At 31.8% G+C, this 72,089-nt stretch overlaps 2 protein-coding genes and 1 long non-coding RNA gene across 3 annotated transcripts; 1 reads left to right on the forward strand and 2 right to left on the reverse strand.

Annotated features, from left to right (window-relative positions):
* Positions 1-10,071: 10,071 nt before the first annotated feature.
* Positions 10,072-18,495, reverse strand: LOC134684003 (uncharacterized). The gene is made up of 4 exons (XM_063543300.1): positions 18,405-18,495; positions 16,648-17,157; positions 13,359-13,521; positions 10,072-12,641 (listed from the first exon to the last, which is right to left on the reverse strand). The coding sequence occupies exons 1-4, from the start codon at positions 18,484-18,486 to the stop codon at positions 12,518-12,520; spliced, it is 879 nt and encodes a 292-aa protein (XP_063399370.1). The 5' UTR covers positions 18,487-18,495; the 3' UTR covers positions 10,072-12,517.
* A 7,420-nt stretch (positions 18,496-25,915) lies between these two features.
* Positions 25,916-28,174, reverse strand: LOC134684004 (uncharacterized). The gene is made up of 2 exons (XR_010101139.1): positions 28,054-28,174; positions 25,916-26,448 (listed from the first exon to the last, which is right to left on the reverse strand). It is a non-coding gene; the product is annotated as an uncharacterized LOC134684004 (long non-coding RNA).
* Positions 28,175-37,633: 9,459 nt separating this feature from the next.
* LOC134684758 (short-chain collagen C4-like) lies at positions 37,634-41,474 on the forward strand. Its single transcript, XM_063544064.1, has 5 exons — positions 37,634-37,727; positions 38,462-38,647; positions 39,090-39,152; positions 40,234-40,470; positions 41,236-41,474. The coding sequence occupies exons 2-5, from the start codon at positions 38,470-38,472 to the stop codon at positions 41,472-41,474; spliced, it is 717 nt and encodes a 238-aa protein (XP_063400134.1). The 5' UTR covers positions 37,634-37,727; positions 38,462-38,469.
* The last annotated feature ends 30,615 nt before the right edge of the window (positions 41,475-72,089 follow it).

The following is a 72,089-nucleotide window of genomic DNA, read 5'->3' on the forward strand; positions in this document are numbered from 1 at the left end:
GTTTAGAAAGCAAGGAATAGAAGAGGATACAACATTTTGTGGTTCAATTTCAATTGTATTTTCTAACTGTTGAGAGCTACCTGTAGACATCAAGACAGAAAAAGTAGAATATCATTTTATAAGCTGTAGGTTGACCTTTTGTATACCAATGACAGAAATAAGTTATATTTGGAGCACGGCCATAGGTTGTAAGGGTAAGACCTTTTGTTAAATTATCTTAAATTTCGTCAATTCATAATATAAATTTTGACACACGGGACAATATTTTCTAATGAATCCTTTGTTTATAATGCTTTAAAAAAACGTTCTCCCATCTCGCTAGTATATGGATATGTTCCTTACTGCAGAATGCCATAGTCTGGGGTTCAAATAGTATTAACAGTACACCTACTTTTGGATCATTTGTATAAAAAACATACAAAAATATAATAACGGTATATAGAAATATAGTATGTAAAGTTCTAAATGATTGTAAGAAACACCTAACGAGAAAAAAAATTTAATCAGACAATGTCTTATTTCCTATATTTATAAATTTTACCACAAAATACCGTTGTTTATGATATTTACCAAATTATATATTGCGCTGTCAAAATGTCAAACGTGAGCCTCACGTATTTTTTTTTTTTTGAAAATGCAAAGACTACAAAAACAAAAAATTAGAGCAAGAAAAATAAATTTAACAATTTAATAATTTTGTAGTTTACCAAAAAGTTCAGACCAAGTTGAAATGAACTGAAACTGAGGGGATCAATAACCAGGAGATCGTAGGAGTTTGGATACAAAAATGAAAACAAAAAAAAAGAACATGTGAACGTCATGAAAGTGCGTAGAAACTAACAAACAAGCATATTTGCGACTTACTATGTTTAAATATTTATGATTAGTTAAAAATATGACTTTAGTATTAGAAACAAAACTCATTATATTTTGCCTTTATCTTCATAACATCTAATTTTCATTATATATTCATCATGTATCATATAGATATGACTCATATTCATCGAATGAAATATATACCAGAAAATGTCATTATAATTTGCCAATATTTTAATTGAAATTCATTTTGGAATATATTTATTATTCATCATATGTTTCAAATTCATATGGCTTTATTTCGTTTATTTGTTGATAAATGTTAAAGATAAAGTAAATAGTTCCAATATAACTATGCAAACAATGTATATATGATACATATAACAATGTAGTTAAACATTTTAAATCAAACAGACATTTGTTTTTTTTTTTTTTAAAGTTCATGTTTTCTGTCGGAAGCTTAATGTACTGTACAATTGTTTGATGTGCAAATATTCTTCATGTTCTTGATATAGAAAACACAATAAGTATTCTGATAAATATCTCCAATAAAAGTAATTATTATTTTTAAGTTGTGTGCCATTCCCAGCCCGGATATCTATCAGTGTTTCATAAATTCATTCTTTTTTTTAAATAGATTGAAAACTTTTCCTACAGGCTCTTTTATATATTTGAATAATTTATTGACAGCTTGTTATAACTAATCATAAGAAGATGTGGGATGATTGCCAATGAGATAACATGTTTCGTTACTAACAAAGGTAGTTCTGAGATGTTCGTATTTGGATGTTTTGATTATTTAAGGTTTAATATAATTTTGGAATACTTTATTTCTTGAATTCGACACTTGTGCTTATAAGTTATACAAAGTTTATATGAACTCTATATTTCGCTGAACACTTGAATTAGAAACAGTGTTCAAAATCAACACAACTTTGTAAAAGAAGCTTACCCAACTTAAAATTCAATTGACTTTTATCTTGTCGGTTCAGGAAAATGTAAAAACTATTTTAACTCAATCACAATCCTCTGCTCGATATAAAAATTATTATATTTTCTGAACTATCATTATAAAGTATCAGTATGCTGTTCGTAGCAATCAAATGTTGACGATGTTTAAAAACAAACATATGGAACGATTAATGTAAAAAAAAAGTATCTTCTATTTACACCCTGTATAACCCCGATACAGATGAAACCGGACGTTGACGCGTTCGAGTCGAACACACCGTATAACACTGAGTTCATTCAGTAAGGAATTAATACTTTTAAAGACAATCCAATATCTATTCTTCGGATATTTTGCTCCAAGATATTCTTTGCCATAATACTCATTAGTTACTAAAAGGTTTTTTAAAAATGTGACATTTTTATATACAAACATAAAAAAAGACGCACGACGATATCAATGATAAAACGTGCTTGGTATTTTTAAACATCAAACACTGTATGTTTATCGTACCTCATTGTTTTGAAAACATACATTTTTGTAAACTTCATTGTATAAATTAACAAACTTATAAAGATCGTTTGTTTATATTGTATCTAGAAACAAAAAAATACACGTTTTAAATTGTCTTGATTTTCATGTTGTGTACGCTTCGTTGTCATTACACCTGTTTATACTGTACGCTTCGTTGACACAATATTGCGTTTGTCAATGAATTTTGCTTGCATTAAATTATGATGTGATATGACTATAACCAATATGCATGTTTGAAAATAATAATTTACCACCATAACATGCAGACAGCAACCCATAATGTCCGTTATATTGTCAAAAAACTCTTGGAGGAAATTTTGACATGTAAAAATATCCTCATGTATACGAAAGTGTGAATTGGTAGAAAAATACAATAACTCGACAGATGCAACTATGACTAAGAATACAGATACACACGTCCGAATATCTAATTTGATTGCATTTTTGAAAGTGTTTATCCAACCAGTCAATGTAAGGTTAGGTGGTGGGTTGGGTGCCCGCTAACATGTTTAATCCCGCCATATTCTGTATGTGTCTGTCCAAAGTCAGGAGCGTGTAATTCAGTAGTTATATATATATTTTTTTTTGTTCACTATTTTGTGCATAAATTGGGCCGTTAGATTTCTTGTATGAATTGTACTACATTTGTCATTTCGGTGTGTTTTATAGCGGTGTGGGCTTTGTTCATCGTTAAAGGCCGTATAGTGACCTATAGTTGTTCATTTTTGTTTCGTTTGGTCTCTTGTGAAGAGATGTTTCAATACCACATCTTCTATTTGATATAGAAAGCAATCAAAAACAATCAATGGATTATAGGTTAAGCCTTTTGACCTGAATCTCAGAGGCGTGTCCTAAGGGGGGGGGGGTCATAGATTACCACAGAGTCACATTAAGGCTAAGGAACTGGTGTATGTAAGGAACAAGTAACTGATAGCCATCAATAGTAATACAGTTACTTTAATGTGAAGATATTGGGATGAGGTGATTAACTGGTTTGCTTTCTTCAATTATGTTTTGTGTTTGTTTGATTTTTAAGGTATAAAGATTATGCTTAAATTCCTCGGACATAACAGTCTTTCTACTGTGGTGCAAAAATCTAAATGATTGTTCAGGTCATTTTGGTTATTCATAAGCACCTTTAAAGTCTATACCCACCTATATACATTTCATTCAAATTTTGATTTATTTCACAGAAGACCACAGGGACCATATTTATAATCCCCAGTTACCTTTGGCGTTATTGGTAAATTATGGGTCGATCAACAACCTAACCTTAGACATTTGCTGTGTTTCTTCTTTCATGTTGGTACTTAACAATATATGGACCCTTTTATCTGTTTATGACACGCGTACGTAATGGCTGATTGTTGGTGGCTTAACGTTGACTTGCAAGTATTTCATGCATGTTCAGGATAAGCACAAAGTAGCAACACATACTACATGCTAGTCCTAGAAAGAGACCCTCCGGAATTACGTCAGAGACGTTTGGACTGCCACTGGATAAATGATGTATATTTTGTAAGAACACAAATGGTGCCTTTTAACAGGCTATTTATGGACCTCTCTTGAATTTTTTGCAGGGGTTCGTACAGTGTAGTTAACGTGGTATTCTCTTTACACGAGACATTGGATTTTATATTCCCTTTCGGACTGGACGTGACTGTGTACTTTTACATCCCACACAACTAAACGGGTGGCCAACTTCGATCAATTTTTACTGCCGATCGGAAAAAGAACAAAGTGATCATATGTAATAGTATATTTCCCAGTCACCTTTCACCAAATTGTTTCATAAATAAAAAAAACCAGGTACAGCAAAACTTTCTAATATTGTGGCCATTTTTTGGGGGGCCACAATATAGAAAGTTTTGCTGTACCTGTTAAATCAAAACATCACTAAGCAATATTACGATTTATGCACACTTATGAGAACTCGTAATATCGTACATCCTCTCAATACTGTTTATATTTGGCATTGCACAAGTTCATGCGTTTTGTTATGTCTTTACCTAAAAGCGTAGGATATACTGATTAACACTTTAGATACATGATTTACATCTTAGCAGTAATTCGCTTTTGTTTTTGTATGATGACGTTGTTATGTATGTTTACACTGTTTAAGCTGCTGGGTCAACATAAGTGTAATATTTACCAATTATGTCTGTTCAGGTTGCTGGCTCAATTTTGTCAATATAACGGAACTATAAACAAGTGAAACAAATAAAACAAGTTAGAGGTTTAGTTAGCTGATAACCAGAAACAAACCACCACTCATGTCAGAAAATGCTTCCGATTCCCCCAAACATGTTGACAACAGTTGAAAACAGCGCCAAAGCGTGTCATTTGTATAAACGCCCAAACGTGTCCATTTCTCAATTAACCCCCAAACGTGTCCAATCCCCAAAACGTGTCCATATAAAGCGTTATTTAGTTATTGCTATTTTATTAAAGTATACTAATTATACCATTTCATTAAAAATATAAATAAGGCACGTTAGTACTTTTTCAAATTGGCAGAATTAAACTGGGTTAAAGTGGGGCGTCATTTCGGCTATATCGTATGTAAATTGTAAACACACATGTTTAATTAAACTGTACATTAAACGGGTGAAAGTGTCCCTTTTTCTGTGCATTTAAACTTTAATGTTCTCTCCTCTAATTATGCATGAAATACTGGCAACTGAACAATTTGCAATGAACAGTCTAAAGTTAATTTCTTCAGTAGATCTGAAAAAAACATGAAAAGTGTATGTTTTCTCTAAATATGCATGCAATACTTGCAACTGAACAATACGCTACCAACAGTCTAAAGTTTATCTTAACAATAGAACAGCAAAAACATTAAAACATGTATGTTCAAATGTAGAAAAAAAATATGTAGCCTATGTTCTCTCTAAATGGAACTGCAAAAACATTAAAACTTGTATGTTCTCTCTAAATATGCATTAAATACTTGCAACTGAACAATACGCGATCATCAGTTTAAAGATAATTCTTACAGTACAACTGTAAAAACATTAAAACTTGCAAAACTATTGTTCGCTCTAAATATGCATAAGTTAATTGCAAAACTATTGTTCGCTCTATATATAATATGCATAACGTACAACTGGACAATACGTAATCATCAGTCTAAAGTTTATTTATACACTACAAAATAAATTTGCAATTAAAACCGGCGTTGATCACATAACAATCATAGTCATAATAAAAAAAATCTATGAAACCTACGCATGAATATTTGGCACTGAACGTTATGTCTATGTTATCGTGTGTCTGTAATGATGCTAGAAACCTTAAATTTATCAAAAAAACGGATAACCAGTTTATGATTTGATGAGCTTTTGAAATACACACAAACTTTTGACAAAAGTGAAGAAATGCTGTTAAGAGCTCGCCATGCAATATTCGGATCAATATAAAAGGCATCATCGGAGTGTATGAGTACAAATAAATAATAAAGTTAACGATTAATTCAACTCCAGAATTATGTGTATGTTCACTCTAAATGAATATGAAATGCTTGCAACTGGACAATAAGCAATTTCAGTCAAAGTTAATTAATAATAACAGATTAATTTTACAATTATTATGATAATTAAAAACCTACATTGAACTAACTAAATCTGATAAATGACAACTTCATCACCTAAGTCTCCCATCATAGAACTGCCGTAAACGTTATCAGCGATTGTATTTAGGAGATACATGTATAAGCGCTAAAAGACGTTTTGGCATTACATATTGGACACGTTTTGGCGAATAACAATTATTGGACACGTTTGGTGGTTATGAAATCGGACACGTTTGGGGAATATCGTACATTTCGGACACATTTAGGGAAAACAAACACTTTTGGGGGAATCGGACACATGGGGGGGGGGGGGGGGGGGGGGGAAGGACATGTCTGGGAGTGAAACATATATACAAATGTTTCATAGTGGATTTTTTTTTAAATCCTGCCTTAAGAATTAACATTAGAGTTGAGTACTTTTGATAATATTTTTTTCTAAAAATTTGGCTTCTCTAAAAATAAATCATAAGCCTGGTTCCTTTGATGATTATTACAGAAACATGTATTCCTCACTTTTATCATTAAGGCTTAACTACAATTTGGTAACCCGTTTGTTTTCACAGTAAATTTGTATTTCTATAGAAACTAATTGCGCTGTTGTGCTTCAATTCACATGAAGACTACACAGTTCATCTCATTCATCAACTAATGATATCTTCATGTATTGGGGAGAAACTCCTAAAGGTTAAAAGTTTGAGACTCTCAAGAAGCTCATCATAGACATTTACTTTGTTTTAATCAGGACGTGTCCTTATTTTACTATACAAGAAATCGTTCCGTTAACCAGCCTAAAACACCATTTATGTAAAATTGAGAATGGGGAATGTGCCAAAGAGACAACAACCCTACCATAGAGCAGACAACAGCCGAAGGTCACCAACAGGTCTTCAATGCAACGAGAAATTCCCGCACCCGGAGGCGTCCTTCAGCTGGCCCCATAACAATTATATACTAGTTTGGTAATAATGAACGCCATACTAAACTCCAAAGTGTATAAAAGAAACTAAAAATTAAAATAAAACAAGACTAACAAAGGCCAGAGGCTCCTGACTTTGGACAGGCGCAAACATGCGACGGGGTTAAACATATTTGTGAGATCTCAACCCTTCCCCTATACATCTAGCCAATGCAGAAAAATAAACGCATACCAATAGGCACATTAAAATTCAGTCCAAGGGAAGTCCGAGTCTGATGTCAGAAGATGTAACCAAAGAAAATAAACAAAATGACAATAATACATAAATAACATTAGACTACTAGCAGTTAACTGACATGCCAGCTCCAGACTTCAATAAAAATAATATCGTATCATCATAACATATATGAGAAGAACATAATTCGTGGCATGCCAACAACTGGTCTTTAAATAACAATGAATAAATGTGTTTAGTTCCGATGCAAAAACCCTATAAATAAATCAATATTAACGCCAAAATATGCAATCTACAATGACCTGACAACAGTATCGTAACTATATCCCTATTTAAAGGTTTTGTTAGCTTCTGAGGTGAATACTGACATTTTTGTGCTTTATAAAGAACATTTCCATCAAATATTGCATGTTAATATACCTGAACGTATAAGAATCTGGATGTTGAGCTATATTTACGAATGATGTCCTTATACCGATGATAAAATTAAGAAAATGTTTTGCCTAGTTTATGATATCGAAAACCCTGGTGTTATACTTTTTCAGTAATACATAAATTTCTCTCTTTAAAATTTAAAACATTGTTACATACACTAGCGAATCGTACAAGTTGAGATATATAAACACCTTAAGATGGTGAAAAATTGATAATAAACGATAGGAAATGAAAAATTATCTCTTTTATCATAAGTTTAAGTATTAAAATTTCCATTATGGATAAAGATATCAAGATCGTGGAAAGGGCAGTGGTCATTGTTAGTAATTTAGCTTTATTTGAAGTAAGTTCAACAAGATAAATTTCTTTAGTATACATACTCAAGCCGTCATTATTGAGAGCCAAAATATCATCCAAATATCTTAAAGTATTATTGAATGTGTGTATCAGATGTTGTTTCGATGGGTTTTTGCTGATTTTAGTCATAAATTGCAACTCATAGCAATACAAAAACAGGTCCGCAATAAGTGGTGCACAATTAGTTCCCATTGGAATTCCGATAACCTGACGATATACGGAATCTCCAAAGCGACCAAAATGTTATCTAGTAAGAATTCAAGGGCAGATATAGAGTATCAAATCATGTCCAATTGGGAATATTTGTTTTGTTTAATGCTACATAAAAAGGACCTAAAAGAGTTTGAACATATATATTCACATTCTGACTTTTAAATGCCAATTGTATTTAGATACGTGTTGAAAAAAAATCAATATTTCTGGAAAAGAATTCAAATTTAAAATTAGTATGGCGTTCATTATCACTGAACTACATTAGTATATATTTGTTTAGGGGCCAGCTGAAGGACGCCTCCGATATGGGAATTTCTCGCTACATTGAAGACCTGTTGGTGACCTTCTGTTTTTTTTTTCTATGGTCGGGTTGATGTCTCTTTGACACATTCCCCATTTCCATTCTCAATTTTAAATAGTCTTCAGACAAGAGCTTTGCAACGGTAGATGACCAAGCCAATCCACATTCAATTAAAAGCTAACTAATCAATCGAAACAGTACGCACTTACATGTGAAAACACATTATTATTCCACCTTCTGAAATTTTCTGTTACCCTACATAATACATGTAATAACACTTTAATGTATTCTGATGCACATCGGAATAAAAAATATTTCAGGGACAACATCTACATGACTGGATTTTTTCATTGACAAGAATTTTGTACTAGTTGCATTTATGACCAAGGAAATCCCCCTCCCCACTTAATAAAAAAAAAAACAATCGACCAAACAAAAACATTCTGACTTACAATGCATAGTACATTATTATGTAAATGTCTTAGCACTTTTTTTACGAATATTTAGTTTTCATACGACTGGAAACAATAAATCTTTGATGATCAAGATTATCTAGTAAATTATGTTAATTTATCCTTTATCTGATCATCCTAAAGGCTTAGATAGGGTATGGAAATATGGTCGCCTAACATCGTTTGTCAATCAGGAAACACATTTATTAGTTTGTCCTTGTCGGATGAACTTATTTCAAACCAAAACACGTCAGGTCAGAATTTGGCTATAAATTAAGGGAGTGTAGCAATTGTGCGAGGGGCTCGTAGTTTTATCTATGATGACCGTTGTAGAATAATATTTTTGTCCGAAATTAAAATCACGCCTTTTTTTCTCAACGGCACTCTACGATTTTAACCCAAATTCGTCAGATTCCTAATCGCAGAACCTACTTTTTTTATATTTGGTACATGAATATATATACCTAGCAGGTTAGAATAAAGAAATATGGCCATCTTTGGGCTTTTTCATCCGAGAGTTAACCCGTATTAAATATGGATGTCTCTTTGGTAGAGAGGGATGCGCACATACGCAGCTACGGCTGATTGGAATGCTTAATGCAAGGTGCGTAAGGTACAGAGAGTAAAAATGTTTATTCATGTTCTAAATCCTCTCTTTACTCATATTTTATAAACCCTAGAAAAATCAATTGTTGTTGCAATATAAAATGTATGTCCCCCTTGAACAGACCGTCCTTCACCTTGTAGTTTCTTATTCTTTATATCCTTTTCTTTTCTAGCTGCTGTCGATATTCATCCTGGTTGACCTACTGGGTGGAATATAACAATTGAATCAATCTAAATTTATTCTTGGTCAGAATAGGCTTAAATTAAAAAAAAATAGTGTTTAAAGCAAAGTAAAGGTTGAAATAAATAAATCGAGACACCGTTCATAATCGGTGAAACAAATAGTTTCTACACTGTTATTGTAGCAGTCAAACTAGTTCCACAAAACTAAGACATATAATCCTACTGTACATGTTTTATCGATGACTAGGTAAAAACGATTTAAAAAATCGACGACATGATTCAAAGCGGTACTGACAGTCCATTAAAGACACTTTTATGAAGCGTTTGACTCAAATTATAACCATATACGACCTATCCGGACACAATCAATGCCATGGTCAAATCTTTGAAAACAAACAATTTTTTTATTAAATCAGATGACATTTACAATTACATATTGATTAACAGATTTTTTTTATAAAGCTACGACAAATAGTTTGTTAGATAAGACGTAGCAAATATTCATTTAAGATTATACATTTATTGTTAACAACTATGAAAGTTATTTTAAAGATGCAAATATATAAATAGGGTGTTTCCTATTTCAAGCTTATAACATGTAAATGTTTAAATGTTTAGTAAGGAAAACATACGATGAACAAAGAATATTGCACTTTTCTGTCCAAACAACCTATGATTTTTATATGATTGAAATTTTTCATTTCATAATTGAAATGATGAAAATATGAAAAAAATGTCTTCATTATTTTTCTTTAGTTGTGTATTTTAACATTTAGTAAAAAAGCAAGTTTCTAGATATATCAATATTTAAACAAATATAATTTTTCAGTTTAATGCATGTTTTTCTCTACAAGTCATCTGACCTAATTTCTTTATGGAATATTTTGCAGAACTGTTTGGAAAAAGTGAGCATTCAAGATGTAGATAAAACCATAAAAGTTCTTTGGATGAACAACATATATTAAGTGTTATTTACATTTGAAATAATATAACATGTAATGAAGTAGTATATACATCTTCAAAAATAGAATAAAAAACAATTGCTAAAACTGTTTAATTGCATCAGTGCTATAAATAACAGAACAAAATACTACAGTAAAATCACAAAAAAGTCGATATGATAGGATCTACATGATTATTCGACTCATCCAATATTCTATACAACCAATGTAACAAGCTACATCGCATATCTTGTTACAATTCAAATATTGTTATTTCAACATTATATATTCGTGTTCAAACTTTTTTCTTTTCAATTTGCATGCATAAAATTAATAAATTAAAACTCATTAAATCAGTGAATTAAAAAAAGAACTTTCAACAAATAATTTAAAAGAGTATAAATAAAGGCAACAGTAGTATACCGCTGTTCAAAACTCATAAATCCATGGACAAAAAACAAAATCGGGGTAACAAACTAAAACCGAGGGAAATGCATTAAATATAAGAGGAGAACAACGACACAACACAGAAACGCAACACACACAGAAACGGACCAAGCATCAGACAAAACACCACGAGAATAACAAATATAACATGAAAACCAAATACATGAATTTTGGATAGACAAGTACTGTGCCACGACTTATCTCAATATCTCAAAAATAAGAGAAAACACAAACGAATCAACGTTAAAATGCAACACACACAGAAACGAACAATAATATAACAATGGCCATCTTCCTGATATAACCTCTTTATAACATTTGATATAACACACAAAATAATATAAACACATCAATTTATAAAAGAGCCACTTTAAAAAGAGTTATGAGAGACGGAGAGAGATTTAAAGATGTTAATCATGATTCCAATTTCTAACAATGCATAGTTGATTATAATTTAAACGTGTAAGCACTTTCTAATTAGCCAATAAGTTGTTTTCATACGCAGGGAAACATTTAAACTTTTATGATAAAGATTATTTAGTAAACATGTATATGCTTTATTAAATGATCTTAAATGCTTAAATGGCGTATAGAAGTATGTTTGCTTAAGGGGGCTTGGGGGTATAAATCTTTCTTCTTTTTATAACACTCTAATTGATTCTTTAGTTCACAAATTGCTGTTTAACAAGTTAAACTTGGTGTACAGCATTTCATCAAGTGTACCTGTTAAATGAACACTGAATACCCAGGAAGAATATTCAGTAAAATTTACTAATGAAATACGTTGGTTTAATTATCTGAACGCATTAAACTATTATTATATATAGTTGTTACAAATAGTATTTGCTACTTCACGAAAAAAACTACCTCTTCTTTTGTTTTACTGGGTTCAACTATGAATCTTGATTAAATATGTGCCAATAATGTTATCCAGACTTTTTTGCTATCTTTTACCTTTTTACCTCTGATAAAACTGAAAAGATATGTGTTAAGGAATGATAAGGTTGAAATAAATAAATGGAGACACTATTCATAATCAGCATAACAAATAGTTCATGCTACATCACCTATCACGTTACTATATGTTACATTATTAAATATTTGAATTCCAATATGATTGATTTATGTTTAAACTTTTCAAAATTTTTACAATTTGCATGAATAATATTGAGAAAATAAAATTCATTCTAATGTTTAATTTTTTATACATCAAATATTTTAAAAGTGTATAATCTTCTTATAACATTTAATAAAACACACAAAATAATATTAACACATCAATCTATAAAAGAGCCACTTTAAAAAGAGTTATGAGAGACGAGAAAGCAGTGTAATATATTCAAAATCATTCAGAGCAGATATTGGTGAATACGAAGTCTTTAATATATTTCTTGCGTTAATATGAAAACATTCGTTTCATTCTCAATGAAGGATCTTAGTTCAGTCAGTTCTATTCCAGCTGAAACAATCTACAATGTTTTCCATAAAGCGCAATGTTCACGATGAGACAAATAAAAGTTGTAATAAATCTTCTGACTGTATACTGTCAACAGGTCGTTTAGAAATAGCATCCAAGACAAGCAGATTTTCTGTTGAAACATTTACTGTAGAATCTCCATCCGGCTTCAGTGTGATGTGGTATGTCTGTCACAACATCTGATACAAACCAAAGAAGTTCACATCTAAAATGTAGCAATAGGCTGTTTTAAAGAATACAAGTATAATTTGATAGTGAGTAAACGTATGTTGTGCTACGACTTGTTGCTGTTCCAATCTTATTTCTTTTGTTTTAAAATTTAGTGTTTTTAGTTTATTTGTTAAAATTTTACCTTATTTTTTTGTTAAAAAAAAGAATTTCTTGTTGCTGTATTTTTTTATTTTATAGTTTCTGTGTCATTTGATCTCTTGTGGAGAGTAGTCTTATTGTCAATCGTTCCACATTTTTATAAATAAAAATTAAAAATTAAAAATCTTTAAAAACATGTTAATGTGGAATCCAACAAAGGTATCAGGTTGTCTACTTTTACAATAACTCATTCGAATATCTAGTTATGTTTTTGCTTGTGTTGCAATTGCACATAACTTGACTGAGCTTGGGTTATTAGAGCTGTATATATGTTACTGATACTTGTTTTTATTAAAAACGTGTAGGTTAGTAAACGAATCGTCTCTGTTTTGTATTTACGGGGGAAAATGTGTTCTCTATTCGAATATCGTATGTTACGGATGAAACAGAATGGATAAGGAGGACGAAAGAAGACAAGAATTGTTGTCAACATTTTCTTGAAACAGTCCGAATGTCGGATTTATGTGTAACAAAATGTATAAAAATGTGTTTACAAAAAGGAGGGATGTAAGTGTAAAGAAGCAAAGTGTTAGTTTATTTTAAAGATACACACCTGTTAATGGCGCTATTGAAATTGTAACCCATACAAGTCTTTGACATTCCACAGCTAGCACCACAACTCATTTTTGAACAGTTAATGTCATCGACTACAACCATGTCAGACTTGGTATTATTCATAATACAGCTGTCAAAATATCCAGCAAATTTGTCTGAAACTGTTAAAAATTTGTGTTATCTATTGATTCGAAAACATTTTTTAACATCCTATAGCATATGAAGAGGTTTTCTTCTCGAAATGTCGAAGGTAAAGAACATAATAGAACAAGGTTGTTTGCCTAGTCCATTGCGAATTAATTTAAACAAACATAAATATTACGTTCTACATAGTCGAGTGAAGTTTCATATTTCTATTAAGAAAATATTCAACTGCATTTATTATGTTGCATTGTCGTGTGTTGTTGTATGTTTCTGATGTGTCGTTGTTATCATCTGATAATTGATGTATTTTCCTTGATTTTATTTTGTAACACAGATTCGTTTTCCCTTCATCGAATGATGACTTGAACAGCGATATACTACTGTTGCCTTTAGTTATTATCAAGTGATCGTGCAATGTTATTAAAAAACAGAGCTTTAAATATTACTGGTATGTCATTTAAAAGCTTTGGTTTATGCATTTATCCAAGACATGATTTGAATAGGTTTTTTTTATAGTCTTGTCTGTAAGAATATATCAACAGAAGTGTATACAGTCATGTATGTTTGATGTACCTACTAAACTATGAAATTTTAAAGAGAAGTTTTTTTAGTCATATTTTATGTTTTTTCTGATGCGTTAATTGAGTGATCTTCTATAAGTTTAACGGCCAAACACATTCCATAGAGAAAACAATAATACAAAATGGTATATACATGAACTTATTACACAACGGTTTGAATAATTCACGTTTCTGTGGTTATAATAATAAAAAAAAAACTTCGCAAACAGCGCACGATTCACACTTATCATGCATATTGAAATTGTTATCTTAAAGAATACATGGGTTATTTCGAATGAATTGAATCATATGTTTATAATCCAAGCATTATGTAAAGTTTCCAATTAAAGTCATATGAAACGAGTGATTGGTAAAAAATAATGTTCATCCAATTCCTAAACCAATACATGTATATATCAAAAACTTAATCATTTGTAATCGATTATATCATTTCTTACAAAAATTCCGCAATTTTTTCCCTGTCTGTCATGATTCAACAAATATTGCAGCTAATTTATTGCCGTGTTTTGAAGCCGTAGTTTACTGTTTTTCACCTTATACATGTTATAGCAAAGAAACAGCAAAGCAGTTTAGTTATTGAGCATGTCTATAACATGAACAATCATATACTAGTTTATTTCAATACTTCAATTTAAGCAATTAAAAAAAGTAAACTAAATGTTGGCAAATTAAAGAATTTATTTTAAAAAAAAGTATATGTACATTTTTATAATAAATATATCCATTTTGTTATAAAAAAAAATATGCATATTTTTTTTAATTTGCGGTTTTATATGGCTTTAATCAATCTAGGCAATTCAAATTATTATGCATGTTTTATGGTACAATATGTAATCAAAATACTAAAATCTGCAATTAAAGTATCAAAACACAGGAATAAAAAAACTGATAAATAAATCAAAATGGTACTTCATTTCTTAGTCCCAACAATGATTTAAAGTTTGAAGTAAATACATTGAGTCTGTGCGGGATTTGTGAAAAATTGCATAAAATACTATAGTTAAAATCCGTAACTGACGAACAACAAACTAGAAAATAAATTAAAACAAGAATGTGTCCATAGTAAACGGATGCCTCATTCGCACAATTATTGTCTATGTTAAGTAGATCGTCAAATCGGGGTCAACACCCTAATTTGGCATTAAAACTAGAAAGATCATATCATAAGGATCATGTGTACTACGAACATACGTTAATTGGACTTCAAATTCATTAAAAACTACCTTGACCAAAAACTTCAACATAAAGCGGGAAAGACGGACAAATGACCGGACGGGCGAACGAACACACAGACAAGAAAACATAATAGCCCTTTACTTTCGTAGGTGGGGCATACAAATGCAAAGTCAGCATCCGTTTTCAATAATTCCAACAATAATGAAAACATTGAAAGAAATAGGAGTACTGGAGTTAGTGCACGGTTTGTGAAATTTTACTTAAATCTTAGGGGTCAGGGGAACGACCAATCAAAAATAAAACAAAAAAAAAGGCAGCTTTAATTTGGCAATTGCAAAAGTGGTATGCAAATTGGTTAAAACGCGCACGAGTTATCATAGGAAATATAGACGGACAACCAAATGGAGGGACGTACAAACGAACAAACGGTCAGACATCAGTATATCATAATTATCATATGTGTGTATGACCCTTGGAAAAGAATATACCAAGAATTGACGGGATGTTACATTTGTAAAACAAGGTCCCTACCGGAAGTAATCAATATTTTGATGAGCTTCTACTGATAAGGGCAAACATTTAGTTGTTTCTTTTGTTGCTGTGAAAATCTACCACTAGTAACCAGAATTTAGATTGATCGGTCAAATAGGTATAAACCCTTTATATTTAACTTCAGATAAAAGAATGCAACATTTAAATATTATCAGTTCTTTAACGAATTACATAGAACAAAATCTGGAGATACTCTTTGAAGCAATTTTTCTTTCATAATTTTCTATTTTGAAGACAGAAACAAATCTAACTAGATTTTAAACTTTTTATGATACAACCAAATATATAATAAAAATATTCCTGTAGTGTTATAAGATTATTGCGTAAAAAGCACAGAATTTCAATCAATTTTCTACATAAATGGCAACATGTTGTCACGGAAATCGCCCAATCAGAACGAAATGTTTACTGGATCCCTATTTACAATGACCGGACATTATAATATATATCGAATATCTATTCAACTGGTATTGAATATAGAGTATATCAGTAATATATCGAAAAAGGCAAAAGAGCATGAACGAAAGAACAAAATATATCCCCGTCTAAAATTCATTTCATGTTTTGTTACTCGTCATGTTCTTTACTTTAACATAACATTTGTTTTGTGACATCTAATACAAAACTCGTTTAGATATAGATCTAAGGAGTTATGTTCTCAGTGCCAATAACAAAACACTCCATCCATGTCACAATTTGAATAAGGAAACCTTTGAATATTTTGTCATCTGATTCAAAACCCATTTAATATAGAACCTCTGATTAATGAAAAGAAGCACATAATTTTTGATTTGATGAATTTAGAATTAACTCAAATAAAATGCAAATGTTTACCTTCAAGTTGTATTATCCAGTTTCCTAATCTTAGGTGGTCTGTAAATACTCCAATACTTTTCACTTCAAAATTGTGTGTAATTGTCAAATTTCCCAAAACATTATCACCAACGAATTTCCCAGTTCCTAATTTAATGTCTTTATCCGACCAACTAACCCAGAATGGTAGATATACCGTGCAGTTCAGTATATTCTCGGTAGAAAAAACAATAGAGTTGTTGCTTCCATAAGCAGGTGGATTGTCTTCGCAGTAGGTAATATACGACTCATTATTATGATATCCAATGTAAATTTCATACAATGGTTCTGACGAGTTTCTGACACCAGAACTTGACAGAAGGACATGTGCATCACTGCATGACTTTATTTTAAACACTAAGGACGTTATTCCACTAAGGTCCAGGTTATACTTGTTGACATCAGTAGTGTAGTTCATGATATCAGCTGTATGGATTAGATGAACAGCAGCATCAACCTTTGTTGATACATTGGTTGTTATCTGTACACCTTCTATACAAAAATAAATTATATCATAGTTATTATAAATACATAGTATATGTATCATGCATATAGATTGGTTGATAGATTGCTGGTGTTTTACCACTACTTTTAAGCACCGCATTGAGGCTATTTCGTGGCGGTCAGTTTTTTATTGTAGGAGGAAGCCTGGGTGCCTGGAGAAAAGCGCCGACCTTAGATTGGAAAACTAACAATTCTAGTCAATTAACATGTATATTAATAGGTATAGAAAGTATGCAGCAGCTACATATTCAATCTGGTATCTATTTACTATCGATAAATAAGGTGCTATTTTTTTATGATATCCACTGACTGTAAGACAGAATCAAACATCGAATCATTTGCATTTCTGTTCAGATCGATAATAAAAACAATACTACTAACGTGCATGATAAGGCTAGCTGATCATTTGATATATTCAATTTATATTTTGTTTTATATGGTTTTTGTCAGTTGTCCGATCGCAAGCTTTTATTTTGTAAAGTTTCAACTGATCTGCAATTAGTCTTAAAGCATTTACTTGCTTACTTTTTTATTTAATATATTCGTTTCGGATCTAACCATTTTAAAAAGGAGGACCAATCCAGGACAAAAAAAGGGGGGGGGGGGGGGGGGGGTCCAACTATATGTCCCTATTCAAATGCATTGAGAGTCTCAAAAGGGGGATTTCCAACCCTCGGAACCCTCCCCCTGAATCTGCCACTGCGTTATGTTCCTGGGAATGTGGACTTAAAACAAAACTAAACCGAAGAAAAAGTGGGGTCAAAGCAATTTAGGAAAGTCCTAATCATAAAATGCTTTCAGTCAAGACAAAACATGCTCATTAATTTAAAAAATGACAACACAAATAAATATATATATATATAAATAAACGAGTCTAAATTGAAAACTACGTTCAAACCTATGACTGCGTTGGATAAAAACCGCAATTTTTATACGTGTGCATGTCAAACAAATTTCGTTGTAGAAGGGTCTAAAAACAGCACAAACAACATTTTCCAAAAGACCAAAAGAGTGAAAAAGTATATTTAAACAAAACGCATTTGACTAATAAATAAATATATATTAAATTTATGATTTCTTGAATATCCACTAGTTCTCAACTATTTCATTTTTTTTAAAGTTTTGTTATACTGTTGTTAAAAAAGAGTTATATTAGAACTGTTTCGATATTCAGATATGAAATTTCAAAGGCCTTTGAGAAGCGAAATAAATATATAAATCAAAACTCAACTCACCAACAGCTTTAAAAGTCAGGAAACATAGAAGTAGAATTTTAAACATCTGTCCTGTCTTGAAAACCATATTCAACATGATCATACGTTCCAATAAGCTCTATGAAACAGTATGAAATATATATACTCGATGCTTATTTATTATGGATCAATTTGGTCGATGTTTTTTTTTTTTTTTTATTCAATGGTTTGTCCTCTTGAGATTTATAATTGACGGTAAAAGTACAGCATATTATAATACTAATGAACAGCATCTCCATGTGCACCAGACTGTTTTAAAAAAAAACAAATATTGAACAACTTTTAACAACATTTAACAAAAAACATAACACTTTCAGAGAAAAACCAAATTAGTATGAACAGAAAAAGTTTATTAGTTTCTAGCTTAAAGTGAACAGCAGTCTCATATTTTGTTTTAAAAAGAGTGGCAAAAGTTATCAAAGGTACCAGGATTATAATTGTATACGCCAGACGTGCGTTTCCTCTACACAAGAATTATCAGTGACGCTCAGATCAAAAACGTTGCAAAGCCAAATAAGTACAAAGTTAAAGATTGAGGACCCAAAATTCCAACAAAAAAAATTGCCAAATACGGCTCAGTTAATCTATTCCTGAGATAAGAAAATACTTAGTTTTTTTTAAAATCAAGGTTATGAAACAGGAAATTTATAAAAATTTGGCTGAAATTGATGCAGCAGTTTCAAAGGAAAAGATTTTTTAAAGTAAGTCAACATGATGAACAAATTGTGAAAAAAAGTTTTTAAAGGGCAATAACTCCTTAAGAGGTCAATTGACAATTTTGGTCAAATTGACTTATTTGTAGATCTTACTTTGCTTAACATTTTTGCTATTAACAGTTTATCTGTATCTATAATAATATTCAAGATAATGACCAAAAACTGCAAAATTTCCTTAAAATTACCAATTAAGTGGCAGCAACCCAACAATGGGTTGTTTAATTCATCTGAAAATTTCAGGGCTGATAGATATTTACCTAATGAACATCTTTACCCCCATGTCAGATTTGCTCTAAATGCTTTCGTTTTTGAGATATAAGCCAAAAACTGCATTTGACCCCTATGTTCTATTTTAAGTAACGGCGGCCATGTTTTTTGACGGATCAAAATTTGAAGCACACACTTTGTGCAGGATAATCTAAGGAACAATCATGCTAAGTTTCATCCAAATCCATTCAGTAGTTTCAGAGGAGAAGATTTTTTAAAGTTAGCAAATATGATGAACAAATTGTGAAAAATTGTCATTAAAGGACAATAACCGCTTAAGGGGTCAATTGACAATTTTGGTATATTAACTTATTTGTAGATCTTACTTTGCTGATCATTTTTGATGTTTACAGTTTATCTTTATCTATAATAATATTCAAGATAATGACCAAAAACTGCAAAATTTCCTTAAAATTACCAATTAAGTGGCAGCAACCCAACAATGGTTTGTTTGATTCATCTGAAAATTTCAGGGCTGATAGATCTTGACCTAATGAACATCTTTTCTGCATGTCAGATTTGCTCTAAATGCTTTCATTTTTTAGATATAAGCCAAAAACTGCATTTGACCCCTATGTTCTATTTTAAGTAACGGCGGCCATGTTTTTTGACGGATCAAAATTTGAAGCACACACTTTGTGCAGGATACTCTAAGGAACAATCATGCTAAGTTTCATCCAAATCCATTCAGTAGTTACAGAGGAGAAGATGTTTGAAAAATTGTTAACGACGTCAGACGACGACGACGACGACGTCGACGACGACGACGGACGCCAAGTGATGAGAAAAGCTCACCTGGCCTTTTAGGCCAGGTGAGCTAAAAAGACAACCAGACAAATCATACTACAACAGACACAACATAGAAAACTTAAGACTAAGCAACACAAACCCTACAAAAAAAACGAGGACGGTCTCATGCATATATGTGCTTCAGAATGGTTAGCAGATCCTTCTTCACATGTGGCACCCGTTGTGCTACTCATGTTATAACAAACACGATAAATAGTCTAATTCGGAAGGTCATGTTCGTGAAAAAGGGGACGGTATTGTAGTTATGACATACATCCAAGGAACATATCCTATATCATCTGCGAAACGAATATTCCGTAACGGTCAAACAACTCGTAATAGATGCATGATTTTTTTTAATCAGTTGCAAGTGGTTTGAACTAGCTGTCAGTAACTGCGAGTACACTCGGGTCAAAACGTAGTGTATTTTTTTTTGTCATTTGGTCTCTTGTGGAGATTTGTCTCATTCGTAATCCTACCACATCTTCGTTCATAAACTTAGACCATCAAAAACATCTATAAACTTTTCAAAAATGAATAGATCTAGCCTAGACACATATCATACATGTATACATGTGCCAGATTTTAAAAACCCTGCATGTGTAAAGACCTGACTTGTGTTATAAATTTTAAGTCCATCATTATGTTCACGTAAGTATATATTCAATCATTATGTTCGTGTAAGTATATATTCTTCTGTATACAGATTGTGAAATATATAAGGTCTCTGAAAGTCAAAGCTGGTGTACAAATTTATGGCATTAAAATTAGAAAGATCATATTATAGGGAACATGTTTAATAAGTATCAAGGTGATTTGACTTCAAATTCATAAAAAAATACCTTGACCAAAAACTTTAACCAAAAGCTAGACAAACGGACGAACGGAAGAACTAATAAGCGCCAGTTCCTAACGTATAGATGCAAAGTGGGTTATACTTTATAAATTGTAGCTTGGATGGAGAGTTGTCTAATTGGCATTATGTATGTATGTATGTGTACAAATTTAGCAGAAACATGAACAAGTGTATACTTTATTACTAATCATTACTATAATTGTAATATATTGATTGGACAGTAAATGACATATATATATACAGACAATATTTTCTGTACAAGGGGAGACAATTGGAATTCAATTTTCATTATAATTTAATCTTAGTTAGAGATGAAACATATTTTGTGTACTGCAATGTTTATTTCACAATGGAAGCGTAATTATAATGGCCATCCATTTTTTTCTTTTTGTTTTAATTATCTAGTACTTTAATTTTTTTACAGCAGTTCTAAAATAATCAGAAAATTATTTCAAACTCAGTTATTCGAATAATTTCTCCTCCATAATGATTGTTACCGCCCCGATGGTTGTGTGGTAGTGTGTTCGCCTTGTGTGCCGGAGGACGTGTTTTCAAGCCCTAGTCTGGTCAGATCAAAGGTTTCAAAAATTAGTTTGCGATTCTTATGTTGCATACGATATTCCTACAACGCGACATTACACTAAAAATGCGATGTCAAACAGTGTTTTCGGAAATTTTGATGTGATTTAATTAAATTTGTAAGTTTCGTTCATTTTTTTTTATAATTTAGTTTTATTGGTAAATTCTGTCTCTGTTATTTTTGTGATGTCTTTTAACCATGAATTACCTAAAGTTGTGGAGATGTACATTTTTAAATGAAGTAATCTTCTTCTGGATCGTTCGTAAATAGTTATCCTAGGTACCAGGATTATAATTTAGTACGCCAGATGCGCGTTTCGTCTACATAAGTCTCATCAGTGACGCTCATAACAAAATATTTATAAAGCCAAACAAGTACAAAGTTGAAGAGCATTGAGGATTCAAAATTCCAAAAAGTTGTGCCAAAATGCAGCTAAGAGAAAAGAAAAATTAATCCTTAGTTTTTAAAAATTCAAAGTTTTGTTAACAGAAAATTTATAAAAATGACCACAATATTGATATGCATAACAACACCGAAATACTGACTACTGGGCTGGTATAAAACGGTTAATATAATCCCGGACTGTATTTGTTCAATAAAATAATTATCGTCGCTGTTTGCTATTAGTCTTTCAGTTACCTCCGTTTCATGTACAAATTTATAATGACGAAATGGTCCGACATCGCTAGTACAGGGATTAGTTTTAGTACGACATTTATAAAGTTGGTACGTAGCAGGACAAGTCGCGAACTAAAATATTTTGAGAACTTTTAGAGTGCATTTCTTTCTAACTTATATTTTGTCAACGTTGTTTGGCATTTGTTGTTGTTTTCTAAATTCTACAAATGTAGAAATAGAGACATAGTTTAATCGGTGTTTACTGACACTGTTTGAACTTTCAATAATGGCACGCGCATGTTGTTGGCAAACAGACTTTTTACAAACGTAAAAACAAATACATCGTTTAAAACAGGGTGAAGTTAGTAACAAATGTAGCGTTTGTTCTAACAAACGACGAAAGCCAAACAGTAGACGCATTTTTAGCGAGGGCATTGCTTGTCAAAGTTTATGTTAACTTTGCAAACGTATTTTAGAAACAAATGACAAAAACATGTGCACGCTTAGCCGTTTGCATCGTTTGTGTATGAAAGAAATACACTTTTACTTTTAATTTGATTTATGCACTTCACTGAAGGGACGACTTTAGATGGTCTATAATTATTTCGTGGCAAATCAGTTACATAACAAAAGTGTATGCTTATCACAACAATCATTAAATTTAAATGAGGTAAATTACAGGCAGCTAAAACTTCATGATTGTCAGGATGTTGAAAATCATATTTTGCTGTTGCTGCTTTAACCGATTTGAGCTTATTTAATCTACACCACAAACGAATAATACTTTTCCACTGCTTATCAAAAATAGGTGTTATACCTAAGTCTCTAGTAACTGCAGCACTTGGTGCATATTATAGTTTCCTACCCCGGAAAAAAATCTCCAGGCCCTATTATGTATGGAGTTAATACAAGAATATGTTTTTACACTCCATATACCTGCTCCATATTCTATTATAGGACAACCCAAACTTTCATATGATTTTACAAATACATCGAAACAAACACCACCTAAAAGTTTACACTTGGCTATTACCAACTCTACAGCTTTATTTGCTGAAGATGCAACGGCTTTCGCAGTAATATTATAGTCTAAGTGCTGGTTTAAAACGAAACGAAGATAAGTATAATTACTAGAAAACTTAGTAGTATGTCGATTACAATTAATAATTACATCAGATCTAGATAATAAAGGAGGTCTCTTGCGTCTGACATGTAAGATTTAGTGATAGGATTTATAATAATTATATTCCATAATTCGGGAACATTACCATATCTAAAACAAATATCAAATAAATGGTATAGAAATATAGCTGAACTCTGGTTAAGGAAAACCTCACCCGGTATGAATCTTGCATAAATGACTAAGACCGACTAAGTCTTATTTGAGGAGTGGTCGGAAATTCATTTCTCGAAATCCCGAGATTAAATACACCCGATTGCAAGGTCCCGAAAAAGGTTCTGCCTCCCTCCAATCCCTACCCTACTTTCATTTTTGCCAAATCAATCATTTCACTTTTAACAATGAAAGGTTTTGCCCCATTTATGGGCATTATATTTTCTAGTCTGTGCATCTGTGCTTTCGTTCGTTCGTTCGTCCGTCCGTCTGTCCCACTTCATGTTAAAGTTTTTAGTCGAGGTAGTTTTTGATGAAATTGAAGTCCAATCGACTCGAAACCTAGTATAAATAGTGCCGATGTGGCATCCGTGTCCTATGGACACATTCTTGTTTCCACATGTTTTACCTATTTTAATATATATGCAATTGGTATGACCCCTTAAATTGTTAACATTTGAAAGAAAAAAGAAGACAGAATACAGAGAGTCTTCAATATATAAAAGTAATATAATCGTAGTTTACATGCAGATGAACTCGAAAATAATAGTCCTCTCTAAAATTAAGGAGGTATAATATATGTAGTCTTGTGATCTAAACACCATGATATACAGAACGCTCTGATTGGCTTATTAATTTTTCTTTTGTGTTATATATCATACGATTGGTTGAACTTGTGCATGTTTTAAACCGGAAGTCTTATTTCTGACTATAAGTCAGTCTGATGACGGAATCAGTATCCGGACTCCTTTTTTTTTTTTTTTTTATCGTTTTTCACCAAAAACAACTCAATCTTACTTATCTTAAAAATGGATGACAAATCCGACCATGCATGTTACCTATAGAACACTGAGGCATGATGACTAATTTATCGTGGAAGGAAGGGAAGCTACACACAAAATGAGATCTTCTCGTTTAATAGTATAGATGTAATGCTTCCTGAAACGAAATGGGTTCCGTCAACAAAAAATTATTAAAAGTACTCGCTTCATTTTTACTGGTACAAGAATCAGAAATATCAAAAAGTGAAAATTTGCTGCAATTTTATCAATTTCACTAATTATTTATTACAGTTGAATACTTGTAAAAACAACTATAATTGTCATTATATTAACATCCATTGAAATATTTTAGTTGGCACTCAAGGAATAGGTAGCTCATAAAATGTTGGCATTCGAGGAAGAGACCGTTTACTAACCATGTTATACATGTATGTTAAGACTGTTGAAATTGAGTGCATTAAAAATGTAATACTACAAAACGACCGGGAAATCTATATTCGGCATTTTGTGTTTATATCATGGCCTAATAAGCATGATAAGTGTCGAGACTCTGGGCAATTCAGAGCTAGAGCGTTATATAAAGTTATCTGTATTTGTTAAAGATATAATTTTTATGTTTAATGAAAAATTCGTGGTTTTTTAATGTTTGTGTCGCTTGATTACTGTCTTTTTGAAAATTTCCCCAACCTCAATGTGTTCATACATTGTACATTTGGAGTATTTTATGACCGACTGGAATCTCACGGGGTCAAATAACCTGACGAGAACTACATGTAAAGCGAAAAGGCATTGGAAACAATCCTTCACCATAAAGACGTTATTTATAAGGGAAACATAATATGAAACATTCAATCATTCCCAAATATCTCCTGTCCTTGTGTTACATTGTATTTGCAATATGTGTTTGATAGAATTATTTGTTCTTGCTTTCTTTCTAATTAGTGTGTGGTGCTCTCATAAAATTGAGAATGGAAATTGGGAATATATCTAAGAGACAACACCCTGACCAAAGTGCAGTTAACAGTCTTCAAAGCAGTAAGTAAATACCGCATCCGGTTGCGTGCATCATCTGGCCCCTACACAAAAATGTATACTAGTTCAGCGATATTGGACGTCATACTACACTCCGAAATATATAAAAGAAACTAAAATTAAAAATACAATGATCGAGTCAACAGTGAGGGTCAGAGTTGAAATCCCGCACGTGGTAGGTGCATTCGATTCAAATCTAAATTGACTAGGATTGTTAGTTTCCAATTGTTCTCTCCGGTAACTTCTTTTTCCGCCAACAAAAAGAAATCAGAATACATTTTGTTAAATGTGGTGTTTAACACCAAACATCAGCCTAACTGATTTCAAGCTATCTTCAATATTATCAGGTCAATAAATATGCGCGACAGCTAGAGCTTGGTTTAAAGTCGTAGGTACATTGGTTTAAGATTCATCTGATATTTTCATTGTTTGAAGTCGTATGATCACATTTATAAATAAAGAAAGCAAAGACCTGATTAGCTTAAGTAGTCGGAAGTAAAATGACCTAGAAAATGATGAATAAAATAAGCATTATTTATTTACAGTATAAAAATAAATTATATTGTATCACATACATATATCATTTAAGACAATGGACAAAGAACTCAACATTTCATGTTGAACAATTAAACAACAACAACAAAACATATATACAATAAAAAAAAGTCTCAATTTGCCAATAAGTTCAATGCAACAAACAAACTTAGTGTAGTGAAGTTATACACTGATAGTCGTTCTATTATAAATAACCTGTTACACAAATCGTATATCGGACCTATTTTATCCAAAATAGTCCTCGTCAAAACTGAAAGTTAAGATTTACACATTGAATAGCTTCCAGTTTACGCTCCTTTTTCTAGATGAACATGGTTTCATGCAGTGGAGCATGTGTGCCGTTGCCTTGTCTACGCATGCGTCATTTGTACCTCCGTGGGCTTCACAGCTGTTTACATCGTCTTGATATCTGTGTGCGCAGTTTGTCCGACATGTTGCGCATGCTGTACTGATAAGAAAAATGGCTGCAACAAGAACTAACACTTTCCTCTCCATTTTCTGTAAATTAAAAACGAAAAATAAAATAACAGTAGTAACTTAATCGTTTATATTCCTAAAAGTGACTGTATTATATATCATCCACGTAAGAATTGAATGTTTCTTTTTGTAACTTCATTGGAGTGTAAAAGCGTTGACCGAAGTACATTTTGTATGAAGCGCGGAAGCTATTAAACACTCTTCTTTGAAAATATTTTTTTAGGTGCCAATTAGGAATTTCGAACCAATTTCTATACATAGTCCACCGTTTGAAATTAAAAAATGTGAAACATAATAAAGTCGTTCGAAATTATGAATAAGCGAAATATCTAGGTCGCATGAAGCATGAAATAGAAGATTTTGAGAACGGGAAATGATAGTGTTGAGAAATTATGGCGTTTTATCAAGGAGCAAAAGCAAAGTTCCAATTAACAAATTTTAAGGTCAAAAACATACAAATGCATGACAGTCGTGCTTGAAAAAATAATGGTACATTTCTGGGTTTGCAAAATTTAAGTATACAAAAAACTCATGTACATTACATGTATGTTGCACTTTAATGCTTTTCTTTTTAACAAATGACAGGTACAGAAACTTTTTTGATATTTCAGATAGGGTATGTGTATATACTTAAAACAAATATAAAATGTTATAGAGTTATTGAATGAATATTGGGGAATATTTAAAAAAGAAGATGTGGTATGATTGCCAATGAGAACTATCCACAAAAGACCAAAATGACACAAACATTTACAACTATAGGTCACCGCTCGGCCTTCAACAATGAGCAAAGCCCATACCGCATATAAAAAGGCCCCGATAAGACAATGTAGAACAATCCAAACGAGAAAACTAACGGTCTTATTTATGTAAAAAAATGAATGAAAAACAAATATGTAACACATAAAAAAACGACAACCACTGAATTACAGGCTCCTGACTTGGGACAGGCACACACATAAATAATGTGGCGGGGTTAAACATGTAAGAGGGATCCCAACCCTCCCCTAACCTGGGACAGTGGTATAACAGTACAACATAAGAAATTGTCCCCAGTAGAATATTATATTGCACGAGCTTGCAAGTCCAACATATGTTCTACGAGGGACAATATTCCCAAATATTTATGCAATAACCCTTTTTTTTTATAGCAATATTATAATATTTGAAAGTAAAAATTGTTTTAAACTAAGATTTTGTTGTTGATGACATCATGAATTTTGAAGATTTATTGCATGCTAACTTTTGGTTACTTTATTTCTGTGGGAAATATTATATTGCTAAGTAATAATATTACTGGATATTACAACAATAAAACATTTTATTTGCATATTGTTTATGATGTATCTAAAGGAGTCTTTATGGAAATCTATAGTTTTAGGAAAAAATCATTCACAAATGTACGAGCGCTTGAAACCTCAAAGAAATGTATACCACGAAAAAGAGTGATTCATTTCTTTTTAAACCAATTAAAAAAAATCCTTTATAGAAAGAAGCATGTGAAATTCTATTGAATTAAATGTAAAGTTGTATGTGTATTGTCCGAAAAGGGAAACGAATGTAATGCGATACAAAACTTACAAATACAGAGACAATTTAAAATAATAGCTAAATTTGTGTACTTACATTTTCTTTTGCTATTTGTGTATAAACAATAGAATAGCTTTGTCCAGTTTTGAATTTACTTGGACCCTGACCAGTTTATATAGATATTTTATTAGCCTCTAATCTCAAGTGACTAGATAACACGCAGATGAAGATTGGAATATTAAGGCGTATACTTATACTCAATATGTATGACAACAAAAACGCAACAATGTGTCTGAGAAAAATAAATTAAAAATTATAACTTATGCGAGTTTAACATAAAATTATCAATTAGTTGTTTCAAATGATAAAAAATAAACAAATCAGACCTCCCGTTCAGATACCTCTTTTGCATAAAGTATGATAGAATAAAATACAGTTCTTTTTTTAAATTCATTACCGGAATTTCGATACAAGTTCAGAATTCCTTACGTTAGAAAATGGGTTCAATTTTAGAAATATATTTAGTACAAATCTCTTTGCAGTGCAAAAAGCATGACAACGACATAGTTATGACACAACTAGAGTTAAACAAATTATGTTTAAAAGGTGATCGGGTTTAATGTCCCGGAAAATAAAAAAAAAAAGAAAGAAAAAAAAAAAAAGAAAAAAAAAAAGAGATAAACAAATAGACCACTTTCAAGTTCATCCGTCATCGGAAAAAACACTTCAATTATATGCGCCTTTAAGTCGTCATTTAACCACCAGATAGAGGGGATCACCTGTATCCCTACACTATTAATGTTCATCAAGCGTCTTAGTGATCGTCATTGTGCAGGATACACTAGAAATAAAGTTTGTTCTGTAGGTTCTTATTGACTATTCCCTAATGACAGCAGTGCTGATTGTCAATTTTGAGAATTAAATTTGCCGTACAATATAGAATTTTAGGTTTCCAACCACTCGCTCAACACTAGAACGGAAGTGACGACGCCCGTAACCAGAATTTTCGACGGAAATGCATCGAACTCGAAAGTTGCCTATTCTATGGATATTTTCGGTAAAACACCGGTCTTGACATGATTGTTTTTATATGCAATATATCAGGCCATTTATATTTTTCTAAATATGATATGAAAGAAAACACAAACTAAATTCTTTTTGACTTGTCAGTTTTTATTTTTTTGTAATCAAGCACAGTTTACAAGATGCTTTCTTCTAGTATCTGACTATATGTTTTGAAAAACGTTTGTATAATCGCGGTTTAGCAGTCAAGAGCTGCGTCATTCATGATTTTGACAACTTCACCGATTAAAAGAATCATTGTTTCAGATTAATTCAGGTCAATCTTTTGCGTCAGTCGTTATAATTTCTTTTGAAATATTCTCTAAAATTAGTTAGATGAAATCAAAATAAATAATACACAAGATTAGATACCCTCGTTGTTGACATTTGATGGATATTTAGTTTCGGATTTAGATTTTCACAATTAGGTACAATAGGTATCATTATAGTCAGATATAAGACATTAGTGATACCCGTGTATTATGGACTTGGTTTGTTACTTTTTGTAAAGTACATACATGTAGTTGGGATAATAATGTTACGTCTGTCAAAATATGCGTCCCATCCTCCTTAAACAAAATGCATAGGAAAAGAATCCTCTTTGGTTTCCTGCATCAATTGAGTGATATATAAACCCATGATTTCATTAATAACGCACATTCACACGCAAGACAGAGCCCATGTGAATATTAAAGCTTATGTAAGCATAAAAACAGTCAAATATATGGTTTTTTTTGGTTGTTTTTTTCGTTGTCAGCAATATTCGATAGATGAAACAGTAAATGCTTTTGAAATATAATAATAGGTTAAGGCAAAGAAAGATGAAATGGAAACTAAATCATCGGTTTTACGACACAGAAATGTCTGGAAAAAGAATGTACGATTAAAACAACATTGTATGCATCCTCTTCCTTTTGGGTTCTGGTGTATACACATATATGTCGTGTACAAGTTTCGATTGAGTACAGGTTTATAACTGTTACAAAAATGATGTACATGTTATAATTTGTACAATACCAAAATACAAGTTATAAAATGTACAAAAGTACCTCATACATGTTAACATGTACAAATATTGCGTAAAATTGGTTTTAACTTGTACAATGTTCAAAATTAAGATATGTTTATAGTATTCCGTCACATACTACATAGTACATGTAGTACCACTAACCTCAATAGTATTTTCATAATTTGTTTGTCCATTCATTTTAGTGTGATACCTTTTTGATACAGTTAATGACGTCCAGATAAATAGTTAGTATAATTACTTAATACATTAAAGAGTTTCAAAATACACACGTATTCAATAAACATTATTCGGTATTCTTACATAAAAAGTCTTAGAAGCAATATTTTAAGAAAGTTCTATATCCAATAATAATGATAGTGAAAACCCTTTTACTGAGACAGAACATTATACCGACACTGAAATTAAAACTAACAAAACAATGCCAGAGACGGACATTTTTACTGACAAAAACACTGAAACTGATAGTGAATGGAATGGTCATGATTCAGCAGACAACAATGAACAAACGATCGAGTATGAAACTAAAACAATCATTATGGTAATTGAATTAAATGATGCTAACATGGTTTGTGAAGAAGTACCAGCATGACATCTAGTGGTATACTTTCTCGAAAGAGGGCGCTCTCTGATGGTGTCATTCCTGCTGTCAATACCAGTGAGGGTTTGTCTGAAATATTAAGTATTGACATCAAGCGTGCACAAAAGAGGGCCCTTTCTGGCCAGCAGATACAATTTGATGCCTTTACAAAGAATTCAAAAACTAGATTAAATGTTCTCTCTAAAGGTGACAACGTTAGCATTCCTATTCCGTCCAAATATAACAGGCGTGGTGATAAATGTAACTGAACATTGCAGCTATAAAATTTGAACTAAAGACTTAGTTGGAGAAATAAAGAGATACTTAAGTAGAAACTACGTTCAATTTCTTGCAAAAAAGTTCAACTTTAAATGTGTCTGAAATCCCATGAGGGCAAAATTTGTGCCTTTTCAGTGTAAGAAAGGTAGTTGTAAGTCTGGTATGTGTAAACGTAGAAGAATGCAAATATTGTGCAACTCAAAGGTGTCACATGTTTCTGTCTTGTAGCAATAATAAAAAAAAATACTTGTTTCAAAAATCGTATGAAAATGAAGTGTTGCATGCAATCTGTAAATAATGCATCTCCTATTGCATTTGCTTATTGTTCTTTATTTTTTAATAATTGCAATCGTGAATATATATTCTGCTTTCTTATTATGTTAAATTTTGCACAAGTTAAAACCATGTTCAGCAATATTTTGTACCAGGTACTTTTTTACATGTTATAACTTGTATTTTGGCTTTGTGCAAATTACAACATGAACAATATGTTTGTACATGTTATAACCTGTACAAAATTGCAACTTGTACACGACATATACAATTCATGTCCGATTTGTAAATTATAATCCTGGTACCTTTGTTAACTATTGTAATCATAGCAAATCTCCATATTTCTGATTTTCACGATCTTCTATACGTTTCAGATGTCTCTTGATGTAAGAAAACACATACATGTACATGTAAGACTACAGCTACATGTTTTACAAAAATAAACTTTAACAATATGACTATTTTGCTATAAGAGAGCTGAATGTTTGACCTATTTTCGTAGATGTAAATACAAGATTTTTTTCCATATTGTCCAACCTTGAGCCATTAACATGTATATGTAATTAGGTTCATTTGTGATTTCAAAGAGGAATATCAGGTGAATACGCAAACCGTAGCCAATTGTTAAAATAATCTTATCTTATAACAAAACTTAGATGTACCGTTTACCATGATTTTGTTCAAAATTTGGAGCAAATAAAAGTGGGTTGATTAGTGAATTCCTTTACTTTTATGTGCCCGTTAGCTTGTTTTATTCATCTCTTCATATATATTATAAAAGGTATAAGTATATGTGTAACTTATAAACTTGACCAATTAACATCTTTAAATAAGGCAGACCGTACGCGTACAGCTCGACCGTATGCGTATTTGAAAATACGCATATGGTCTGGAACATAACCATCGTGGAGAAATCATAAACCATTGTAAACATAACATACGTGTTACACCACCCTCTTTAAAATATAAGAAGTCATATTACATGTATACTGTTTATTGACTTTCGCCAATATCTTCATCGCGAAAGAAGACATATAGACGTACATTTGAACGGAAAACGATTCCGCGCATTTTTAACTGCATGAATTGACGATAAAACTTACGAGATGAAGGGAAGCTGAAATTAATTGTTAATTGAATTCGCACTTCTAATATCATTCTTTGAACTAGTCCCTTTAAACTAATGTCCATCATATAGGCGATAAAAGATTAACTGTAACATAACACAAACAGTAGTCTGCATCATATTCAACATAGTTATCAAAGGTTATTTGCAATTTATGCACATGCTTAATAGCACCATCGATGAATATTGATACATGTAACTACGAAATTATGTGTTTAGAAAAGTATACTTTCGAGTTTGCGCTATTTTACTATTTGTTATTTCTTGTTGTGATTTGCTTTAAGATTTTTTGACGTATTTTTTCTAATGAAAAAAAAAAGGAATATCCATATCTTTAATATTTCGTTCTTTCATATGAACTGTCGCAGTTACATAGTTGAATAATATGTATTGTACCATGATTGCTGTTTTAAGATTATACTCCCTATAAACAAAGTTTCCAGTTATAATTGGCAGAAATCAATCAGTTCGTGCGTCCGTCCGTCTGTGAACTATCACCTGAATGTTTCATAAAGTAAAACGAATAGAAAGATCCTGTGGAGACTTTACACACTTGTACAGTACTGCTGCATACATGTACCACGTATATTTGCTCTATCCATCATGTTCAACGGGAGATAATCGTGTTATTATTATGATACATGTACTTCTATATCCTTATATAAACTAACTATAATTGGAGTATGATTGTGTTCTTATTGTGTTCTCTCATCACATAGTCCCAGGTTAGGAAGAGGATTGAGCTCTAACAAACATGCTTAACCTCTCCACTATCTCTTGCTGATGTGTACACGTACGTATTTCACTATTTATCAAATGTACATATGAATTAAGGAGGCACTGTCCATGCATTCAAATATAAATAGGTGAAAGTTTTAAGAAGAGTACACTTTTACTTGTTTTTAATGTTAAAATATCACAGACGAAAATCTCTTTTAAGAAACAGCTTTTTTGTTTAAAGTTTGAACAAAAAAGCTGTTTCGTTGTTGCGTATTTTGTGTAATGCTTAAAAACATGTTAAACTAGTATACTCTTTCTCTTGCTGGTGTGTACACGTATGGAAGGATTTGTCCACTGTCCTTAGGAATTTAGGAGGCACTGTACATGCATTCAAATACAGATTTATTATGTACATGTACCTTGAATTAAATTGATTTTTGAACTATGCATTTACGCCTGAGCGATTCAGAATTTTTCGTTGCTGCTTAAGAGTTGGAAAAGAGTTATAAACAACCAACGTGGTACTCATTCTGCTTTAGAAGACACTGTGAGATACTTATTCGGACCATGCATTTTTACATTTAGAACTGAATGTATTTAACACCATGCGAAACCCAGGCAAATGCTCAGATGCTATGGAAGATACAGAACGTCGTGTTAAATACTAATGGAAAGATCAAATTAAAGAACAGTGTACTGAGTGTATTCGTATCAATATGGACAATATCATTCGTTTACAGAATCGTATAAACTTTGAAAATCAAAATTCTTTTGATAAATCGCTGAGCAATTTTACATGTATGATAGAGGACATTATGTCGCCTTTCTTTAAAACGATGCCTTATGTTAACAATAAGCCGTATAAACCAGATAATTATTTCGACAAACCTTGGTTCAACACACGATGCAAGGAACTTTATCGATGTTATATCGATTATCTACATGTTTTCAATCGTTCAAAATCAATTGTAAACCATACAAACTTAACTTGTGCAAAGAGGGAATATAAAGTTATGGAACGTCGTCTTAAGCGAGAATACCAACGTATAGAGGGTAATGCAATGGACTTTTTAAAATATATAAACCCAAAACTGGTTTATTCTAAATTTAGGAAAAGGACCGAAAAGAAAAATAATGTACCGTTACAATCTTTCTTTGAACACTTTAAAAAACTGTCGTCTGTTAATATAGACAATGCATGTGACGAAGATTTATTTAATAACACTGATGGTGATTGTGTATATCCTGAACTTGATGAAGTGATTACAGAGGAGGAGATTTTAAAAGCCATTCGCAATTTAAAGCGCAATAAAAGTCATGGGGTAGACGGTATATTGAATGAATATTTTATAGAGTATAAAGATGTGTTTATGCCAACATTAGTCAAGGTTTTCAATGGTATTTTACAGTCCGGTATATTTTCTACTAGCTGGGCCATTGCTATACTTGTGCCTATTTTCAAGAAAGGAAACGAAGACGATCCAAATAACTATACAGGTATAAGTCTTGTAAGTAATTTCGCAAAATTATTTACTTCCGTATTAAATCAACGTTTGATGAACTGGTCCGATTCTTTTGATGTCATTACTGACGCCCAGTTCGGCTTTCGCCCAGGTTATGGAACTGTAGATGCAATTTTTGCCCTAATTTCTGTAATTTTTAAGTCCCTATCAGCAAACAAACGTCTTTATTGTTGTTTTGTTGATTACACAAAAGCATTCGATACTGTTCAAAGGCTAATGCTATGGTATAAATTATCACAAATTGGTATTCAAGGTAAACTTTTAACTGTAATTAAATCTATATATACTAATGTGTCTACTTGTGTATGTGTTGATGGTTTTAATTCTGAATATTTTACCAATGAATTGGGCTTGATGCAGGGAGAGGTGTTATCTCCCATACTTTTTTCATTATATGTTAACGACTGTGAAATGGCTTTCATGAATAGTAATGCCATACCATATGAGATGAAAGAATTGAATTTATTTTTACTTGTGTATGCTGATGATATGGTTATTTTCTCAGAATCTGTTTTGGGGTTACAAAATATGCTTGATACATTATATGAGTATACATCAAAATGGTCTTTGAGTGTTAATATTGAAAAAACTAAAATTGTTGTATTTAGGAAAGGTGGAAGAGTTCATGTTGATGAGAAATGGTATTATGATAATAAGGAAATTGAAGTTGTTGATAATTTTACTTACCTTGGTGTACTTTTAAATTTTAATGGCAAATATAATATGTTACAACAGAAATTGTCAGAACAAGGTAGAAAAGCAATGTTTGCTTTAAGAAGAAATGTGAAAAGTATGTGTTTAAACTATGTGTCTTTGTTATCACTGTTTGATACCTATATAAATTCTTTATTGAGTTATGCAAGCGAAATATGGGGTGCACATAAACCCCCTGCAATAGAGAGAGTCCACATGAACTATTGTAAAAATATACTTGGTGTTAAGTTGTCTACTAACAATGTAATGATATATCAAGAACTAGGTAGATTGCCTCTTATTTTCGCAAGAAAATGTAAGATTTTCAAATATTGGTTTAAATTGCTAAATACTTCAAACTGTATATTGAAAAATTGTTATAACTACTTATATTGTGAATTAGAGAGATGTCCAAATAATAAGTGTAACTGGCTGTATTTTATAAAGAACGAACTTCTTCTTATTGGTTTAGGTGATGTATGGTATAGCCAAAACCTTATTTGTGACTTACCTGATGTATATTTTGCTGTCATAAAGCAACGTTTGTACGATTGTCTAAAACAAGAACTTGATGCTCAGTTGTATATGTCTCCAAAATGTTCTAATTATAAATATATGTTAGATAATTTTTGTCTGCAATTTTATTTATGCAAACAAATTCCAAATGTTTACAAAAAATGTATTACAAAAATAAGATTAAGTAGCCACAACTTAGATATAGAAAATGGAAGATTTTATGGTATAGCACGAAATAATAGAATATGTACTTTTTGTAAAAATGATATAGAGGATGAGTTTCATTTCATCCTCAAATGTCCACGTTTTCAAGGTTTTAGAACAATTTATATTAAGCCATTTTATTGGAAAAAACCGTCGATGTACAAATTTATTAAACTGATGAGTACTAATAATGTAAAAGAATTGTGTAATTTAGGTAAATTTATATTTAGATCTTTTAAGCTTAGATCCGATATGTTAAAATAATGTTTGTTTATTTTACAACACCTTCTGCTGTCACATAGTCTGTGTTTATGTATGTATTATATGTATTATTGATGTTGATATAATTGTATACCTATAGTTTATATAGACTTTGGTAATAAAGATAGACTATATACTTTTAAAATTATCATAGCAACAAAAATCGTATTATAAAGTCGCTAACTTAGAAACATTGCTGTCTTACATTTTCTGATATCGAGATGTTTTTTTTCAACTTTTCTTCGAATTTGGTGTCAGAATAAAGATTAAGGAGTTGCATTACGATATTTTATCACATATTTGTTACGAATACGTTGGGTTTTGAATATATTATAACCTTTAAAATTGCCCGGGGCAAAACAGAGTATATTGGTTATTTTGCCCTGATTCCAAATGACGTGATGTCATTGCGTCCTTATAATGACTTTTAATTGGTTTGTAATATTAAAAAAAAAAAGATTATACCTAGTATGTTCCATTAAATTGTTGTAATTAAACTTTTTTCCCTTTTAATGCAAAAATTAAATATGCGATCAATAGATTATAATTTGTCTTTTCCATGTTGGCCCTGGTATTATCCCTCGATCCATATCGACCCTGAGCTAAAGCCTCAAGCCCGATATGGGAGTCTCGGGATGATACCAGGGCCAATACGGAAAAGGACATGTAATAATCTATACATATCTATTTTAATTCGTTTGTTTCATGCTGCATACAGTTTATTTTTTTATTCCGGACAGGTGTATCGCCAAAAGATCTGCCAGGAATTTAATATGTTACTTTCTTATAATAATCAATAAATAGCATCTGAGATCATATAGTTTATATGATCTCAGATCCTATTTATTGATTATTGTTACTTTCTTATAATAATCAATAAATAGCATCTGAGATCATATAGTTTATATGATCTCAGATGCTATTTATTGATTATTATAAGAAAGTAACATATTGAAATTCCTGGCAGATACCTGGTATTCATTTTTAACGAAAAATAAACTTCACGACTTTAAACGGAAAGGCTGTTTTTGTACCATTTCATGTTTAATGCTCTAATAACTTTTAAACATGTTTGACCTCCAAATATTTTGTATCGAATTTATATATATCGAGTTGGACCCGTATCATATGGCATTGTTTAGTGGAATCGGAACCATCTTAAACGTGTGGTTGAAACTGATTTTTTTTCTGTTACTGTTGAACTGGAATAATTTTATTTTCTAAATAAAATGATCAAATTTGAATTAACGATTTTTTTCAGTACTGCGCCTGTTCTAAACAAATTTGGAAATAAATCAGCAAAAGTAAATCCTATTTAGTATTTTAACCTTTATACTACATGTACATGTAAGCATATACCGAATCAATACACCATACATGCAATCCTCTAATTTACTATTACATGTAACAACGTATGGACCATAAACAATTGGGCTTTAAAAGACAAATTCAAGACAATTCCTTATACAGACAGTTTGTAACTGCGACAATTAAAAGACGTATAAGGTATGTCTATGTATTGTTGATGATTTTTTTTTATAACAGGGGATCATTGTTGTGTTTACAGTAATTTTAATGTTATGCATTTCTTGTTTATTAGTGACATTGCTGTGATAGCTTTTTCGTTATTGGTTATATTTATATTACTTCACCTACATCGTAGGTCGATAGCGACATGCCAAAACAAAAACAGATAAGACGTATTCTATAACATTGGTAAACCAATAGTCAGGAGCCTGTGATTCAGAGGTTTGAGTTTGTTGCTGTATATCACATTTGTTTTTCGTTCATTGTTTTATAAGTAAATCAGGTTTTTATTTTCCTACTTTAACATGTGTCATTTCGACGCTTGGATTACATTATTGAAGCTGGCTATGAGGTTTTGGTTTGTCACCTTATTGAAAACTCTACGGTGATCATTATAGTTGGTAACTTTTATTATATTTGGTCACTGGTGGAGATTTGATTTGTCTCATTGGTAATCATACCAGGATATCTCCATATTTTGAATTTTTATATAATTTGAATTATTTACGATAAAATATACATTGTACATGTACAAAATGTACCAATGCTGTTGCATCCAAATCGTCACCAGTCTAATGTTATGGTCCTCCATGCTTCACAAAAAGCATATGAAAAACACAAATAAAATTGAAACAATTTCAATTAATTGTAAAACAGTTTCTTTTGAAATTTATTTATAAGTTAAATGTGTAAATGTGTGCATTTTATTGTAGAAGCAAACATGTTCTTGTCATACTTGGCATTTATCACAGCAACATTAACAGTGTTTGTCCAGTGTCATGATTGTAAAGATTATGACCTATCAGCCTCTGACCAGTCTTTGGTAGATATGATGAAACATTACCTCCATACCTCTAGGAAAGAGGAATGCCCTCCTGGAGTAAAGCCATCTACATCAGGTATGCATTATTAAATGTACATAATCGAGCATGCAGTCTCTTGAATTCATTAAACTGCATGTCCTGTTTCTTATAAGGCTAAGAAATGTCAGATCTTCTATCAACACCGAATTTTTCATAAAAAAAATAGATCAATTAAATATCATGACTAAATACGACACTTGACGATGTTTCTTTTTGAAAGGCCCTTCTTTTACTTTTTAATATTGATCGTTCTTTCTTTGAACCTTTTAACCTCGGTACGGAACATACATGTAACTCACATTATAATGCTCTCTATCCACTATTTTTTTTTCAGTGGGCGAAGAAAGGTACTGGATTATTTGGCTTTAAATTGTTGTAGACGACGAACTAACAGAACTATGCAAAGAAAAATTCTAGATGTAATTGATAATGCATTTTGCAAATCAACACATTAAAATATCACTATTTATTCACACAGGCGTGACATATGTACGTTGGGGAAAGAAAGAATGCCCGAAAGGAGTTGATATGGTATATACAGGTAAACAAAGACGTATTATATATTTAAAACGGTTTGCTTATCAGAATAGGAAGATATGGTATGACAGTCAATGAGAAAACTCTCCATCCAAGTCACAATTTGTAAAAGTAAACAACTATAGGTCAAAGGTCGGTCTTCAACATGGAGCCTTTGGCTTACACCGTACAGCAGGCTATTATAAAGTGCCCCAAAAATGACTTTTGTTAACCCATTCAAACAGGAAAACAAACATAATCTACATAAAATAAACGTTAAACACGTATGAACCACATTTAATTAAACAATCGATAACCACTGAACATCTACATGTCTACTTCTTTGTCCTATCATTGACAAATGTAGACTACCCACGACATCAATACTAAATATGTTCACTAGCCATCATTCATGCTGTGTGTGAGACCTAAGAAAAAATAACATTTTGTAACACAAACTGTGGGGACAATATGTTATTGCGTCACAATGTTCTGCCAGGAGGTTTCAGGTGGAAATCAGGCCAAGATTTCAGCCATAAATATATATCAATAACATTGGAACCAAATAGGTGACCGCAAAAATCAGGAAAGCTACGATCGGGACCAACCGTGATCTTAAACAAATATCCCATCAGCTCAGCACTACACTGCTTGTTAGTTAAGATAATAAAAAAAAACTCAATTGTAATATGTTGGGAATTTGAAGAAAACACAATAGATATATCTTGCAAGGAAGTAAAAAACTGAATTTGGAACATATTTTTTTTGGATTGTTTTAAAATGATAGTAATTCTTCATCTGCTTACTAGAGTCTTAAAATATATATCATATCGTCTCATTGAATATAATTGTTTTTTTAGAAGAAACCCCTTTGCATTAATTTAGAGATCTTAGGTCTTCAACAATAATAGACACATTTCATAGTAGTATGGCGCTTTACGGTAAAATGTACACTTTCATGTATCAATGTTATATACTGTAATCTATGTCATTCGCCGTATAATGCCAAACAATCATGCTTATGTTTTTTTTAACTGTACCAAAACTTAACTTTTTTAAAACTCAAAAATACCAATCCTTATCAGAAACGGTAAATTGTTTTCCAGGACAAGTCGGAGGAAATGATTATGCGAACAAAGGAGGAGGTGTCAATAATTTATGCCTACCAAACGATCCAGAAAATGGCAAACCCTTGTCAGGAGCTGATAACTCCCAGTTATTTGGTACCGAATATGAGACTACGTCCAAATTAAAGCCATCAGGAATGAGAGATATGTATCAAATGGAAGTACCATGTGCAGTATGCCATCAAAGAAAGAAATCGGTTCTACTAATGATACCAGGTATCAAATAAGTTTATCATTTATTTAGCAGTTTGAGAAAAAATACTGTTTTGTCATTAGAATTGTTTTGTATCATATATTATAATGTGAATTTTGATCTACTTTGTGTGTGCTGTGTACATGCATTATATTTTTTCTGTCCTCCTTTCTATAATTAGATTTGACTCTTTTATTATCAGAAAAAAAATCAGCGTTCAAAGACATATAACATATACTCCTGATATTAAACTTTCAAATGCAATAGACAAATCGTATCCTTAATATGACTGAGATAAAAAAAAAAAAAAAAACGATTTTATAACAAATTAAAAACAGGCGGACAACAGCAGCAGTACATAAATGAATAAAAGGCATCACACATGCACATTCCAAAGAAACTTGAAACCAGACTGTTCATAAGTTTGCAACCCTGCTTCTACCATAAATGATTTCGTTTAAAAAGAAAAAAAAAGAAAAATATCATCAACGGTAAAAGCTATTGAAATTGTAGTTACTTCATACATGTAGATCGGCAAAGAAGACAACACAGTCATAAAATAACAATAAGTATTTGTCGATGAGTGTTTTCAGCAGCAGAAACTTAATAGACTTCCGTTTCAGAAGACTAAAAGATGGCGAATAAGGTAACCGATGGTTTATGTAACTGAACAAAATAATTTGACCAAACATACGTTTAAGTTCTATTCATAGAAATGTGTCTAAAATCAGTTGAAGAAATATATAATTGTTACTAACTTAAAAGAACAACATTGTTTTCAATCATAGGCAGAAAAACATGCTATAAGGGCTGGACATCAGAATATAGTGGTTATCTTCTATCGGGTCATAAGACTACCAGTAGTAAGGACTATGCTTGTGTGGACGAGAATGCCGAACCGCTCGACAATAAATCTAGCAACGAAAATGGGGCTTTATTTTATGCAATTAGTACCAAATGTGGCAGTTTGAGGTGTCCTCCATACAAGGATGCAGTAGAGGTGCAATGCGTTGTTTGTACAAAATAAATTATTAGAGTAGGAAAAGCTACTATACATGCATTCATGATTGTTTTTTTATGAAAAAAAAAAGAATTCTGTCTACACATCTCTATTTCACACCTAATTGTTTTGGTGCTGAATTTAACATGTTTACCGAATTGAGCATATATACATGTACCCTTCCAGGGAACCTGGGATCGCCCCCAGTTTTTATTGGGTACGTGTTGCTAATGTTTTCGTTTTATATACTGTTTTTAAAACTGCTGTTTGTCTTTAATACGTGATTTTCTTTTTTGATATTGCGTTGTCAGTTTGTTTTCTACTTGTTAGTTTGAAAGTCCCTTTGTTATCATCGCCATTCTCTTGATACAAAAAGAACAAAACAAATAGTTCCTCTTCATGGCTTTTATTTTTTTACTCGTGTATACTTTATGTACGTTGTTTCGAGTGATTTATCATCTCTGGCTCTTTAAAGTGGTGTAAGCTAGGTTTTCACAAGCATGTTCATTTGACTTTTGAAAGTTGAATTTTAAGCATTAAAAATCTCTTAACACTCAATCACCTTTTGAAAAAAAACCCACACCAAAGTAATACATTAAGAACTTCATTCGTCCGAAGACCTTACCTGAATTTACGTCCGTTAGGAACGCCCGAAACCGAATATTTGAAAGCCAAGGATGTTTAAGTACAGGTACAGTTGAAAGGTACATGAAAAAAGGGACTTTATAAAAAATACAAACAATGTATACAAGATAAAAAAAAATAAAACTTTATCTAATAGGGAGTAAGAAAGAACAGCCCTATACACGGCAAACCACCCTGACTTCTGGTTTCTTTTATGACCATATTTGTCCTATTAAAAGCGAAATAATCCATGGAAGTCATAGATTTGGCTAACGTTCAGGATAAAATTCGAATATCACGACCCAGGCCATGTGGTAATTTCAAACAAAACTATTGCTTCCATGAATTATTTCTTAATAAATGATGCCATCAATCAAAAGTATGCCATCAACAGTCAAAGGCGTATATTAACTTGCTCAGTCGCTCCGTAATATATCGGCTATGAGACGAGAGCAGGCATTATCAGCGACGTTACAAAGTCTGAAGAGAAGTATTTTGCGACGTCCCATTTTTTGAGGAGACGGTATCAAGCTTGCTTTCATAAAAAATACCAGTAATAGAATGATAAACAAATAATCGTGTTTTCTTCGTATATATATATATATATCCACAAGCTATATAAAGAGTTTAAACCTTAAGGTCTTTTTTTAAATTCATTTTTAAATCTAAAAACTGACAATTTAATACATGTTAAATTAAGTCATGTCTGAACCGATGTACTATTTACCTAGCTATTGATATAACCCTCGCGGACTGATATAGCTGCCCTCTCTCGTAAAAAACGGGTTACATTGTGGCTCGCGGCTGAAATTTATCATATCAATGTGTAGAAAAACACGATAATCTATACTTATCTTGAACTTCTACATCGTCTTCTACGTCAAAAACGATGCAACATCAAAGTCTCCACAAATATTTCATTACATCCTAAGACGATGTTGATAATTAATATCACACTATGAAAATCAGCGAAACTACAACTAAATTTATGACGTGCAGTTAATGTAGAATAAAAGGTTTTAATGTTGCAATAACAAAATTAATCAGTCAATATTAAGAGGTTATCTCGACTATAAGAATACAGATTTAAAAACTAATAATTAAGAGTTTTAACTGATTCTGAAATGTACAGAACGAATTTTGATAATTTACCGATTGTTAAGGCTATTAGGTTTAATGTACTATGTAAGAAACGGTACGTAATGTCAGCATTTTTTAATTATTTTTCTTCTTGACACATTCCCCATTTTTTTTTTTTTTTTTTTTTGTCTTTAAAGAAAATTTAATGTCCGATTTGACCACGCATAAATTGTGGTTAAAAGATTAGAAGTTATGTAAAAGTAATGTTTACCAATTTGAAAGTAATTGCAAATAGTCATACTGACCATATCGAATGCGTTAAGTCAAAGTAAAAATAAACCCAGTTGTTGGCCATACTCACCAAACCCTCTCACTATTCATACCGGTTGTGAAACTAGCATTTTTTATCATATCGTGTTGCTTTATCAAAACAAACTCCTTAAAACTGGTTCGTAAATATAACCAGGGATGGGTTGGTTGTTCAGTAAGGGTCGTTTTATGGTTTGCTGCTTGCACGTTTGTAATGTCGGCGTATTTTTTTATCTCGAGTCTTGAAACTTCCCGTGTTTTGTTTTTTGATTGTACGAATATTGTGTCTATATCCTTTGCAGACACAAATGTAAATCTAAATCACTGCCAAAAAATGGAGGTTGACTGATACTTTTAACCACAATATATTTTTGAATCATGACCTATGTTATACATGGTAAATCTGCAATTGAGAAATACTTTACTGTGCTATTGGTCTTTACTTTCAACGAACTACTGATACCCATGTAATTACTAGAAACTAAGTTATGACATGCTAACGAACATGTTAAGTTGTTTGATCTGTCATGTTCAAAGGTGGGCAATTAAAACATGCATGTCTTATTGATAAACAAACATACTTTAAATTACAGATAGATTTAATTACTGATGATTTCAACGAAAATGTAGTAAGTTTACTGCAATTAAAAAAGCATTAGTGTAAGGACTAAGCACTTCTTGTCTATTCTAACCAACATTTAAGCACTGGAATATTCAAGGACATATGAAGTCTAACATAAAGGTCAAATTGATTTACGTATATTTTTGAATAGACATGTTTTTCTAAATATTGTTTTCATAAAATATTGTATCATACTTTATTTCAAATTATGTGCATGTTTACTTTCACTATCTCTACGTAGTAGTCTAGGCATCCCTCGTTTGTTATACGGGTCTATTTCATTGGTCCAGGTATGGATTTTGTTGCGCCAGACGTGCGTGTTGTCTACACAAATCTCATCAGTTGCGCTCGAATAAAAAAGTTTAAAAAGGAAATAAAGTTCGATGTTAAAGATCATTGAGGACCACAAAATTCCTAAAGTTTTGCCAAAAACAGCTTAAGTAATTAATTCCTGGGGTAGAATGACTTAATTAGTGTTTTGTTTTTAAATGTAAAGTTTGTAAACAAGATGTTGTTTACAAAAGACGTTAAAATTAGTCGGGATTCTTAGACTCAAACATTTGTTTTTAAGTACAATGCATTACTCGTATATATGAATTAACCAACAATACTTTTTGTAAATGAATCATGTAACAAACAGATATCGTGACAAGCCATTGTCACGTCTAAATCTTGTCGCAAAATAAAAAATCGGAGGCTCATATTGAACACGCATTACTAACTATAAAACTAAGTTTTATTAATATGCAACGCATTCAACCATATAATTCAGTACAATCATTTCAATTTTGCGTTTAGATATTTTCTCTCTGTGTTTCGAAGAATTTCATAAAATACCGTGCCTATGAATAGTTATATAAACCATATGGAAGATTGCTACTAAATAAAGATATTCAGCTTACATTTGGGAAGTTTAATGCTTGTTTCACTATGCCTTTATTCAATTATACTTGTTCTACGTATGTAATTTTGTTGTTTGTTTCTATTTGTTTCTTTTTAAAGTAAAACGTATCTATAGCAACAATCAATAATCGAAAATTTGTGACATTCATTAAAGAACAACTCATAGATATGGTCGTAGTATCGTAAAATTCCTAACCAACTTTAAAAATATTTCCAAAAGTTTGTTGGATTTTTTAAATCATTTACAAAATGGAGCAGGATATGTGCTCCCCCCTACTGAAGCACCATTTTGTTTCGGGTTGCATGTTGCTCGATTTTCAGTTTCCTGTGTTTCGATGTGTTTACAATGTAAATATAAATTATAACTGTATTAGTATATGTTTAAATGGTGGTTGGGTGATACTTTAAACCACAATATGTATTTGCATCATAACCGTCGTTAAACATGGACGTGTTAAATCTGATATTGATAAATACTTTACTGTGCTGTTGATCTTTACTTTCAATGATTTACTGCTACCCCTGTTATTGCCAGAAATTAAAACTACTAATATGATAACAAACGTGTAGTTGTTTGATGTTTCATGTTCGACAAGTAGGCAATAGGAACTCTGCCTTATTAATGAACAAACATGCTTTAAATTATAGATGGGATTCATGACTGATAACTTCAAGGAAAATGTGGTTAGTTTACTGCAATTAGAATAGCATTAGTTTATAGATATAGGAATATGTGGTATGAGTGCCAATGAGAGAACTCTGTATCCAAATAACGATTTATAAAAGTAAAACATTATAGGTCAAGGTACGGCCATCAACACGAAGCCTTGGCTCACACCGAACATGTTTAAGAACTACGCACTTATTTTCTTGATCTAAATCACCGACATTTAAACAATATCAACACTAGTTTACCAAAGGACCACTGAAGTCTAACATAAAGGTCAAATTTATTTACGGAAATTTTGGTAATATGATTCCTTATTTTTTCACTTTACTTTATTTCAAATGCAGTGTAAATGTACATTTCGGGGCCTTTCATATCTGACTATGCGGTATGGGCGTTGTTCATTGTTGAAGACTGTACGGTGACCGATAGCTGTTAATGTCTGTATCAATTGGTAGATCTTGGAAGAGTTATCGCATTGACAATCATACCACATCTTCTTTTTTTATATGTTTTACTTTCTATGTACCGACTTTCTTTGTAAAATGTGTGAGGATATCTACACACATCCCTTGGTGAGTAGTCTTGTTATCCCTCATTTGCTATACGGGTTATCCATTGTTTTGGTTACAAAGGTTTAAAAAAAAACCGTTAGTTTGGATTCTTATTAAAACATTGGCAGATAAGGGCATGCATTACTCGTAAGAATCAACCGTCGTTACCTTTTTAAAATGAATCTTGACACAAACAGATATCACGACATCCCTTTTTACCTCTGAATCTTGTCGCAAAATATATAAAAAAAGATTAGGAAGCTCAAATTGAACACTCATTACTTATTATGAAACTATATTTTATTAATATGCAACGCAATCACCAATATAATTCAATACAATCTCAATTTTGCTGTTTGATATTTTCCCTCTGCTTAGAAGAATGTCATTATATATCTTGCCTATCAAAAGTTATACAAACCATATGTAAGATTGTTCCTAAATAAAGATATTCAGACTACATTGGAGACGTTTAATGATTGTTTAACATGCTTTTATTAAATCATACTTGTTTTACGTATGTTAGTTTATTGTTTGTCTCGTTTTATTTGTTTAAAAGTAACGCGTTTTTAGAACCACAATCAATAATCAATAATTTGTAACATTCACTAAAGAACACATCATAGATAAGGTCGTATTACCGTCAAAATTTAAACCAACTTTTTAGCAAGTTTCCAAAAGAGTTTAGGCATTTTAACACATTTAAAAATGGAACAGGATATACTTACTCTTCCGGAGCACTATCTTTCGAGGTTCGTGTTGCTTAGTTTTTTTTATGGCTATTGCGTTGTCATTATATTTTTGACTAAATTGTTTCATATCTGATTTCAAATGTATTCCCTGATAGAGTTTTGAATAAGGAGCCAGTGTTTTGATGATGCCATAAGGTGGTTTTTTTAAACATAACTATGCTAACGTTAACGAGAAAAGACACATGTGTTTTTCAAGCTTATCTGCATCTTACATATTACATACAAATATACCCTCTTTGAAATTTGAAAACATTTTAAGAACGCAGTAGGAAATCATTTTCCATAATTTATATGTGTTTGTTGTTTAGCCTGTGCCACATATGTCTTCTCCTACAAACTTCTCACCAGTGATGATTGAATCTAAATAGTCAGAAGATACGGATAACAGGTGTATGACCACCTAATATCAAAATATGTTAAAACATACAAGGGACAGCTGGACTTGTCAAACTGTGATCCTCTTTAAATGGAAATAATTAGCTAACAAGAAATGTATCGCTCCATTTAGAATTATGAAAAGGCATCATTAAATTCTCTGCATCTGTTGAATAATATGCTATTAATTTGACGTTATCGTACCATAATTATGATTGAACGAACTGCAGTTTGCATGTGATTGTTTTTAAATGTATTATTATAAAATTCCTGTGAATTATATGAAATGTGAATTATATGAAACCAGAAACATCCTAGAACTATGAAGGTATTTAACATATATCAACAGTTGTCATATTTGATCGAATGGAGAATTTTATATATATATTTGTTGAGTTTGAAGGATTTATATTTCAACAGACAGTCGGTGCATGTATTCCAATGGGTACTAATTATGCAACCCTACTGGCCGATTTGTTTGTGTACTCGTATTAAGCAGAATTCATTCAGAACATTCTAATAGACAAAAAGAAAAAAAAAACACCTTGCGAAATTCTTTGATTTTACTTTCCGATATATTGATTTTATCATTGAATAACCCATATCTCAGCCAATACTTACATCTCATATATCCCAGTGAACTTGAAGTTAAGGATACTACTGAAACTAGAAGGACTGCTTTATACTTCGACCTTTTTCTCAATATTGACGCAAATGGACGACTTCACACGAAAATCTATGATAAAAAGTAAAAACACAAAAATACTGAACTCCGAGGGAAATTCAAAAAGGAAAGTCCCAAATCAAATGGCAAAATCAAAAGTTCAAAAACATCAAACGAATGGATAACAACTGTCATATTCCTGACTTGGTACAGGCATTTTCTTATGTAGAAAATGGTGGATTGAACCTGGTTTTATAGCTAGGTAAACCTCTCACTTGTATTACAGTCGCATCAAATTCCATCATATTGTCAAACAGGACGATTTCAACTTCCCAATTATAAATTTCCCATTTTTCAGCAGTAACATACCCTCTTGCCCTTCGTATGGTGTTAACATCTCAATTGATACGTTATTCTCGTGCTTGTTCACACTAAACGGACACTCAACGGACTTCATATACAGGAGTGTGCTCCTTACGAAGAAACTGCTCCAACAAAGTAATCAGGAGGACAGATTAAAATTGACACTCCGAAAATTTCACGGACACCATCACGAATTAGTTGATCCACACGATGTGTCTTTGTCCAAACTAGCTAAGGACATTTTTATCACATGTTAGATTGTGATTTGTCATAACGTCGTCTAATCTTTTAGTTACCGAACATGACTTATTATCGATTGTGGCTGTTTCGCTGATTGTGAATTCGCATTGCTATAAGACGTGTTACGGTAGTTTTCCATCCCAAATTCATGTATTTAGTTTTAATGTTATATTTGTAATTCTCGTCGGATTTGGTCAAAAGGCTTACGTCTTTTCTGTTATATTCATGTGTTATGGTAAAGAAAATTTATCACCGCATTCATTTAAAAGATTTGATTTTGTTCAACGTAATTCATACGATGCATCACGTTTGCAGTTTCATTCAGAATACCGGACATAAAATATAGTTAATTGTCTAATTCCTACCTCAGTTTGATATTGATGAATGTTGCAATTTTCATTGTTATTAGATGTAATATCAGTATTTAGTACACATATAGTCTTGAATCAATCCTAATTCTATCTTATTTTTGATAAATAGTTTTAGTCATTCAAATGTGACGTCATTTTTTGTCCATTGGGTACAATTTCAAATGTGACGTCACTTTTTGCGTTGAGGCCTTGACTAAATCGGGTGTCTATTTTTTGTATTGGTTTATGGTATGTATCCGGTTTGTTTAGTTTTTCTCCTGTAGTAAGATAATACTAAATAATAAGGATGTTCGTATCCCAAGCAAAAAACCCTGACCGTATTTGGATCAGCTTTTTTTTTTAACTTTTGCTGTTCAACTTTGTACTTGTTTTGGCTTTCGAACTTTTGTATTTGGGCGTCACTAGTATTACAATTTCACTTTTACCCGGGAATCTCGACAGTAAAATTTACGACTTCAGGGAACGATTTTTCGTTCGTTATTGTTAATTTACCTTTTTTGGACAATGATGATCCTTTGGCACCATCTTATGGTGTTTATATATCACAACTCGTTCAGTTTGCACGTACGTGTACATCTGTTGTGTCATGTTTGATTGCAATAAAGGTAATCTATGTATTACTAGTAAATTATCAAGTCAATATTAATGTTGTTATCAGTATTAAACATAATTTTATTTTTAAATGCATAAATTATGCGCTTCATTGCTCTAGAATCTGCCGATACCTGTATCTTGGCATTGCACATTGTTATGTTTTTCTCTGACTGGTAATGACGTTTTTACACTAAATTCATTGGATGTTGGATGTGTACTGATTGAAATTTAATCTTAAATGTGACATATAGAATTGTGGATGGTAACGGGGAATGCGTCAAAAAGACACCTACCCCGAAAAAAACCACCAATTGGTCTTCAAGACAGAGAGAAAAATCCCTTTGTCTGCGTCATTTGAATTATAGTGGATATATGTCGCATTGTCAATCATACTACATCTCCCTTAAGTTTTTCAATACAAGGTTTTTTAAAAAACACAATAATAAAATAAATTTCAAAATAAAATAAAATACTACTTTTAAAATAGCTTAATTAAGATCGTGTAAATCAAACCTCAACATATGGGGTAAGTAATATTATAATATGATTATAATAAGGTTGCATTTTATTGAAGATCAGTCTATATATATGTAACACTCAGAAACGTGTCCTTCCCCCCAAACGTGTCCGATTCCCCCAAACATGTCTATTTGAAAACAGCGCCAAAGCGTGTCATTGGTATAAACGCCCAAACGTGTCTATTTCGCAACTAACCACCAAACGTGTCCAATCCCCAAAACGTGTTCATGCATATTAAGTGTTATGTTGTTAATGTTTGTGTCATTTTGGTCTTTTGTGGATAGTTGTCTCATTGGCAATCATACCACATCTTCTTTTTTATATTATTTGGTTATTGCTTTTTCATTAACGTATACTAATGACACTAATCTTACCATTTTATTAAAAATATAAATAAGACTCGTGAGTCCTTTTTTCATATCGGCAGAATTAAACTGGGTTTAAGTGGGGGCGTCATTTCGGCTATATTGCATGTAAATTGTAGGCAAATATGTTTAGTTAAACTGTACAAATAACTGTTTCTTTCTCTGTGCATTAAAACGTTATTGTTCTATCTAATTATGCAACTGGACAATTCGCAATCAACAGTCTAAAGTTAATGTATTCAGTGGAACTGAAAAAACATTAAGACTTGTATGTTTTCTCTAAATATGCATGAAATACTTGCAACTGGACAATACTAAACCAATAGTATAAAGTTTATCTTTACAATAGAACAGTAAAAACATTAAAACATGTATGTTCAAATGTAAAAAAAAAATAAAAACAGGTAAATAGAACTGCAAAAACATTAAAACTTAAATGCATGAAATATTTGGCACTGGACGTTTAATATGTCTCTTTATTGTGTGTCTTTAGTGATGCTGGAAACCTAAAAAATATTTAAAAAAAACCCGGATAACCAGTTAATGATTTGATGAGCTTTTGACTCACAAACTATTGGCAAAAGTAGGAGGGAATGCTTTTAAAAACCGGCCATCATTGGAGTTAATAAGTACAAAGTTAACGATTAATTTAACTCCAGAATTATGTGCATTTTCCCTCTAAATGAATATGAAATACTTGCAACTGGACAATAAGCAATTTCAGTCAAAGTTAATTAATAATAACAGATTAATTTTGCAATTATTATAATCATTAAAAACCTACATTGTACTAACTAAATCTGATAAACGTTATCAGCGATTTTATTTAGGAGATACATGTACAGTATTAGCGCTAAAAGACGTGTGACGTTTTGGCGGCGTTACATATTGGACACGTTTTGGCGAATAACAATTACCGGACACAATGGGGGTTATGAAATCGGACACGTTTGGGGAATATTGTACATTTCGGACACGTTTAGGGAGAAAAGACACGTTAAGGGGAATCGGACACGTTTGGGGGGAAGGACACGTTTGGGAGTGTTACATATATATATATATATTTATATCATAATCACTCTAAGGGCATGAAAGTCAGACACAGACTCATTAAAAGCTATAATTGACCACAAATATTCCTGAAGGCATTATATTACGATGCATACCTTGCATATCTGTTTACTATAATAGTTGGTGTTTATCATGACATGTCTGCCTACACAAGCATTTTTTCTTAGTTGCATTGTATTAAATAAAATTATTGGAAAATAATAACTATACTATTAAACGACATCTTGCATCATAAGTTATACACAAGTAGTGCCTTAGTTGATCTTATGTTTCATCATAGTAAAAATTATTATGCAATCAATAATATATAGAATGGATAAAATATGTGTACCTAAATTGCGTAAACACTGCAATTTTTTTTGCGATTTATGCAAATGTGATCTGTTGATTCACATTCGGACAGAATGCACAGGAGATATTGTTTGTATTAATGCAGACATTGTTTGAATAATTGATTGGTTAATGGTGTTAGGCGCTACTTTATAAATTCTTATATATTTCTTTGTATTTTTAATTTTCAAAGAAAATTATTTTGTTCATTGAGTCGGAATATCATTTGCTGAAATGCAATTCTAGTCAATTTAGATTAAAAGCACCTGCCATAAGTTGTTTTTTTTTTTGTTGTTTTTTTGTAGTTTGTTACGTGTTTTGTTTTCTCAACATAACAAAAAAGACACACCCGAACAGTTATTGATTTTTTCGTGACTATTATATTACAACAGAATTAAAGTCATTTACATTGTAATAAGTATAAAAATAAAGGATATGGGGTATGATTGTCAATGGCACAACTATCCACCAAAGTTCAAATGAAATAGATGTATAAACTGCTGGTTACATGTAACATACATTGACGATAAACGAAAGCCGGTGTTGTCGTCACTTAAAACTGTGCTGTCAAATTCAGATACCATACTTCGATGATGGTACAGAATCTACCAAAACACACAGCTTGTCAATTTCAATATTTCTTCTGTTTGACTCAAATAAGTCGTAAGAATCCTTTAAAGTTACGTAAACAATTGCAAATAGCAAATGCATGTGCATGTATGTGTAACAAAAAAACAATTTTAAACGTTTCCAATGCATATTTGTTCTCGCATGCAAGATAAATTGGGATGCATCGGATAGAAATCGACCTGATGGAAGTGCACGTGTACATGTATAAAACTCTTATTGATTTTGGAACATGCAAATGCGAAATAAAAGTTAAAATTTTGTCTGATTTGTATGCTTCTTATAGCAATTCAGTTTTCAAACAGTTACAAACCGTTACATACGTATACTTTGCAAAGAGAATTTGTTAACCCTAAAAATTATAACAGATGTATTGATATTATGTGGCATAAGGTCGATCTTTATCTGTCGCCGTTCGTATGTTTAACACACGTTATCTTACACGTAAAAGATTTTCAAGCTTCAAAAAACTTGATGAATATAAACAAGAAGATGTGGTATGATTTTCAATGAGACAACTTTTCACAAAAAAATTAATGACACAGAAATTAGCAACTTTAGGTCATCGTATTGCTTCAACCATGAGCAAACGCATACCGCATAGTCAACTTTAAAATTCCCGAAATGACAAATGAAAAACAATTCAAACGAGTAAACTAACGGCAAAACTGATGTATAAAGCCTACATTGTAAGGAGGTAGAGATTAGATTTTAATTCAGGTTTAATTAGAACCAATTATTCTTTATTTCGAAAATGAACTTAACATCGAGATTGTCAATAGTTACATAAAGAAAAAATGAGATACAACATTTGATACAAACGATTGATATTTGTTACACTTTGTTTTACGAAAATATACGAGGTCATAAAAGATTTAACTTTTGACTTTAATTGTAAATAAAGGTCGTTTGGAAAAAGAGATTTATTTATTTTGGGAATCAAATGAATTCTTCGGAGATTATTTAAAATGTGATGGTGCATGGCTATCAATGTCAGTTATGTCATAAACCGGAACTTAAGTAAAAGTTAAGAGCAACTCAGCACTATTAAAGTGAAATTTGAATTGAAAAGATATGACATAATTTTGAAAGGTTAAAAACAAAAGTGCGGCTAATACGATCGCCTGTGGTTATTTCTCTGATAGTTTCCATAGCAAAATAACTTAAAACAAAAATCACCTGTTACTAGTAATTTTAGATAAAAAAGACACGTAAAAGAAGAACTAGTAAAAGTATTAAATAAATTAGAAGATTGAAAAAGTAAATTTCTGATAGTGTTGATATTTCAATATTTTGAATCATGCTCGATGTTGACTTCTGTTGGCAAAAAATATTTTGAATTCTTATTAAAATCTGTGGAACCTTCATATACCGTGTAGTTACATCTGAGTTCTTGTATTTTACAGTTTTTAATACATGTTATACAACTACATGTACCCCCGTACAGCGCTTATCTCCAAATTCCATAATTTATAGTCATATTAAAATTACACAAATTGGTTGAAAGACGACTTCTAAGCATCCCGTGTGATGTAATTCAAGCACATTCCAAGCAACGTATGACGCGATTCTTGGGAGGCTAAATTTGTATCGGTAAAGATATATATTTAAAAAAAGAGTTGCATCGAAAGTTAAACAATTTCCTAAGACTCTGATAGAGGTTTATAATTTGATAGGACGACCATGACGATAACACTTTGATAAGAATACAAAAATGTTATGTAATGGTAAAAAAAATAACCGAAATTACAAGTAATATTTGGCTGTAAATCGACAAAATGATGCTTAAATATATAGACCCCTTGCACATTAACGGCATTCGTTAGAAACAAGACTGGTCAGTGCTATGAGGACAGTTGCACATGTGTGTTCTTCAAAATAGAAACGAAAGATACCAAAAGGAAATTCAGACATATAAGTCATAAACAAATAAACAAACTGACAATGTAATGTAAAATAAAAAACGACTTAAAGACAAACAATAATACACAAAACACAGAAAACAAATTGTTAAGCAACACGAACCTCAACTTAACCCGGGAGTCATCCCATGTGTTTTGGAAGGGTAATCAGGTATTGCTCTACATGTGACATCCTTGATCGTGCTCTGTTAAGTACAAAGCCAGTAATAAGCTTAATTTGGTAGGTCTCAATATATAGAAAAAGAGAACGGAATTGTGGTTACCACAGTTGGAAATATATGCTGTCATCTGTTAAACAGATATTTCATAACGGCCAACCAACTCATAATGACGTCCGTGGAATTTTTGGAAGGGATGTTTTATTTCTACCACTTTGAACTCTTGGTTCAAAAACTGCCTTGTACGCAGCAAACCTTTTTATAAAAAAATCATGATAGGAAATACAAGCCCCGGTATATTTCATCAACTAGGATATATATGACTTGTAGGTTCCATATGCAAATGCTGCTTGAATGCTGCGTCCTGGAAATGGAAAATTAATAATTTTAAAGCTTTCTCAACCGGCTTTCTATTTTCATTGTTTTAATATAAGTCAAGCCATTGGGTAGTCTTGACTGTGTCTGGAGTAATCTTTATTTCTAGTTTGATGGGATAAATACGTCAATATATATATATAGTCACCAAACTATGAATAATATAGTGAAAGGAAATCATCTATATAGCTTCTTTTTATTCTTCAAAGGGAGCTTCTGTATGCAGTCAGCCTGAAATGATAAAGGAACCAGTCGTCAAGAAGGGGATAACTAATATATTCCAATCATTAAAATAATTGTGGTCGGCGTATAGGAGGCATGCCTACTAAATTTAAATTACACTTCAATGTATAATCTCAAGTGATTTGTAAGAATTGTAGCAATGGAGAGGCTTCTTATTACGAAATAATGTGTCGTTTGTGTTTAGTAGTTGCAGTTTCGTGACGGTCTTGTTGGGCATTTAATTTCCAACAGATTTTACAATTTATGCATGTTGTGTCGTTACACCACTGTGACAGTCCCAGGTTATAAAGGGTGTTTTGACAAACGCATTTAACCCCGCCACATTCTGTATGTGCTTGTCCAAAGTCAGGAGACTGTTATTGAATGGAGGGCCTTATATTTGTTTCTAATTATCAGATTTTCAAAATTGAATTTTTGCAGCTGATCATACTAAAAGATTATCTGCCAGTGCCATAAAACTACAGATAGAGAAAGGTATTGCATATACTATGCACCAAAGACTTTCACGAGTCTAATCGTATATGCAGTATGCCATACAGTTCGAATTTTCTATTGCCTGCTGGCTGAACTACATGTATAGACTTAAAGATGATCATACGGTATGGCTTTTTGTCATTATTGAAGGCCGTATTTGGACCTACAATTAATTATTCACTTATCACTGGTACAATTAATGTACTCTGGGCGATAATTATAATATCACATCGCTGTTTTTGGGATATTTGATTACAATCTTAAGAAACGGAAAAAACACAACAAACCTCTCCCCTCTTCGAATATTTACAAGCTTAAAACAAGCAGTCTCAACCATTCAGGATTCTACTTCGTCAAAATTATCTCTCCAATACGCCAGTTCATTTTCACAATCGTAGAAATGGAAGCCATGGTAGGGATGACGAGCTGCCAATTTTGCTCTTGAAAACCAATAAATGTATCCACATAGCACCATTACGATCCTTATATGTCAGTTGTGTTTTAAAAGACAAATGTATCTACTAGCTAATGAGCATCAGTCAATGATCTATTCTGCATTGATACAACTTATAACTATTGTCTGATTGGTTGTCAGGTGGAATTTTCGAAAATTAATCAACATTTAAAAAAAATATAATTAAATATTCCGTGGAAGGGCAGACTAAAACATTTCAATGGTTGAGGATTATAAACCCTAGTTATCACACACAAATTTTTTTCTTTCTCGAAAATATGCATTTTCATCATCCAACTTAAAAGACTGTCGTCGAATACTTTTAGTAAAAAAAAAACCAGCTATTCGAACACACTTCCTCTGTTTTTATGATTCATTAGAAAGGTATTTCACTTTACCCATATATTTCATCTTTTCGTACTGTAATTTGTTATGTTATAAAGTCAACCTGTAGCTTTGATATATAAAAATGATAGAATCTGAAGCGAGATGATATTTCAAATACTCTTGCTTTGTACGTTTTAAAGACAAAATATACACCTCAAACACGCCCTAACGTAAAAAGATGCACTCGATTTTCTCTTTTCGATTCAATTATTGTTACCCATTTTTTGGAATTTTTTCTTGAGTCACATAATGGAAGGGCAGACACGAAAATTACTTAACTAATAGATTGATATGTTCTCCGTCCGTGGTAATTTTTTTTTTTAATCGGAGGTTCTGAATTTTCTACATCAAACTTGATAGATACCCATGTCGTCGACTTGATATCCATTTTTTCTGCATTACTATGTAATAGATAAATTGAAAACTTATGCAAATGGTGTTTTTAAAATGAAACACTTCGTAATTGAGAAGAAAATTGTCGTTTTACTTGCTTCTATTAACTTTACAATTTTTGTAACTATAGTAAACATTACAATAAGCATTTATCGCATTCTCTAACAAAGAGCTTCGATTCTTTTGTTCTATTTCAACTGGGTTTCCGCCTGCAACTACTTCAATTCATTTTTAAAATTCAGAAAAATTACAAAGCTGTTTAAAAATATTCGGCAGTAATACCTGTCAATCGGTCATTTTGCACAAACTTGGTTTTGCTCTATCTCCTTTAAATAAAGGCAACAGTAGTATACCGCTGTTCGAAAGTCATAAATCAATTTAGAGAAAACAAATCCGGGTTACAAACTTAAACATAAGGAAACATATCAACTACAATAGGAAAACGATAAAACAACAGAAACACCAAAATGAAACAAAAAAAACAAAAAAAAACAAACGACAATGTAACACACACATAAACGAACTATAAGATAACAACTGTCATTTTTCCTGACTTGGTACATGACATATAAAAATACTTAAAGCCGCATGTATCTTAAACATGAACTAATTTTACACAAATGTGGTATTCAATTTGTAGGACAAAAAGGACATAACATCTTTAAACAAACACATATTTATCATGTTTATGGTATCTGCTTGGTATAGTCCTTTTTTTTTTATCCTGCAGACTAAATCAAACCAGATTTCCTAAGCGCATACCTGAGAATATATCAAGCACCAGGAAGTACCCATACAAACTTGTTTGTTCATTTGTATTAAATTGAGATTTACAGTAAAAATCTTGTCAAGTAATTTTTGTTTTATCTTTTTGGGTCAGGGATTTAAAAGTGTTATAGTCAATGAATTAAACTATTTTTAATATTTTTCGTCTTCTCATCATGGGGACAGAAAGTGCAATTATGAAAGTGTTTGTATTTATCAGTGTTATCCTGCATTCGAGTGGATTTTTATTAAATACTGCATCACAAATAGCAACAACAAAAGATCCAATTATCACCGATAAACATTTTGATATGCTGATGGATCTTATATTAGAACAGAGGCGCTCGCAGAGAAAACAAGACCAGAAAATTACCCAGCTCCAGCAGAATTTTCTGGCAATGCAACAAGAGTTGGCTACGTGTAAACTGAACAATCAAAACAACGAATCCTTAGACACTCGCTTTATTGTTTTGGACAATAAAACAGAGAAACTCCAAAATGAACTCGAGAGTACTTCAAAATATGTTAGCTCGATAAAAATGGAATTTCAGATAAAATATGCAACCGTTAACAAGTCGAAAGAACTAGAGCATGACATCGAATCATTGAAAAGCTTAAAGTCTATCAACGACTTGCATACACTCTTTGATGTTTGGAATCAAACCCAGCATATCGAAAACGAATTACAAAAAACAAATAGTAGATTAGACGCAACCGTTAGTGAGGCTGAAGCGAGGAAGAATGATTTTGTTGCCCTTTACCAAAAAGCAGATTTGACGGAACAACATCTGGAAGAAAGATGGATACAACTATCTGAGAGAGGTATTGCAAGTTTATTGAGCTATGTAATGTAAATTAACTCACGATAGATATCAAGATCGAAATTGTGTACGTTAGGCGCGCTTTTTGTGCACAAAAGACACATTAGAGACACAGGTATACAAAAAGGTCAAAAGGCCAAAAGTTTATGCATTAAAATAAATCATATAATCACATAGTGATAATAATAGTTAGCCACTCATTTGGCTAAACTAATGTTACTCATCAGAGTCAAATAAATGTAAAAACAAAAGTTGTAATACAATTCATTACATCATTACGATTAATGAAATCCGAAATATCTGAAGTTAATATGTTTTAAATGCGGTTATTAATGCAGTTTTAAAATAGGAGTATCGACAAAAAATGATTTCACCCTTTTAAATTTCATGTCATGGCAATTTCATTAATATAGACTATTAAATGGTAAATGTATATGTGACAGAAACCATCAACAATAAACCAATCAATCAATCATATAGAAGCAATCAATTCATAACAATTGAGTCTTTTTTTTTTTTTTTATTTCTTTCAGTGATTTTGTCTGCAAGGCTTAAAGAAGCAGGATATAAGGCATACCAAAGAATACAATACGGTAACATCGACGTATCAAATGGTGTACATAATATTTCTTCTATCAACAAGTCCGGTATATTTACATGTGAAAAAGATGGAATATATCACATATCGGTGTATATCACAACCAATACCTTACATTCGAGATTCCTTGTTTTAAAGAATGGTAAATGGTTTGCGGAGGTTTTTTTCTCTTTTGAAAGTCGTTATCAAACTGGTACAACTGTATTTGTTACCAACATGAATGTTGGGGATACTTTTGAAATCGAAGCTCAGACTGACATATACGTTTATGGTTTTCACGAGTCTGGAATAACTATCACTCAGTTACAATGACATTCACGGATGCTAAAGATTCATCCAAATTAATGTTTGATCAAAATAATCAGAAAATATTGAGTGTCTCTCTTGCTTACAATAAATGAAATAATATGAAACATACATGTAATTACTTGTCATTTGACTGTAACGATGGATTAAAATACAATCCAATGCTAATAAACCTAAAAATATAAGTCTGGGAAATTCTGGATATGAAAACCAGTCGGACTTATGATTCTATATTTAGTTGAATGAACAACATATTTGACCTGTTGTCTGTTGAACACCTTTAAAATGGCTGGGGAATATACATCTGGTTACTCTTGACTTTCTTCTGATCGACCGAACTTCCTTGCTAAAGTTAAGTATCCGACTGACTAGGCGGGATGTACAGGTAACTGCTACGGTTAATCTGATGCCTAGTATTATGAGAGGTCCACACTCTATGCACGTAAAGAACTCTTGCAAAACAACTCTTCCAGGGGTCCAAATTTGGCCTGTTGCAAAACAAAATATCTATCCTTAGCCAATGCAACATACCTAAATTGTCCAGTGCCGTTCACCATTCTGCGCCTTTTTCAATTAACTGCAGATGGAAATATGGTATTGCATTTACTATGCACAATACACTTTATCGAGTCTGGTCGTATATCTGTATATGGAATATACCATACAATTCGACTCTACTATTGCCTGCATGCAACATAAATTTTAGACTTATAAATGATCATACGGTATGGGCATAGTAACCCTATAGTTAATTATCTTTTTTTCACTGGTACTGATGTAGTTTTTTAAAATCACTTCTCCTCTTTTACCAATCCATTTTTGATTACAATCTTAAGAAACGGGAAAATAACAAACAACATTTTCCCTCTTCGAATATTCGCAAGCTTAAACCGAACATTTTCAAATGTCTCAATTCATCTGAAAAATTTGCATTTGTAATAATAAGAGTAAATGCTTCTGTAGGTAAATCGTATAAATCATATATATTCCTTTGCAATGCTAGAAAATTACAAACCTGTTTCAAAATATCTATTTAATAGTCAATATGCACGAATCTACCTTTTCTCCTTAAAAAAAGGGCAACAGTAATATGCCGCTGCTCAAAAGTCTTTAATCGATTGAGAGAAACAAATCCGGATTACACACTAAAAATGAGGAAAACATCGAAACAACAAAAACACTTGAGTGCAACAAGAATATAAACAAACGACAATGTAACACATAGAGAAACGATCTATAAGATAACAACTGTCATTTTCCTGAATTGGTACAGGACACTTACAATTATCAAAGCCTTATATGTCTTATAACACGAACTTAACCCAAAAAAGGTATTCAGTGTTTAGGATTAAGAAGACGTACATTCTTGAACAAACAAATAGTGAAATATATGGTATCTGCTTGGTATAATTCGTATTTTATCCTGTAGACTAAATCGAACTAGATTTTTTAAGCGCATACCTGCTAACAAATAAAACACCAGGAAGTATCAATATAAACTTGTTTGTTCATTTTTATGATGTACAGTACAAATACTGTCAAATGATTGTTAATGTTTTGAGTTTTGATCATTTTAAGTCGAGGATTGAAAAGTCTTAGCTAATAAATTAGACCATTTGAATATCTATTCTTTTTCTCATCGTGGGGACAGAAAGTGCAATAATGAAATTGTTTGTATTTATCAGTTTATTCCTGTTTTCGAGCGGATTTTTATTAAATACTGTTTCACAAATACCAACAACTAAAGATCAAATTCTTACAGACAAACATTTTGACATGCTTTTGAGTCTTATATTAGAACAGAGGAGTTCTCAGAGAAAACAAGACCAGGAAATAGCACAGTTCCGTAAGGACTTTCTGACAATACAACAAGAGTTTGCTCTCTGTAAATTGAACAATGAAAACAACAAATCTTCTGAGATCCGCATCTCTGGTTTGGAAGATAAAACAGAAAAACTCCAAAAGGAATTCGAGAGTTCCTCTAAATATGTAAACTCAATGATAATGGAATTTCCAATTAAGTATACAACCGTGAACAAATCAAATGAACTAGAGTATGACATTGAAACATTGAAAAACTTAAAGACTTTTAATAATTTGCATGCCCTCTATGATGTAAGGAATCAAACGCAACATATCGAAAACGAATTACAAAAACAAATAGTAAATTAGACGCCACCGTTAGTGACGTTGAAGCAAGAAAGCAAGATTTCCTTGCCCTTTACAAAAAGGCAGATTTGACAGAACAACATCTGGAAGAAATATGGATGCAGCTATCTAACAGAGGTATTACAACTTTATTGAACTATGTAATGTCATACAGTACACTAATACTTCTACGTCATTTTTTTGTTGAATGTTGTCTCAAAAGCAATTATACAACATTTGAATATAAATGAATTACGTGATTGCATTGTAAAACAAAAAGTAGCGAATTTGGTTAATAAAATGAATCCAAATTGTCTCAAATTAAAACTACAGTGAAATACAACTAATGACATTAGCAAGAATGAATATATTCCGAAATGTCATAATTTATTTTTTTGTTTGCTATTGGTTTTGAAAAAAGAGTATCGACTACACTGAGTCCACTCTTTGAAATAATCATACGAAATTCACCATATTTTTGTTTATGTTGCACACAAAATAGACGAGATCATTATTGAATCACAATCAGTCAATCAATCTTAAGATTTTTTTTTATTTCTTTCAGTGATTTTGTCTGCAAGGTTGCAAACAGCATCATATAAAATAGGCCAACGAATACAATTTGACAGCATCGAAGTTGCAAATGGTGTACAGACTATTTCTACTACCAAGAAGTCCGGTGTATTTATATGCGAAAAACATGGCATTTATTTAATATCGGTTTATATTACAACAAATTCTTTTCAATCGCGATTCCTTGTTTTGCACTGAGCAATGAACCATGAGCATAAGGTAAAGGTCAAACAAAACTTGCGAGACTGACATGTACCTCATAAAATAGTTCCATACACCAAATATGGTTGACCTATTGCATATATTATTAGAAACAAATTCATTTTGTGTTTTGAACTTTCATTTTATTTTATTACAAAAATAATATAACAAATTTAAATCATATTCGAACAATCAACAAAAATCACAGGAGCATAAGCAACATGTCATGTGTACAATGATATTACAATGATAATTATCCTAAATTTGAAAAAAAACAACATTACATGTATATGTTCTCTTAACATTACACATACACCCGAAAACTTTGGTTGAAAGTAAAATATTGTGCAACTAATAATATATTTTTTTAGTTTTCATTATCTCAAAAATTAATAATTTAAACGGTTTTCATAAACAAAAAACTTTATTAACAAATACAGATCGGAAAGAAATTTTTAATGCATCATCGCCATGATAATGGTTGCACTGCGCATGATAATAACGACTTCGAAGCCGCATATAGAAAACGATTAGCAGCTTGAAAATCAAAGAACCTAACGAAACATGGCAAAAAGACAACCTTTTGTGGAGAAATAACGCAATTCGTTAAATCTCACTTACACGATCGTTTTAGTACTGTCATACAGACTATTGAAGCAGCAGTAAATGTACGTATATTAAGGTGCATTGGATTGAAAAGGGATTGACAAACATAGATTTTTAAATAGAACACAGTTAATACTTCAAATATTTTCAGACATAAACAGTTACCGCTGTCTATGAAAAGAATTAAGATTTGGCGAAAAGATTGCAACATTAGCATTCTAGAACACATTCAAGAAAGACAAGCTGAATGGAATTATAACACAAAAGGAGAGGGTATTTTAGTTCTTATGTTTAGAACCAGTAGAACATATATAACACATATAAAATGTCATACATGTATAAACATGATAAAAGTGTTAATGATTTTCGGCGTTTTTTTTTTATTGTAACGAACTAATAACTCTTCCCAAAATAGATTTTAAATAGCTTGAAATTAAAACTTTTTAAATGCATTTCGTGAAAGTGCAACCACAAAAAGCCTGTATCGTTAGTATAAGATAAATGCTGGACAAATACTGAACTGTAAGTTCTTATATCTTTTTTTATTTAATTTCCTTCTGAAATGTCCAAAAAAAATTAAGCATTTAAAAAGGACAGGACAAACATGTATTAAGGACTATTACCATGATTACGATACGAACATGTAACATAAATGATTGGACCCTTTGAAATTGCACGATATACCGATTGAAAGGTGAACAATTAGAGGGGGGGGGTGGGAATAAAAGGCATGACTACCGTTAAGTACCAGTATGATGTTATAAAAACAAGTTCAATTAGAAGAAAAGTACGCTGTATAATTTTACATACACAATAACAGCTCTTTAGCACAACTCCTGAGCACACATTAGATTAGCACAATCTATAAAGACCTAAACATTTATAAACATGTACAAAGTACAAAATACAATAAAAAATAAATTACAATTTGATTAAAGCATTATTCATGGACGTTATTTATTCTCTCCAATATTCAATCGTAACTACTCGGCCATTCTCGCTACACAACGTAGGCGTACCGAGAATGGCTGAGTAGCTTCGATTGCTCAAATACTAACAACATAATACTCGGAATGTAACAAAATCACAAAATGACAACTTTTGGTGTAGTACATAAATGAAAAGGTGCAGATGGCGCGTGATCAATCAGCATGGCTATGATTTCCTCTGGTATATTCTGTAATTACTCGACATAAAATATAATAGTGTATACATATGTTAATATTTGAATCTTAGCTCTAATAATTGTATGTGGTTGGTTTAAGTTGTTTGTGGGCTGCTGTCATATACATTACACCACAGACAAACAACTATATATATACAAAGCACATTAACACATATAAATACTTGTCTTGATGTCCAAAACAATTGACATCTAGGGATTAAACGTACTAAGTTTTTCTACCAAAGACCGGTGGGTAACATAAAATCAAACTCTAAATCGTTTTATCGGAATTGAATTGCCAGGACTTGCAATTTAAAAGATACTATAATACCCAACATGAGTAAGGAAAACTCAAATCAAAAAATAGTTTTCCGAAAAGCAATAAGTTCGTCCCATATAAACAGACACACATTTACACAACACGAAGCTGGTGTAGAACCTTAAACAGTTCTAACCTTATCAAAAATGCGTGTACACGTGACAAATACTGCAGTAGCAAAATGATATCCGTTCATGCGACTCATTTACGAGGTGAATGCAACATGTCATGAGGTATATAAAAACAAATAGGGAATATATCTTCAAGGATTTGTTCTAGGTAAAATTAATAATGACTCATTAGAATTAGACATACTATCCAGCAGAACCTCCGGTTCAATTTGTTTCGATACTTTTTATTTTTTTAGATTAATGTTGTCGAAATGACGATAAAACCCAACTGAATATTGTGTTAGGGCTATCAAAATGGTGGTTGAGGGTTATAATTTTGTATTTAGGAAACTTGACATTCATTTTTCAAAATTCACTTTTTGAGTTTTTGTTCTGATCATGCAAATGTTGGCTACCCGTAAGGGAAATACAATTTAACTTAGAGCAGGAGGGGCATGCTATCATTTCAATGTAAATATTGTTTCGTATCATTCGGGAATCAATTACTAAATCTAGCAGTCAGACAATTTTGCCTTTCTTACTCCCTGATAAAAAAGTTGTGAATATGAATATTTTTTTGCAAAAAGAAAAAAAAACCTCCTAAATTTCAGAGTTAATCATTGATTGCGTACAAAACACAGAAAGAAAGTTAATGGCACTTAGTACGCTGAAGACTAAAACTAAGACCACATAAAACATTAGAATACATTTAGATATAAATAAAACAATACTTGCCCTACAGTTAAAACGTCATGAATTACTTTTTGCCCTATATATGTTCTTATCCATTCGTGACAAGATAAGGGTGAACTTTCCGAATTTGCTGTTTCGTAGCATATAAAATGCAATAACCTTCGTCATTTTATAGCAGAGTTGGAGAAGCCAAATGTGTAACAAAAATCATGGAGAGCAGTATAAATACAAGAAGACTTACAGAATTAATCAGCCGAACCTATGTTACAATTTCAGTTTAATGTGATTCTCGGTTTCAGATTTAAAGAACTATAGGCCATAATTTCGTAGCTCTTCTATACAAACGAAAAAACATGTCGTGATTGGTTGAATTCGCAATATGTATGACATTTCAAACCAATCGTTCTGCTTTGGTGAACGGTTTTGCCAAAAAAAATCCTTATGCTTTAGATTCCAGAATACAGCGATCTAAAACAGAACTATTATATTCAAATTGGTAATCACAATAAATAACTTGATCATATAATGTAATTTAGCATTTGCGACTGGCAATTTTAATAGCAATGTAATGCCGGAATCGATATCCCACAACATTGACTGCTTTATCACAGAATAATACACTCAGTGCAGAATTATTGGAAAACACTAACGGATGTCTCGTCTCACTAACATATTAACCCAATATCTGATCTTGAACTTTGATCTGGTACCTTGATCTGGTACTTTGTCTGTGTGATGAGTCTCTGATTATCATTTCCTTCCTGAATTATTTGATTAAAAGCGAACACAACGATGCGTGACAAGGCGACAGATAACTCTCACTTCCTGTCATAAAATATCCAAATACCACAAAACAATTGTACTGAATGACAGTAGGAATGTCCCAGAAGGAGAGGCTGAAATAAAAGGTAAAAACAAACCATTTAAAAGCACTGTCATAAAAAGATCGAATCTCTATCGAAAAGCATTTATTAATTGAGTCGGCCGTTTTCGATGTTTATATAAATTTGAATGCTTTTCAATTTAGACCTAGACTATGTATTCTCTCTTGGATACTAAGATTGTATAATATGCAATAAGCAATACAATTATATTTGTACATATATGTGGAATATCAATAAATGTGTCATGATACATTATTTTACAGTTTGTCGTATGTGTCCAACACCACTCACGTTCGTGACAACACAATATAATAATGTACCTAATGTAAAATTGCACAGTAAACAAATATAACATGGCGAGACCAAACATTAAGATTTGACGTACTCATTTATTAGAACAGGAACCAATTTTGGGACGAACAGACGGATGGGCATATAGTACAACATGTCAGCCTTAGTGATATAGACTAGTAACCTTCTTCATACACACACAAAAAAATATCAATTATTTTTCCAATTTCTTTCTTTTGGATATATAATTGATATCATCCAGTTTGATTTCCTCCTTATGGTGTCTATACATGGTCACTACAGAACATGAAGAAATCGGCGAGAATCTAAGACGTCAACTATTTTGTTTATGTCATATTTCCGTATACATGTAGTTGAATTAATATACATATTTTTGTAACGTCTTCGTTTTTTTCTGTATGATATTGAAGAAATTGAAAAAAAACAGCTGAATTGTGAAGACGATGCGATTATATAAGATCGAAACTATTTAAACTACTCAACATCGATTTCGCCTTCATTTTATGTTTACAGTTTGAACTTTCTTTGGTGTTTTGGATAAAACTTTGAATTAATTTCATAACTTACAAATTAGATAATAAAATGTGTTTAAGTACATAATTTATCGTAATCTATAGTAAAAACTACTTTAGATGATTTGTTCGTATGGGAAAATATAGATTATTCAATATTATTGAATTAATGCAATCAGTACGGTGTCTGACACCAAAAACTTTAGTCTCTGCATTAGCTAATTATAGATTATTTTTTTCCACGTGATGTTTGAATGTCGTGAGAGAAAAAATTGTGTATTGATACATGTATGTTTATATATTATATGATTTTTCAAGCGACCGTTTAACCATTAGAAAAACAAAAGATGTGGTATGATTGCCAATAAAATAACTGTCAAAAGAAACGAAAATGACTTACCATTTTTGATTGCTACATTTGTTGAATTTAATGAATTATGTTTTCCCATGTGACTGGTCTGTGACGATGTTATGATGTTATATTTCACTGTTGTCACATGGTCATTTGGAATTTTACTTGAGCAATCGTTCGCTTTCATCATATAATTTTGTAATTTTAACGTCACTTCCGGTGTCGGCTGACAGTCAAATGGAGAGGAATAGTATCTTGCATATTTGCCTGTTATCTGTTGTAGACATGCTGGAACATGGTCCCCGACACAATAATAAAATTGAAACAAAAAACTGAAACGAAAGGAAAATAGATTATCTATATAAAATTATATAGAAATTTCATTTGAAAAAATAATTGATAATTCATACTTGAGAAAAGAACATTTGTGCATATTAGTATAGGCAATTAAAAACATACTGATACTTAAAAGTTTATGTATGAAATAAAACGGACAGTTGAAAGCGGTGAAAAATTTGATGACAACATTAATATTTCTTAAAAGAAGATAATTCATTTAAAAACCAGACGTACGGCTCTGATATTGACCATTTTACCTGCTGGTTTTTCTAGCACCCATATTTTAGGAGAAACAGGAGTAACAGTAAAAACTGAACAACTCGCAGTAGGTCAAATAGTATGGTTATGTTGAGCATGTATATATATACATAAACTCTAAGCCATAAAAAGGCCCAATACACGATGTATTATCTCTTTTGATTTCTTTTTTTTTCTGTTTTGCTTTACGAGTTCTTACTTTCTGCAATCATGTTGGCTAAGGAATATATCATTTCATGTACAGAATGAAAGATCATCTTAAACGTTTGTATCTGTTCTTTGTAAGTTGTTTGCCCTAAATATTCAGCTTTAAGCGTTCCGTAAGGAGGTCGATCAAGAAAAGCGCTTCATGATACTGAATGCATGGTTTAAAGTTGTGCTAGTCCACAGTATGGGAGGTTTTTAATATAATCTTTTTTACGCTGAAATTAAGACGGTAATAGGATCCAATATCAGCAAATTGGAGCCAAGATACTGTTACAAGGTATCTACAAAAACTCATCATAGATGGATACCGGAATATAAATTTTGCCGGTTTTTGCGCTAGACGCGCGTTTCGTTTACAAAAGACTTATCATTGACACTCGAACCAACTTAAGTTAAAAAGGCAAATACGAGTCTGGAATAACTATCACTCAGTTACAATGACATTCCGGGATGCGGAAAATTCACTCAATGTAAAGTTTGAGCCAAATTATTAGAAAATATCGAGTGTCACTCTTACGTACGATGAATAAAAAATATAAAATAATATGAAACACATTTGAAAATTATACCCACTTTATTATTTTTCGAGACCCATTGGTAACCCTGTTTTTTCTGCTCTTTTGTTGGGATATTGTCTCTTTGACACATTCACCTCTTCTCTACTTAATCTTATTTGCTGTTAAGTTACATATTCAATATAGTTGACATGTAGTCTGTTTTCATAATCTTTTTTAAAAGAAAAAAAAAACAAATGTGACTACGAAATATAAATAATGTAATTATTGGTTATCTACCGATCAATCTTGCAAAAGTGGAGGGTCTTTTTGGCTGAGTGGGATGTATAAGTACGCAGCCACGTACGGTCAGAATGTTGATGATACCTCGTTTAAAGAGAGTTCCATGCTCTCTACGAACCCTTGCTACAACACTTTAATGCGTTCGTAGGTGGCTTGTTAAAAAGCATAATATCTGTCAATATTCAACATACCCTAATTTTTCAGTTGCAACGTTCACTCCTGACCACCGACTTTACAGGCCCTCACAATTGTATTTTTTGTTGATTTCCCGCCTTGTTAGAACACGAATAAAAATATTTTACTCTAGGTGATAAGCAACCGATAGTCAATTAATCAGTCATTATTGAACATCTCCGACTATGGGAGTGGAGATTGATTACTCTTCTTCCGGAGCTTATGAAGCACGAGTTTACCTCCAGTTTTGGATGGGTTTCGTGTTGCCCAATATCAAGATTTCTGTATTGTGGTTTATAATTAGTCTCTTCACCTATTATGTGCTTTTGCTTCCATGGTATTGCATTTTATATTCATAAAATTAATGACAAATTAATAAAAATGCAAACAAAACAAAAAACGGTCTGATTTATATACAAACAAGAGGCTGTCACAACGACAGCAAACCGGATTTATTAATATTTATTTGTGTTCTGGCAATATCACAAAAACCATTACTGATGAATGGTGAAAGTGAAATCGTCAATATCAAATTTGACCTCCTTTTTGTCATCAGTATCAACATATTAATATTTGAAAAGCTTAGATTGAATGGTTTATGAGTAAATGCAACAACAAGAATGGAAATGCCATTTTACAATCTTTCAAGAACCATAACTCCTGAACGGTAAAAGTCAAAATCGTCATTATTGAACTTGACCTCTATTTTGTCATCAGTATTAACATATAAAAATTTCAAAAGCTTTAGTTGAATGGTTCATGAGAAAATGCACGGACACGACTGGAAACACCATTTTTCAATCTTTCAAGGACCATAACTCCTGAACAGTAAAAGTCAAAATCGTCATTATTGAACTTGACCTCCATTTTGTCATCAGTAACAACGTATTAAAATTTGGGAAGCTTTGGTAGAACAGTTCATGCGCAAATGCATGGACACGACAGGAAACTTCATTTTTCAATCTTTCAAGAAAAATAACTCTTGAACGGTAAAAGTCAAAATCGTCATTAATGAACTTGACCTCCATTTTGTCATCAGTAACAACATATTAAAATTTGGAAAGCTTTGGTAGAACACTTCATGCGTAAATGCACGGATACGACTGGAAACTCCATTTTTCAATCTTTCAAGAACCATTACTCCTGAACGGTAAAAGTCAAAATCTCCATTATTGAACTTGACCTTCATTTAGTTGTCAGTTACAACATATTAAAATTTTGAAAGCTTTGGTTGAACGGTTCATGAGTTAATGCACTGACAACATTTGATTGCCGCCCGCCCTCCCGCCCTCCCGTCCGGCCCCGGCCGCCCGGCCGCCTGCCGGACATCCCCAATTCAATAACCGACATTTTCACCGTCACAAAAATCCGGTTAAAAATTAAAAAAAAACACAATATGATATAAAGCAATAAACGACAACCACTGAATAACAGTCTCCTGACTTGGGACATGCATATGCAATATGTGATGGAGTTAGTCGCCAAATCTTTTTTTCGTCGAGTATGACGAACAATGCAACGATTGATGTAGAAACTGCTTACCGTTGCGGAGCACCTGCATTTCTTTCTATTTTGTTGGGTTCATGTAACTCAATCTTTTATAAGTTTTCTAATTAGTGTGTTGTAGTATTTTCTACGTCTGATTGTCGTTTCGTCAATTTGGTTATGGTATTGTGTGTTTTCTTTAGACGAATTTTGTCTGTCCACTGACCTCCTTTTTTATTTAGTCTAGATGTTGTCTGTGTTCCGTTGACTTTTGATTTTTATTACCCTTAGATTTATATATTTTCGCGGATACTTTATTTCGCGTTTAACCCTTTCTTTACCACTTCGCGGATATTTAATTTTGTTATTATCTGATTTACTTGATGACATTTATTAAGGAAAGATCAAAGATTGACATATTCGCGACGATTTATATTCGCGTTATTTTTCTACTCGCGAAAGTCGCGAAAATAAATCGCTCGTGAAAATAAGTTGGTTCACAGTACTTTCAAATGCATACAGTTCTGCCTTTTCTTCTATATGACAAAGAAAAATCATCGCAGATAAATTGCAAACAACACAAAAGGTAACAAACAATTACATTCGTGTTTTGAACTTTCATTTTATTTTATTACAAAAATAATATAACAAATTTAAATCATATTTGAACAATCAACAAAAATCACAGGAGCATAAGCAACATGTCATGTGTACAATGATATTACAATGATAACGATGGAACATAATTATTCTTATTCAGAACAAATCAACCATTACATGTAATAACTACATGTACAATGTATATGTTCTCTTAAAATAACATATATCCAAAGACTCCGGTTGAACGTTAAATATTGTGTAACTAATATAATAACGTTTTAGTTTTCATTCACTCAAAAATTAGTAATTTAAACGGTTTTCATAAACCAATTTTAAGAACAAAAAACTTAACATATACAGATTGGAAAGAAATGTTTAATGTATGACAATGGTTGCACTGCGCATGATAATAACGACTTCGAAGCCGCATGTAGAAAACGATAAGCAGCTGTAAAATCAAAGAATCTAAACAAAACATCGCAAAAAGACAACCTTTTGAGGAGAAAAAAGGCAATTAGTCAAATCTCACTAACACGATCGTTTTAGACTAATAGTACTGTCATACAGGCTATTGAAGCAGCAGTAAATGTACGTATATGAAGGTGCATTGGATTGAACAGTGATTGACAGAAATATATTTTAAATAGAACCGTTAGTATTTCTAAAATTTTCAGACATAAACAGTTACCGCTGTCTATAAAAAGAATTAAGATTTGGCGAAAAAATTGCAACGTTAGGATTCTAGAACACATTCGAGAACGACTAGTTGTATTGAATTATAACACAAATGGAGAGGGTATTTTAATTGTAATATGTAGAACCACTAGAACATATATAACTATAACACATATAAAATGTCATACATGTATAAACATGATAAAAGTGTTAATGATTTTCAGAGGTTTTTTTTATTGTAACGAACTAATAACTCTTCCCAAAATAGGATTTAAATAGCTTGAAATTAAAACTTTCTAAATTCAT

The sequence above is a fragment of the Mytilus trossulus genome, chromosome 9 (genome assembly GCF_036588685.1).
Source record: "Mytilus trossulus isolate FHL-02 chromosome 9, PNRI_Mtr1.1.1.hap1, whole genome shotgun sequence".
Classification (NCBI taxonomy): domain Eukaryota; kingdom Metazoa; phylum Mollusca; class Bivalvia; order Mytilida; family Mytilidae; genus Mytilus; species Mytilus trossulus.

Coding starts and splice junctions, on each gene's coding strand:
- LOC134684003 (XM_063543300.1), bottom strand. CDS start 18,486: ATGATCATGTTGAATATGGTTTTCAAGACAGGACAGATGTTTAAAATT. Junction 17,158..18,404: donor CCTGACTTTTAAAGCTGTTG/GTGAGTTGAGTT, acceptor ATTTTTGTATAG/AAGGTGTACAGATAACAACC. Junction 12,642..13,358: donor TTCAATAGCGCCATTAACAG/GTGTGTATCTTT, acceptor GCTACATTTTAG/ATGTGAACTTCTTTGGTTTG.
- LOC134684758 (XM_063544064.1), top strand. CDS start 38,470: ATGTTCTTGTCATACTTGGCATTTATCACAGCAACATTAACAGTGTTT. Junction 38,648..39,089: donor AGTAAAGCCATCTACATCAG/GTATGCATTATT, acceptor TTATTCACACAG/GCGTGACATATGTACGTTGG. Junction 39,153..40,233: donor AGTTGATATGGTATATACAG/GTAAACAAAGAC, acceptor ATTGTTTTCCAG/GACAAGTCGGAGGAAATGAT.